The sequence below is a fragment of the Hemitrygon akajei genome, chromosome 6 (genome assembly GCF_048418815.1).
Source record: "Hemitrygon akajei chromosome 6, sHemAka1.3, whole genome shotgun sequence".
NCBI classification, from domain to species: Eukaryota; Metazoa; Chordata; class Chondrichthyes; order Myliobatiformes; family Dasyatidae; genus Hemitrygon; species Hemitrygon akajei.
In genome coordinates, this window is record NC_133129.1 from 100,367,994 (window position 1) to 100,437,518 (window position 69,525).

General features: G+C 47.1%; 1 protein-coding gene across 1 annotated transcript; it reads left to right on the top strand.

The window, feature by feature from the left end:
* The first annotated feature begins 4,950 nt into the window (after window positions 1-4,950).
* LOC140729350 (monocarboxylate transporter 13-like) lies at window positions 4,951-43,377 on the top strand. The gene is made up of 6 exons (XM_073048999.1): window positions 4,951-5,141; window positions 5,291-5,353; window positions 16,467-16,687; window positions 20,413-20,556; window positions 33,029-33,817; window positions 41,578-43,377. Exons 2-6 carry the CDS (start codon window positions 5,319-5,321, stop codon window positions 41,823-41,825), a joined length of 1,437 nt encoding a protein of 478 aa, XP_072905100.1. The 5' UTR covers window positions 4,951-5,141; window positions 5,291-5,318; the 3' UTR covers window positions 41,826-43,377.
* The last annotated feature ends 26,148 nt before the right edge of the window (window positions 43,378-69,525 follow it).

The following is a 69,525-nucleotide window of genomic DNA, read 5'->3' on the forward strand; positions in this document are numbered from 1 at the left end:
TCATACAAGCAGCGATTGAAGGCTCTGGCCCTGTATCCACTGCAGTTTAGAAGAATGGGGAGAGATCTATCGAATGTTGAAAGGCCTCAATAGAGTGGATGTGGGAGCATGTTTCTTTTTGTGGGGGCTCTAGGACCTGAGGGCACAGCCTCTAAATAGAGGGACGTCCATTTACAACAGTTGATGAATTTCTTTAGGCCAGTGAGTGGTAAATCTGTGGAATTCATTGCTATAGGCAGCTGTTGGGTTTATTTAAGGCAAAGGTTGGTAGATTCTTCATTAGTCAGGGTGTAAGACTCGACTTAACGACTGAACAGCAACAACAGAAGGTTATGGGGAGAAGGCAGGAAAATGGTTGAGGGAAATGGATCAGCCATGATAAAATGGTGGAGCAGACTTGATGGGTCAAATGGTCTAATTCTGCTCCTATGTCTCATGGTCTTATAATTGGGCAGTGTGGGCTTATTGGCCTGGAAGGGCCTTTACTGTGGTGTATCTCTAAATACATTTGTTTAGCAGTAGTGCGAGACGTAACAAGTTACCATGAATTAATGGGGCAGAGGCTGTGGTTTTGGGTTCCTGGACCATTCAGAAATCTGATGGTGGAGGTGAAGAAGCTGTTTCTAGAATGTTGGTCTGCAGGCTCCTGTAACTCCCTCCTGATGGTAGTAACGCAAAGAGGGAATGTTTTGGATGTTGATGGTCTTTTGTGATGGATGCCGCCTTCCTGGGGTAACGTCTCTTGAAGTTGCCCTCGATGACGGGGAGCGATGCCTGTGATGGAGCTGGCTAAGTCTCCAGCCATCTGCAGCCTTGTGTGACCCTGGGCACTGGAGCCTCCAATGCAAGCTGCAACATAATGATCAGGTGATTTAGTTTCGCTTGCCTGTTAATGATTAAATATTGGCCAGAACACTGAGGATAGGAAATCCCCAACCAGTTCAATATTAAAAGCTCTTGCAGTTCTATTTCGATCGGATGGGACGGTTAGTGGCTCTACATCAGAGGACAGCTGGCATTGCACCAGCCCACATTATGTGACAACTCAAAGGGAGATCTCACCTGGGCCTGCATCGCTTCACGGGTAATATTCTTCCAAAAGGCCAGGTGGGATGGTAGGATTTAAATATCCTTGTGTTCAATATTATTATGAAATGAGTGACTTCAGTTATTTGAAGGGACTAAAACGAGTCCTTTCAATGGGAAGAAGGTACAGGAGCCTTTGTTCCCACACCACCAGGTTCCTTCAACCATCAGACTCCCGAACCAGCATGGACAACTTCACTCACCTCAACTCTGAGCTGATTCCACAAACTTTCAAGGACTCTACAACTCAAGTTCTCAGTATTATTTATTTATTTTTAATTCACAAAGTTTGTCATCTTCTTCACTTTGGTTGTTAGTTGAATGACAACACAATTAAACTTGAACTTGAGCCACACAGAATATTGCCCCAAGGTTTGAGGGACATTAATTGTCGAATGCAGAATACGACTCTGAGATTCGCCTTCTCCAGATAGCCACGAAACAAAGAAAACCATCTAAGCCTTTCAAAGGAAACCTCAACCCCCTTGCAAATAAAAACAAATCGTGCAGAGTACCAAGAACATCAAACCCCAAGCTATCAAATCACACGAACAGCAGCAAGAACATCAAACCCCAACCCCCCACACAACAAACAATCAAATTGTGTAAACAGTAACAAGAACATCAAACCCCCAACCCCCCACACAGAAACAATCAAATCATGCAAACGGCAACAAGAAAGAGTGGGAAAGAACAGAGAGTACAAAACATTAAACTGAAAGAGTGCTAGAGAACTACAGTCCGATCTATAAATCACGGACCGAGAACTTCAATATCATCCTCCGACAACATTTGAACGCAGGGGTCTTCCCTTGAGAGCTGTGAGTGAAAGGTTGACAGATGGCACTGAATACTCTTGCACTGCCATAATGTTTCAACCTTCCTCAACTCTTTAATTGGCGAGAAATGCAGTTGATCGTGTGCTCATGCCCTGTCGATAAGCTTCAGGCCTTGTGGTAGCTCGCTTCCCGGAAAGGAAAGTGCTGGATCACTCAACTAGATCACAGAAACATGTTTAAGATAAAAAGATAATAAGAAATAAAAGAAATAAAATAAACAGTTTTGTGGTCTATCCGGAAGATGTTGCCCGAGTTAGCCATTTTGGTTGGATGGTGTCAGTGAGCCACTTTCTCCACCATTTTGTCAGTCTTTGTGTGTAGTTTTCCATTGATTCTATTGTATTTCTTATTTTTCTTGTGAATGCCCACAAGAAAATTCACCTTGAGGCAGTATATGGTGATAAGTATGTACTCTGATAATAAGATACACTTTGGACTAGAGGGGTTGTTAAAGGGAGCTTGAACAAAGTCATTTAATTAGTCTTGGCAGGTCTGGCAGCATCCATGGAGGGGAATAAACAGCATTTTAGGCCGAGACCATTCCTTGGTTCTCTATAGATGCTACCTAGCCTTCAGAGTTCCTCCAGCATTTTGTGTGTGTCGCTTATGATTTTCAACATCTGCAAAATTCTTTTGTTACATTTGATGTGACCTGGCATTTATAGAGTGAGCAAGGGTGTAAGTTATAGCCACCCATGTTGTGGTTGTTTGGGTAACAGAATTTGCATATTATTACCAAATTCTCTGAGATATGGAATAAAATTTGTTTTTAAAAAAAGTGGCTAAAGAAATAATTTTTTAAAAGCAGCACACACAAAACGCTGGAGGAACTCAGCAGGACAAGCAGCATCTAGGGAAAGGGTACAGTTGACGTTTCGGGCCGAGACCTTCAGTCCTGCCGAAGGGTCACTGTTTACTCTTTTCCACAGATGCTGCCTGGTTTGCTGAGTTCCTCCAGCTTTTTGTGTGTGTTGCTCGGATTTCCAGCATCTGCGGATCCTCTCTTGTTTGTGAGAGATTTTAAAAGTTTGCACTTTTCGTCACCTGTGCAGCTTCACATTACAGAAAGTCGCGACACCATTACAGACCATATTTTAGGAGTGTAGACCCCATAACACTGGTGGCTGGGGATTGCCTGTATTCTGATTCCTACGCTGGGGAGGGTGGTGATCAGGGGAACCAGAGAGAGGGAGGTGAGGAACATTTTGTCATAGCAAGTTGGTGTGCCCTTGAAGTTAGGTGGAAAAGAATTTGTAAAGGGCAGGAGAAGCAGGTATCACCAAGAGGACCACAACCATGTCATAGTTTGAGTGTTCCAGTGACCTGGAGAGCTGTGTTGGCTGGAGTCAGGGCTTTATGTTTTAGGTTCTTGGTAGGGTCACCCAGGCCAAACAGGTCAAAGGGTAGAGGTCAGACTAAGAGTGGTCCACCGGTCCTCCAGGTTCAGGGGTTCAGCTCGGGGCTAACAACCCTGACTGGCAAAACAGAATTGTTACAGAAACAGGAATGAAGAGTCCTTGTACATCTGAGTGTGACGGTATTCCTGAGTCTCCACCCGGGACTGTCAGTAGTGAAAACCGAGAGGAGGCTACTGACATGACTGAACACCGCCAGAGATGGAAGAACTTCACCGCTGCCACTAAACTCCAGTGGCATAACGGGCAAAAGAAGGAGAAGCGGGTGGGGGGTCCTCCTCACCTGTTCCAGGATCAGCGTGGCACGGTTAGCATAACGCTCTCACCGGGTTCAATTCCCACCGTTCGTCTGTAAGGAGTCTGTACCTTCTCCTCACCGCAGTGCGTTTTCCTCCCATATTCCAACGATGTCTAGTTTAATTGGTCTCGTGGTGTTGGTGGGCAGTGCGGGTGTGCTCACCGGCCCTGTTACTATGCCGTGTCTCTGAAATAGCTGATCTCCCGACGCAGCACCAGTGTCCCCGGTGTCCCTTGGAAGATCTTTCAAAAGGGTCTTTGTGGCTGGCATGTCGGAGGCACCCTTCAAAGAGTCCAGTCCCCCTGCCAGGAATTCCAAGGGCAGATAAAAGGCAAAGCCAGAGTGAAGTCCTCTTCATCTGTCCAGGGGGCAATCCTTCCCCAAGCTGTCCTTCCAGGCGAGGTGACACTTCACCTGTTGGGGTCATCTACTGTATCCGGTGTTCCTGGTGTGGCCTCCTGTACGGTGCCGGTGGGACGTGACGTAGATTGAAAGACCTGTTGGCTGAGCACCTTCTGCCACCAACAGCAGGATCTCCCAGTGGCGACCCATTTCAATTCTACTTGCCATTCTGGCATGTCAGTTCATGGCATCCTCTATGTCACGATGAGGCCACACTCAGGTTGCAGGAACAACACCTTATGTTCTGTCTGGGTAGCCTCCAACCTGATGGCATGAACGTCGATTTCTTGACCTCCCGGTAATTACCCTTGCCCTCTCCTTCACCATTCTCCATTCCTGTTCCCCTCTCTCACCTTATCTCCTTACCTGCCCATCACCTCCCTCTGGTGCTCTTCCTCCTCTTCTGTGGCCTCTGTCCTCTCCCATCAGATTCCCCCTTCTCCAGACCTTTATCTCTTTCACCGATCAATTTCCCAGCTCTTTACTTCAGCCTCCCCCACTCCCCCGCCTTCACCTCTTACTTGCCACCTTGTGCTTCTCCCTCCCCTTCCCCCACCTCCACCTCCTTACTCTGACTCCCCATCTCTCTTTCTCACCCTGACGGTCTCGGCCCGAAAAGTTTCCATAGATGCTGTCTGGCCTGCTGAATTCCCCTGGTATCTTGTGTGTGTTGCTTCCCTCGGGATCAATAACGTATGTTGTCTGTGTGTCTGCTTGCATTTCCAGCATCTGCAGATTTTCTCTTGTTTCGGAAACTTTAGAGACGGTCCCTTGCCAGGTATTTGCTTTGATGTGAGCTGTAATTTAAGTTATTTGCAGGTATAATCATGAGAGATAGAGAGAGAGAGAGAGAGAGAGAGAGTGTGTGTGTGTGGGAGGGGCAGATAAATTACCCCAGGGACATCTCTAACAGGAAGGGAGTGGGACGCAGACGAGAGCGTAGATAGGAAGAGCTGTTTTGCTGTCTGTGCTGCACAGTACCCGTCACACAGATGTCATGTGTCAGAGGAGCAATATGAGCTTCTACATTTAAATATTTTGTAACTTCCTCTTTGTAAATGCCGGGGAGGTCACAGTTAATCAAACACAGACTGCGTTCGGGTAGGTACTAAAGCACTTCTCTTTCTCTGTACCCTTCAACTCTGAACCTGTTCTGGGTTTTGGGCTGGATATAACCCATTTCCCTCAATTTGTAGCCCCCCCCCCCCCATTCTGCAAAGGGTGTCTTACTTGACTCTTTGTTTCCACAGGGGATTGTGAGGCGGAGTATGTCTGGTAATGGAGCAGCATGAAGGTTTCTCAGCACCGATAAGGTAAGGAAGTGGCCGCGCACACATTGACCCTCACAGGGTATGGTCCCTTACAGCCAGCACTGAATTATTAAGGGTAGACTTTATTCGCCATGACATGTTGGTGCGACACGCAATAAAAATCACAACAGTTCCGAGTACAAATGTGGAATACATTGCGCATAAATCCCAGCACATATTTACAATGTAATCAGTATTATGAAAAGTGGTTTAAAGTGTTTCCGGTGCAGTGATGGGATTACTAGACTGCGATGGGGTCGGTTAACTAGAATGCTTGATCAGATTAACTGCTGGGGGAGGGGACCTTTAAAATGCAGGAGTTTTGATTCATTAGCTCTATTGGGTTTTCCAGAACGGGGCTTTAGGAAAAGGCAGTTTACTGGGTGGGTAGCGTCCGCAATAATTTTCCTGTATCGTTTTCCCCAAGCAACTTCACCCCCTCCCCGCCTTCTGGACTCACCTATCGCCTGACACCTTGTACTTCTTACTCCCCTTCCCCCATCTTCTTACTCCCCTCCCCCCATCTTCTTACTCCCCTCCCCCACCTTCTTACTCCCCTCCCCCCACCTTCTTACTCCCCTCCCCCATCTTCTTACTCCCCCTCCCCCCACCTTCTTACTCCCCTCCCCCACCTTCTTACTCCCCCTCCCCCACCTTCTTACTCCCCTTCCCCCATCTTCTTACTCCCCTCCCCCCACCTTCTTACTCCCCTCCCCCCACCTTCTTACTCCCCTCCCCCCACCTTCTTACTCCCCTTCCCCCACCTTCTTACTCCCCTCCCCCCACCTTCTTACTCCCCTCCCCCCACCTTCTTACTCCCCCTCCCCCACCTTCTTACTCCCCCTCCCCCACCTTCTTACTCCCTCCCCCCACCTTCTTACTCCCCTCCCCCCACCTTCTTACTCCCCTCCCCCCACCTTCTTACTCCCCCTCCCCCCACCTTCTTACTCTCCCTCCCCCACCTTCTTACTCCCTCCCCCCACCTTCTTACTCCCCCTCCCCCCCACCTTCTTACTCCCCTTCCCCCCACCTTCTTACTCTCACTTCTCTTTCTTTCTAGTCCTGGAGAAGGGTTTTGGACTGAAATGTCGACCATTCTCTTTTCCAACCAACACTGTCTGACCTACTCAGCTCCTCCAGCCTTTTGTGTCTCCGTGTTTGGGTTCCCAGCATCTGCAGATTTTCTTGTTTATAATTTTTCCTGTCCGCTTCTTTGTCCTGGACATGTGCAAGTCATGTAAGACACAGTAACCTAAACACCAGTGGTTCAGCAGTTGCTGAAAATCTGGAGCAATGCACACAGACACACAAAGTGCTGGAACAACTCAACAGGTTGGGCAGCATACTGGAGCAGAATCAACTATTGACATATCCGGCTGAGATTCATCATTGGAACTGAATTATCATGTCTTGTAATACCAGATGTCTTGTTCTCTGTGTGTTAACTGCTGGCTTCGTGTATCCCGTGCTACAAAGGGTTAATCTGGACAATTTTAAGTATTAGTCGCTGTCACGGCAAACTGCCCCCTCACCCTCCATCCTCCCACGAAAGCGGTGCCAAGGAACTGGTTCGATCTCTCTCTGCTTCTCGGATATCAGACCCCATTCAGCAGCAGAATCTGATGGCTCTTCCCTGCAGAACAAAGTTAGAAGTAAATTTATTAAAAAAGGACGGGCAGCTGCCTCCCCTTTCATCCTGCTGCCTGCCTCCCCAGGGTAAGCTTCTGGGGGACTCCCGGGGGGAGGTGGGGAGAGGGGAGAGAGAGTGTGCATACATGTGTCATTGGCCACCTGCTCCAAAACATCATCGGATACCGTGCTAGTAATCAGTCCGGCAATCCAGGCAACTGAACTTCATTCTCAGTCTGGGTGGCTGGCCCGTTATTGTGCAACTCCACCGGGCAGAGGGAGGGGGCTGAGAAAGAGGGCATGATGAGGATGGAAGTATTGATTTCTCCTATCGGTTAAAAAAATTCCCACCCCTCCCCTCTTTTTCTATCCCCCACTCTGGCCTCTTAACTCTCCTCCCCTGCCTATCACCTCCCCTTGGGTCCCCTCCTCCTTCCCTTTCTCCTATAGTCCACTCTCCTCTCCTATCAGATTCCTTCTCTCCAGCCCTTTGTCTTTCCTACTCGATTCTGATACATTCTTTATTACAGAATGTTTAATTAGCGGAATGTGAATCCCTGTTTAAATTGGTCTCAGCCTCTGGAATGCCTGTCCAGAGAGGTAACCACTGCCATTTTACATACTCGGTTTTTACAGTGCTCGGTTTTGCTCTGAAGTTCCTGTATGGAGCACGGTGATTTTCATTCGGTGGGAAACATGCCTCTCCCTGCTCACTGGCTGCTTGGCTGGAATACCCCTCCCCTCCCCATTTGCTCGAACCAGACTAACTCCATACTCTGGAACGCGTGCGAGAGTGTCTCTGTGGTGGGGAAGCGGAAGGGATTGTGAGCAATACAGTTATTTACAACGCCAAACTCTTTTCAAGATCTCCCCGACTCCACCAAGTGCTTCAGTTTCCTCCCAACATTCCAAAGACGTGGGTTAGGGTTAGCAAGTTGTGGGTATGCTCTGTTGGTGCCAGGAGGATGCCAACACCTGGGGGCTGCCCCCAGCGCATCTTGCTCATTGGGACAGATGATGTATTTTACTATGTTTCGATGTACCTGTGACAAATAAAGCCAATCATTAATGGTTTTCCCCTTCTCCCCTCCTATCAGATTCCTCCTTCAACCCTTTACCCATTCCACCTATCACCTCAAACTTAATCAGCTCCATTCCGTTACCCCCCACCTCCCCTTCACCTGGTCTCAGCTATCGCCTGCCAGCTGCCCCCACATTCTGGTTTCTAGTCCCTTCCCGCCCAGTCCTGCTGAAGGGTCTTGGCTTCAAACGGCGACTGTTTATTCCTCTCCATAGATGCTGCCTGACCTGCTGAGTTCCTCACACAGCTTAGGTTGCTCCATCTTTATGGAGCTGTCTTTGTGCAGCCAGACACCCCCAGGACGTCTCTCAGGAGTGAGACCGTCCAGGGCTCTTGAAGCTTGTCGTCACAACACTTTGCCCCTCCTCATCACCCCCCCCCCCCAGTAAGTTGGGCAGTAGCTAAATGTGGGTGTGAAAATAGTGGCTTGTATGTATGATTAATAAGACTTCAGGGAAATGATAATTAAATGCCATTCAGACTGAATCTTAAAGTGGTTCTCACATGTTGCTGTCAACTCTCTGTTCCTCTTTGCATCTTTCTCTCTCTGACTTGCTGTCTCACTTTTCTCTCTGTCTCCTCCACCTGCCCTCCCTTCCCCTCTCTTCCCCCTTTCCCCCCACTGCCTCCAACCTTCCCAGCCCTCCCTTGGGTTCTTGATCTTCCTCAGTAAACAAGTTTTCAAAGTGAGGGAGGGGGAGTCTGTGGAAGTGAATCTTCAGTGTGACCACAGAAATAGCCAGAAGTCCCACTCCTCTCATCAAAATTCCCCCATTTCCTACATAAGATTGTGCTCTCTGTATTTCTCAAGACTTGTGGCTTCTTTGCCAGCAAGCACGTCACTTACTTTCTACCTTCCGTGACTGACCAACCCAATGCTTCACAGTCTCCTGGTGGACAGAAAGCCAGTGCTGATCGAACTTCGGCGGGCAGGTGGCTGAACAGCTAGGTACCAAAGCCCTGACAGAAATGGCTGAGGTTGAGATCTTGTGAGTAAGGAGAGAGGTGTTGAGGTGTCGTTTAACTATATACATGTATACCGTCAAATGAGACGTTTCTCTGGATCAGGGTGTAATGTACACATAACACACAGTTACGTGAAAGTAAGGATAAAATCTACAAATGAATTTCAGATAAATAGACAAAGTGCATAAATTAAATATTGTAGAGTATAGAACAGATTAACCAGTGATACTTTGAATGCGATCTGCAGGAAGTTCAGAAGCTTAATGTTTCCCATCCTGACTGTCCTTGTCTTTATGCATTGTAGTCTCCTTCCTGATGGTAGAAAGTCAAAGAGGATGCTGGATCGATGGGTGGGATCCTTAATAATACTAGATAGATAGATGATAGATAGATAGATACTTTATTCATCCCCATGGGGAAATTCAACTTTTTTTCCAATGTCCCATACACTTGTTGTAGCAAAACTAATTACATACAATACTTAACTCAGTAAAAAATATGATATGCATCTAAATCACTATCTCAAAAAGCATTAATAATAGCCTTTACAAAGTTCTTAAGTCCTGGCGGCTGAATTGTAAAGCCTAATGGCATTGGGGAGTATTGACCTCTTCATCCTGTCTGAGGAGCATTGCATCGATAGTAACCTGTCGCTGAAACTGCTTCTACTAAGGGCCCTGTATACGCAGTGCTCCTGATAAATGTCCCTGATGGATGGTAGGGAGACCCTTATGATGCTCTCAGCCATTTTCACAGTACTTTCTAGGATTTATGGTACGATGCTCAGTTTCTCTCATAGCAGGTGGAGATACAACTTGTTGGGACACTCTCAGTGGTGTTCTTGTGGTGGGAAGGGGCTTTGCTTTCCTCAATCTTCTTGGGACGAGGAGGTACTGCTGTGTGCTTCTAGACAAGTTAGGAAAGTGTTTAATTGGAGTAAGGGGAATTTTGAGGCTATCAGGCAGGAAATCGGAAGCTTAAATTAGAAACAGATGATCTCAAGGAAAAGTACGGAAGAAATGTGGCAAATGTTCAGGGAATATTTGTGTGGAGTTCTGCATAGGTGCATTCCAATGAGACAAGGAAGTTATGGCAGGGTACAGGAACCCTGCTGTACAAAAGCTGTAATAAATTTAGTCCAGAAGAAAAGAAAAGCTTACAAAAGGTTCAGAGAGCTAGGTAATGTTAGAGATCTAGAAGATTATAAGGCTAACAGGAAGGAGCTTAAGAAGGAAATTAGGGGAGTCAGAAGGGGCCATGAGAAGGCCTTGGCGGGCAGGATTAAGGAAAATCCCAAAGCATTCTACAAGTATGTGAAGAGCAAGAGGATAAGACGTGAAAGAATAGGAACTATCAAATTTGACAGTGGGAAAGTGTGTATGGAACCAGAGGAAATAGCAGAGGTACTTAATGAATACTTTCCTTCAGTATTCACTATGGAAAAGGTTCTTGGTGATTGTAGTGACAACTTGCAGCAGATTGAAAAGCTTGAGCATGTAGATATTAAGAATGAGGATGTGCTAGAGCTTTTGGAAAGCATCAAGTTGGGCCCAGATGAGATGTACCCCAGGCTACTGTGGGAGGTGAGGGAGAAGATTGCTGAGCCTCTGGCGAAGATCTGTGCATCATCAATAGGGACAGGAGAGGTTCCGGAATATTGGAGGGTTGCAAATGTTGTTCCTTTATTCAAGAAAGGGAGTAGAGATAGCCCAGGAAATTATAGACCAGTGAGTCTTACCTCAGTGGTTGATAAGTTGATGGAGAAGATCCTGAGAGGCAGGATTTATGAACATTTGGAGAGGTATAATATGATTAGGAATAGTCAGAACGGCTTTGTCAAGGGCAGGCCATGCCTTACGAGCCTGATTGAATTTTTTGAGGATGTGGTGAAACACAATGATGAAGGAAGAGCAGTAGATGCAGTGTACAGGTGTCTTCTGCTTTACGAATGTTCACTTTACGTCACTTTGCTTTTACAAAAGACCTACATTAGTAACCTGTTTTCACAATACAAAGAGAATTTTCACTTTTACAAACATTTTCCCCATATAAATTAATGGTTCTTCACTTTACGCCATTTCGGTTTAAGAAAGGTTTCATAGGAACGCTCTACCTTTGTAAAGGGGGACACACCTGTGTATGGATTTCAGCAAGGCATTTGATAAGGCACCCCATGCAAGGCTTATTGAGAAAGTGAGGAGGCATGGGATCCAAGGGGACATTGCTTTTTGGTCCAGAACTGGCTTGCCCACAGAAGGGAAAGAGTGGTGTAGACGGGTCATATTCTGCATGGAGGTCGGTCACCAGTGGTGTGCCTCAGGGATCTGTTCTGGGACCCTTAATCTTCGTGATTTTTATAAAAGACCTGGATGAAGAAGTGGAGGGATGGGTTAGTAAATTTGCTGATGACACAAAGGTTGGAGGTGTTGTGGATAGTGTGGAGGGCTGTCAGAGGTTACAGCAGGACATTGATAGGATGCAAAACTGGGCTGAGAAGTGGCAGATTGAGTTCAACCCAGATAAGTGTGAAGTGGTTCATTTTGGTAGGTCAAATATGATGGCAGAATATAGTATTAATAGTAAGACTCTTGGCAGTGTGGAGGATCAGAGGGATCTTGGGGTCCGAGTCCATAGGACACTCAAAGCAGCTGTGCAGGTTGACTCTGTGGTTAAGAAGGCGTACGGTCTATTGACCTTCATCAATCGTGGAATTGAATTTAGGAGCCGAGAGGTAATGTTGCAGCTATATAGGACCCTGGTAAGACCCCACTTGGAGTACTGTGCTCAGTTCTGGTCGCCTCACCACAGGGAGGATGTGGAAGTCATAGAGAGGGTGCAGAGGAGATTTACAAGGATGTTGCCTGGATTGGGGAGCATGCCTTATGAGAATAGGTTGAGTGAACTCAGCCTTTTCTGCTTGGAGCAATGGAGAATGAGAGGTGACTTGATAGAGTGTATAAGATGAGAGGCATTAATCATGTGGATAGTCAGAGGCTTTTGCCCAGGGCTGAAATGGTTGCCACAAGAGGACACAAGTTTAAGGTGCTGGGGAGTAGGTACAGAGGAGATGTCAGGGGTACAGTTTTTACACAGAGAGTGGTGAGTGCGTGGAATGGGCTGCCGGCAATGGTGGTGGAGGTGGATACGATAAGGTCTTTTAAGAGACTTTTGGATAGGTACATGGAGCTTAGAAAAATAGAGGGCTGTGGGTAAGCCTCGTAATTTCTAGGGTAGAAACATGTTCGGCACAAACTTGTGGGGTGAAGGGCCTGTATTGTGCTGTAGGTTTCTAAACGAACTGTGAAATCACCGAGGAAATGAAGACAGCTGTGTCATACCAACAAAGAGGATTTGAAACACAGCATCTGGGATTTTTATTGTCCTGATGACCTTGGTCACGGTCTTCTGTTGCTGTAGCCCATTCACTTCAAGATTTGATGTGTTGTGCACTCAGAGATGTTCTTCTGCACTCTACTGCTGGAACGTTTAGGTACTGTTACCCTTCTGTCAGCTTGAACCAGTCCTGTGACCTCTCTCATTAACGAGGTGTTTTCACCCACAAAACTGCGGCTCATAAGTTTTTTTTTTGCTGTTTTCGTACCATTCTCTGTAAGCTCCAGAGACTGTTGCGTTGAAAATCACAGGAGATCAGCAGTTTCTGAAATACTCAACCTTGGTGCCAGCAATCTTTCCACAGTCAAAGTTACTTGGATCACATTTCTTCCCCATTCTGATGTTTGGTCTGAACAGCAACTGAACCTCCTGACCGTGCCCACGTGCTTCTATCCATTGTGTTGCTGCCGCATGATTGGCTGATTAGATATTAATGAGCAGGTGTATCTGAAAGTGGCCACTGAGTGTAGGTAGTGAGGATCAGCTCAGCCTGAAGTGTCAACTGTTCATTCTCCTCCGTAGATGCTGATGAGTTTGTGTGTGTGTGCTGCTCTGGAACGTACCCATTGGATATCGAAAGAGTAGACGTGGAAGGTGGTGAATCTGTGGAATTCATTGCTGCAGACAGCTGTGGAGGCCAATACATTGGGTATATTTAAAGCAGAGGTTGACAGGTTCTTTATTACTAAGGGTGTCAATGGTTATAGAGAGAAGGCAAGTGAATGGGGTTGAGCGGGATATTATTCAGCCATGATGGAATGGTGGAGCAGGCTTAATGGACCAAATGGCCTATCCACTATCACTGGAGGAAGGGTACCGGGCAAACTCATCAGATTAGTGATCAGCGAGTCCCATGGGTTCAATGGCCCTGAATCCTGGCGTTTTTTAAGAAGAGGCAGCAAGGGTGCTGAGCGAATTGTTAGCAATCTTCCAAAATTTGCAGGTAATGCCAGGAGAGTGGAAAATTTATTCGAGGAAGGTCTTTATTCTTTGGAGCATAGTAGGTTGAGGGGGGACTTGATAGAGGTTTTTAAAATTATGAGAGGGACAGATAGAGTTGACGTGGATAGGCTTTTTCCATTGAGAGTAGGGGAGATTCAAACAAGAGGACATGAGTTGAGAGTTAAGGGACAAAAGTTTAGGGGTAACACGAGGGGGAATTTCTTTACTCAGAGAGTGGTAGCTATGTGGAGCGAGCTTCCAATAGAAGTGGTAGAGGCAGGCTCGATTTTGTCATAAAAAAAAAAAAAATTGATAGGTATATGGACGTGAAAGGAATGGAGGGTTACGGGCTGAGTGCAGGTCGGTGGGACTAGGTGAGAGTAAGCGTTCAGCACGGACTAGAAGGGCCGAGATGGCCTGTTTGTTATATGGTTATAAGAAAGAAAACCACATGACCTGCAGGAGCAGATTTAGGCTATTTGGTTCATCAGCTGATTTATTTTCCCTCTCAACTGCTTTCTCCAGCCTTCTCTCCTTAACCTTTGATGCTCTTAGTAATGAAAAGCCTGTCAGCCTGAGCTTTAAAAGTGCCCAATGACTTGGCCTCTGCAGCCACCTGCGGCAATAAATTCCACAGACTCATCACCCTCTGACTAAAGAAATTCCTCCTCATCTCTGTTCTAAAGTGACCTCTCTCTATTCTGAATCTGTGCTCTCTGGTCCTAGACTACCCCCCCCCCCCCCCCCACTAGAGGAGACATTCCTCCACATTCTCTCTATCTCGTTCATTATGTCCCATGTCATATGACGTGGGCGATCATGGTCTTTCCATGACTGTGATCGTTCTTGGCAAATTTTTCTGCAGAAATGGTTTGCCATTGCTGTCTTCTGGGCAGTGTCTTTACGAGACGGGTGACCCCAGCCATTATCAACGCTCTTCAGAGATTGTCTGCCTGGTGTCAGTGGTCGAATAACCAGGACTTGTGATCTGCACCGGCTGCTCAAACGACCATCCACCACCTGCTCCCATGACTTCACATGCCCCTGATTGGAGGGTTACCTTGCCCACGGGTGAACTACTGGCTTACCTCTCCTTTGATAGAGATATATCTCCACCCACCACCCAGGTTGCCTGAGAATTGGAAGAAAGCTTTGGAGTGGGTACAGAGGAGATTTACCAGGTGTTTCCGGGATTAGAGAGCAGGTCTTCTGACGATAGGTTGAGCGAGCTAGGTCTTTTGTCTTTGGAGCAGGGAGAATGAGAGGTGACTTGCTGGAGGTGTACAAGATGATAAGGAGAATAGATTGAGTGGATAGCAGAGATTTATTTTCCCAGGGGAGGAATGGCTAATATGAGGGACAGAACTTTAAAGTGATTGGAAGGAGGTACGGGGGATGTCAGACGGAGGGCTTTACACAGAGTGGTACGTGTATGGGTGTCTTGCCTCCACGGGCGGTGTTGGAGGCAGATATGTTGAAGACATGTAAGGCACATGGTTGATAGAAAAACGGATGGCCATGTGGGAGGGAAGAGTTAGATTGATCTTGGAGCAGGTTAAAAGGACAGCACAACATTGAGGGCTGAAGGGCCTGTACGGCGCTGTATGTTTGAATGGGAGGGAAGTCTCGGTGTAGCTGCAGAGATCATTGGTGAGACCATAGCCATCCAATGAGGTGCAGGTTGGGAAGAGGATTTCCCGTACATTACAATGCTAATTTTCGGGAAAAGGAGATGGTGCTATGGCCCTTACCCTGGAGTTCAGAAGAATGAGGTGGTCTTTAAATTTACCTATTTTTATGTTTAGAATACGCAAGGTATCAAGCCCTCACAATCCAATGAACCCTTGCCGTCCATTTATACTCCTGTGAACAATTAATCTACTGACCTGTTTGTTTTTGGATTGTGGGAGAAAACCCAAACGGTCACGTTGAAACTCCTTACAGATAGAATCCAATCCTTACCTTTGTCACAAACTCCTGACAGATCGAATCCAATCCCTATCTCTGACTGCTGGTGTGTAATCGTGTTACACTAGCTGCTATGCTCCCATGCAGTACAGTAGATGGGCAGAAGGGTGGGTTTAATTTCACCAAATCTTGTCAAAGAACGTTTTGTCCTGGAGGGCAGTGGGGGCGGTAAGGTTGGAGGAGACTTGGCCTTTCGTGTAGCCTTTCCAAGGTTAGCTTGTCCACTGAGCGGGGGTGATTGGTAAGGTTGTACAGTACTGAGCAGAAAGATGTCATTGAGCTGTTTATCAGGAATTGTCTCCGTGCGGGTCATATTGTTCAGGACAGAATGTTCAGCATATATATATATATATTTCAGCTTTGTGTCCCCTCCCCAGTGAGGTTGGTCACATTTCCTGTGTTGGGAGACCGGTGAGCTCCTCGGCAATGGTCACACGCTGCCGTTGATCTAGTGGGAGGTACGCTGGAGTGAGGGGGATCTGGACCTCCGGGAGTCTGCAGGAGTCCATCAGGTTAAGACATTGCTCAGGAACTCTTAGCACTGCAGCACCCAGAAAGATAAAGAAAAGAAAATTCTGGAAGAACCCAGTGGGTCAGCAGGATCTGTGGAGCAGAGAAATAATTATGTTTGAAGCCTGCAACTCTTCCTTGGAACTGAGAGGGTGGGGTGGATCGAGACGGTGGGTGGGATGGAGGGAATTGCTGGCTCAGTATACGGAGGAAGGGAAAAGAGGGGGAGAGAGATAAGGGCAGGGTGGGGGGAGAAAACAGGGGTGGTGTGGGGTGAGGGAAAGGGGGAGTCAGAGAGGTGAGAGTGGGAAGGAGGGGGACAGTGGGAGAGGGCTAAGGGGCCAGAAGGAGGATGGAGAGGCGTAGGGATAGAGGAATGGAGGATGGGAGGGATAGGGAATGGTGAGGGAAAGGAATAGAGGGATGTGGTGAGAGAGAGAGAGAGAGATGGATGTCAGGCAATAATGGCCAGTCTCAATAGTAGTTTTTATGTGTGTGTGTGTGATCTAAAGTTGGAGGAAGCTGTTGTCACTTTGAGATGTGCTGAGTGGAATGTAACGGTCGCTACAGAAATGCCGTGTCTAAGAAGAATGAAGTTACCCTTCCTCACTGCTCTGTTTGGAACAGGTGGCTGCCGGTGGCCATGGGAGCCAAGGTGAGGAACGAGGCCCCGGATGGTGGCTGGGGATGGATGATTGTTCTGTCGACGTTTATCCAGTCGGCTCTGGTGTTTGGGGTCATCCGCTCGTTTGGAGTTTTCTTCGTGGCCTTCGTGGATCACTTCTCGGAGGCCGCGAGCTCGGTGTCCTGGATCACATCGATGGCGGTCGCCATTCAACAGTTCTGCAGTGAGTACCGAGGCCGAGATACCGCCCGATTTAATTCTACCTCCCATTCTGATTCCAACACGTTGGTGCGCGGCCTCCTCTACCGCTGCAATGAGCGAGGAGCTGCACCTCCATTCCGTCCGAGTGGCCTCCATGAAAATTGATTTCTTTAACTTGCAGTCATTTCTCCCTCTCCCTCCTCATCTCTTTCTCCATTCCCCACTCTGGCTGCCCACTCAGCTTCTCCTCACCTGCCCAACACTTCCCTCTGATTCCCCTCCTCCTTCCCTTTCCTATGGTCCACTGTCCTCTCATCAGATTCTTTTCTTCTCTCCTTTACCTCTTCCACCTATCTTCTCCCGGCACCTCACTTAATCCACCCCCTCCCACTGACCTGTCGACACGCCCGCTCGCCCTTGCTCTGAGCCGTCCGCCCACCTGCCTGCACCAATCACCAGCAGCTTGTCGTCCTCCTCCTCCCCCTCCACCTTCTTACCCTGGCTTCCGCCCCTTCCTTCCCACATCTGCTGAAGGGTCTGGGCCTGAAACATCAACTGTCTCATCCCCTCCATAGATGCTGCCTGACCTGCCGAGTTCCTCCAGCGTTTTGAGTGTGGTCTGGAGTCAGAGGGCCGGCTGTTTCACGCACATCACTGTGTTTCCTCACAAAACTGCAGAGTCGCTGTTTATTCAGTGTCACACCCGTTCATTCAGCACCGTACATGTTAATTCAGAGAGAGGCCCAGTCACTCTGTAAGTGTGTATCGAATATTCAGGGTACTCACTGTACAAGTTCAAGTTTATTGTCAGTCATTTACAAGGATGTTGCCAGGACTTGAGAAACTGAGTTACAGACGAAGGTTGAATAGGTTCGGACTTTATTCCCTGGAGCGTAGGAGAATGAGCAGTGATTTGATAGAGGTGTATAAAATTATGATGGGTCTAGATAGAGTGAATGCAAGCAGGCTTTTTCCTGTTAGGGGAGAAAAAAACCAGAGGACATGGGTTACGGGTGAAGGGGGGAAAGTTTAAAGGGAACATTGGTGGGGGGGGCTTCTTCACACAGACAGTGGTGGGAGTGTGGATTGAGCTGCCAGATGAGTGATAAATGCGGATTCACTTTTAACATTTAAGAAAAACTTGGACAGGTATATGGATGAGAGGGGTTTGGAGGGATATGGGCCAAGTGCAGGTCAGTGTGACCAGGCAGAAAAATGGTTTGGCACAGCCAAGAAGGGCCAAAGGGCCTGTTTCTGTGCTGTAATGTTCTATAGTTCTAAACGTACAAGTGTACACCACCAAACAAAACAACGTTCCTCCAGACCAAGGTGTACATATTGTTACGTACCCCGTAACTGGGTCACTTACCAGCAAAGATAGAGAGGTCCGTTGAAGTCTGATGGTACTATTTTTAATGGTATTTATTGATAAAAATACACAAAAATAATATCAATGCAAACATACATATAATATATGTCGTCAATACTAAATCTAAAAGCACGGGTATAATAATAATCAATAAGAAATAGCTCTATCGTTGTCTAGGGGATAATGTATTGTCCGATGGAAATATAAAAGTCACTTTAGTTCATTCAGGCTGCAGCCTTTGGTTGGAGAGAGAGAGAGAGTTAAACTTGCCCATTCCTTTTATGAGGTCAATCCTTCGAGAGTCGGTGGGGGCTGAATTTTCCTTTGTTGTTAGCTAAAACCATTCTTCCGTGGCAAGACCCACCAATTCTGAGGCAAATGGAAAAGGACGCACGTGGGCTGGTTCCACTGGCTTTCGCTGTTACGCTGTTACAGGAGTTCTAGCATTTCTTCTGGTGCGTCTGAAGGGGCTGTTCTCCAGACCCTCTTTTATCCTGACTCACAGGGTCTCAGATGTCAATCAGGGTGGGATGATGCAATCCCTCCACCAGCCGCCCTCGGTTCATTGCCCGGGGGCTTCGATGCATCGTACAGTATTCAATACATGATCTCGTCTCCAAGAGACAATAGCCGTTATCAATGGTTCCGCCTTTCGGAGGCCAGGACACATTCCAAACTCTTTGTGGATTCTGCATGTCTTTCTCTCATTTCCTGGGTCTCCTGAACTGACTTAATAGTGATCTTGCGATTCTCACAAAGGAGGGGGCCACGGACGTAACAATATAACTCTCACAAAACACACAAAGTAATATTACCACAAATAAATTAACAAATAATAAAATCTATTCCAGAAGATTGACATTTGGCATATGGAACATTTACGACACAAGTTTAAGAAGCAAGCAGTATATCGATACTGGAGCTTCATGCGTGATGAGATCGGGGTGGTGACGGAGTTCAGTCGTCTCACGGCCTGGGGAAGAAACTATTTCCTATCCTAATGTCAAAGACGGATTGACCCGATGTAAAGGCGCATGTACAACGGACGCAATGAGACCATAAAACAAGCGATACTTTATCAAACTTTTACTCTTTATTCATAGCATGCTATGGGGGAAGTTACAGACTGATCTCCCAAAGAGCCAGTCCGGACATTGTCCTCCCCCGAATCACAATTCTTCACAATTTATAACATTGATCATCACAGGAAATATTATAATTACGCAAGTTAATACAGTTTTACTATAGTTTTTGATCACATGCTAAGATACAATTAGATGTAAAATCATCATTGGTTAGTTATAATTATTTTCAGCCAAAGCTAGCCCGGATACAACATTAGTTGCTCATGCTGACACCTCCCCCTACTCTCGAACGTTCTACGCCCTACTCTATCTTGCCCATATGTCATATCTCAAGATGCTTTGTGTGACCAGATAGTTCCTTATTTGAACCTATATCTAACATCATTAGGGAACAATGTCTGGTATGTCACTTGCTGCTGGGTAAGGTTCCCTTTTGGCTGTCCAGCAAGAGTAACATGCATAAGGTAACTGATCATCTACACCCCTATTTACCTATCCCTTTACTCCATCGCTAACAGTTCCAGTCCTAATGCTATGGTGCCTCCTGCCTGACGGCAGGGGTCAAAGAGAGTGAGGGGCGGATTGCGGACACGCTAAGGGCCCCACAACCCCACAGTCACGTTTCTGTCTGTAGGTGAATGGAAAGCTGAAATGAAAAACACAAATGCTGGAGGTACTCGGCAGGTGTGACAGAAAAACATGGCGTCTCAGATGGAGAGCATTAACTGCTGGGAAAGTTTATTTACAAAAAAAGAGGGGCGGGTTTTAAGTGGCAGTGATGAGAAGAGGGTAGATGACCTCTCCCTTTTTCTCCTTCCTGTCTCCCCTCCTCCCCTCCTCTGTTTGTCTCTAATTCTTCCTGTCAAACTGCCCCCTCCCCCTCTCCCCCCTCCACAGGGAAGGGCTAGCTTGATCTTGGAGTAGGTTAAAGGGACAGCACATCATTGTGGGCTGAAGTGCCTGTACTGTGCTGTCGTGTCCTAACTTGCTGGGGGCGGGGTGCAAACAGAGGTGTTGTAGGACCTGCCGCTGTTTCCGGTGGAGAGCCAGCATTTGGAAAGTTCTGAAAGGTGAGGAGAGGGGATGATGCCCCTCGTTGAAGCAGACGGATATTACGGAGGATCTGCCGAACGTGGATGCTGGTGAGGACGAGGGGTGGGATTGGAGATGTCGAACCGAGCCCTGCTAACTAGAGTGACCTAGGATCCGTTGACTGGGAGAGAGGAGGATGGGTGTGGAGGGTTGTCCCTATACCAGCCACCGTGTGAAATAACTTCACCGTTCTTTCTCCAGGTCCGGTGGCCAGTGCACTCAGCAACTACTTCGGAGCTCGGGTTGTGGTGATGCTGGGCGGTTTCATTGCCAGCCTGGGGCTGATCTTTGCCAGTTTGGCTACGACCCTGATCCATCTCTACCTCTCTATCGGGCTGCTGTCAGGTGAGCCGGGGACTGTGGGCCGGAGGGTGGGTTTGGACAAAACTGCCTCCTCACTCAGCCATAGTGTAACACAACCTGTGAATTTACAGTGCAAATGGGTGTCACCTTCTCCCCACTGAGGTGGCATTAGCCCATAAAAAAAGAAAGATTAATCATAAACAAGATTTAAGAAACAACTCATCGAAACATGCGGTGAAATGCACGCGGTGTCAAACGACCAACACGGTGTGAGGATTGAGCTGAGGGTAACCCGCAGGTACTGTCAGGCTTCCAGCACCAACGTAGCATGCCCACAACCTGCTAACCCTAACCGGTACGTCTTTGGACTGTGGGAGGAAACCGGAGCAATCACGGGGAGAACGTACAAACTCCTTGCAGGTCATCATCATCATGATGTGCTGTATCGTGGTGATTGTCCTTGGCAAATTCTACAGAAGTGGTTTGCCATTGCCTTATGGGCATGACAGCTGACCTCAGCCATTATCAACACTCTTCAGAGATTGTCTGCCTGGCGTCAGTGGTCACATGACCAGGACTTGTGATCTGCACCGGCTGCTCGTATGACCATCCACCACCTGCCCCCGTGGCTTCACTTGACCCTTATTCTGGGGGTGGGGGGGTTTGGTTGTGGCGAAGGGGGGTGGGGGGCTAAGCAGGTGCTACACCTTGCCCAAGGGTGACCTGCAGGCTAGTGCAGGGAAGGAATGCCTTACACCTCCTTTGGTAGAGACGTGTCTCTGCCCCATTGCCCATCCTTGCAGATAGCAACAAGAATTGAACCTGGGTTGCTGGCGCTGTAACGTGTTATGCTAACTGCTACTGTTATGAACCCCGTAACTGGGTCACTTACCAGCAAAGATGGAGAGGTCCGTTGAAGTCTGATACTATTTTTAACAGTATTTATTAGTAAAAAGACACAAAAATAATATCAATGCAAACATACAGATCATATACGTCGTCAATACTAAATCTGAAAGTGCAGGTATAATAATAATCAATGAGAAATAAGCTCTATCGTTGTCTAGGGGATAATGTATTGTCCAATGGAAATATAAAAGTCACTCAGTTCATGCAGGCTTCAGCCTTTGGGGACCACTGGGTTTGCAATGGTTGGAGAGAGAGAGAGATTTTGAGAAAAGAAACTTGCCGGCTTTCCTTGATCTGATCTTGATCCGTATTCGTCCTTTAGCGAGGCCGTTCCATGGAGGACTTGTCATCCAGGCAAGGATGGACACACACAAGTCCCCACCGGTCTCATACGTTTCTCCTGGTGTGTCTGAAGGGGTTGTTCCCCAGACCCTCTTTTATCCTTAGTCACGGGGTCTCAGATGTCAATCAGGTTGGGATGATGCAATCCCTCAACCAGCCCACTCTGGTCATCCCCTGAGGGCTTCAATGAATAGTACAGTACTCAATACACAATTCCGTCTCCAAGAGACAATGGCCATTATCCGTGGCTTTGTCTTGCTGAGGGGCCAGGACACATTCCAAAACCTTGAGGATTCTCTCTCATTTCCTGGGTCCCAGACCCGAATTAATAGCGATCTTGCGATTCTCAAGAAGGAGGGGGCGACTTTGTACCCTTCGGCCCCTCAGAGTTGTGGCACATTCGTAACACTACACTATCGCGTTGTCTGGTACGTGCAAGTGGAGCTGGTGCCCCTTCCCTCTTCCCCCACTCCAAGCAAGCCCACAGACTCAGGCTCCTGCCAGTCTTTAGCTCACCGAGGAGGAGGGAATCTTGCCACCTGTTTTCTTACATGGACCACAGTGATGGGGGCTCACAGGGAGGGACACCGGTCACTTCTCCACTGAAGGTCTCGGCCCGTAATGTCCACTGCCTTTTCTGTGCCACAGATACTGCCTGATCTGTTGAGTTCCTCCTGCATCTTGGGTGCGTGTCCCACTGAAAACAAGTGATTTCACAAGCGGCTTGGGTTGAGTCTTGGGTTTGCTAGTCTAAGGGTTGGGTTATTGGTATCAGCACCTCTCTACTGGTAACCACGGCAACATGAACAAGTGTTACCCAGAACAGCAGCAGCTTTTCTACATGGCATCTTTACCCCAGAGCTGGGGACCCTCGCGGAAATGTGGGCTGGGTGGAGCTTGGTGGCGATGCGTAGACTGAAATAGTCACTGAGGCACAGAAACAGGCCATTCAGCCCAACTTACCCATGCTGACCAAACTGCCTATCTTATTTCCTGCACCTGGCCCCTATCCCTTCTAAATTCTCTGTTGAGATTCTCGGTCTTTCTGGTTCTGCTTCTCCCCACAGGTGGCAATATCCTTTCTGCATCCACCCTGTCGAAAAGCTTTCCAGATTGTTTGGACCTTGCCCCCACCCACTTCCTTAAAGAACATTGTAAGAACCAGGAGCAGGTGTTCTTATTGAAGAACTCCTTGAATCCGGCCAACCAGCCTGCCGAGCCTGCTCAGCTGTTCAATAAGGTCATGGCTGGTCTGACAATGGACTCAACTCCACCCACCTGTCTTTCTCCATAACCCTTAAGTTCCCAGCTGTGCGAAGATCCACCTATCTGTGTCTTAAATATATTGGTGTGTCCTCCACAGCCTGCCTGAGCAGAGAATTCCACAGATAGATAGATAGATAGATACTTTATTCATCCCCATGGGGAAATTCAACTTTTTTCCAATGTCCCATACACTTGTTGTAGCAAAACTAATAACATACAATACTTAACTCAGTAAAAAATATGATATGCATCTAAATCACTATCTCAAAAAGCATTAATAATAGCTTTTAAAAAGTTCTTAAGTCCTGGCGGTAGAATTGTAAAGCCTAATGGCATTGGGGAGTATTGACCTCTTCATCCTGTCTGAGGAGCATTGCATCGATAGTAACCTGTCGCTGAAACTGCTTCTCTGTCTCTGGATGGTGCTATGTAGAGGATGTTCAGAGTTTTCCATAATTGACCGTAGCCTACTCAGCGCCCTTCGCTCAGCTACCGATGTTAAACTCTCCAGTACTTTGCCCACGACAGAGCCCGCCTTCCTTACCAGCTTATTAAGACGTGAGGCGTCCCTCTTCTTAATGCTTCCTCCCCAACACGCCACCACAAAGAAGAGGGCGCTCTCCACAACTGACCTATAGAACATCTTCAGCATCTCACTACAGACATTGAATGACGCCAACCTTCTAAGGAAGTACAGTCGACTCTGTGCCTTCCTGCACAAGGCATCTGTGTTGGCAGTCCAGTCTAGCTTCTCGTCTAACTGTACACCCAGATACTTGTAGGTCTTAACCTGCTCCACACATTCTCCATTAATGATCACTGGCTCCATATGAGGCCTAGATCTCCTAAAGTCCACCACCATCTCCTTGGTCTTGGTGATATTGAGACGCAGGTAGTTTGAGTTGCACCATATCACAAAGTCCTGTATCAGTTTCCTATACTCCTCCTCCTGTCCATTCCTGACACACCCCACTATGGCCGTGTCATCAGTGAACTTCTGCACATGGCAGGACTCCGAGTTATATTGGAAGTTTGATGTGTACAGGGTGAACAGGACCGGAGAGAGCACGGTCCCCTGTGGCGCTCCTGTGCTGCTGACCACCGTGTCAGACCTACAGTCTCCCAACCGCACATACTGAGGTCTATCTGTCAAGATTCACTACTACTAAGCAGTCTCTCCTCATCTCCATCCTAAATCTATTCCCCTGAATCTTGAGACTATGTCCCCTAGTTCTGGTCTCACTTACCAGTGGAAACAACTTGCCTTTTTCTATCTTATTTCTCACTTTCATAATTTTAGATGTTTCTATAAAAATCCCCTCCCATTCTTCTGAATTCCAGTGGCTATAGTCCCAGGCGATTCAATTCCTCTTCATCTCGGGAATGAAACTGCTGAACTTTCTCTGCACCACTTCGAAAGCCACTATTTCTTTCCTCAAGTGAGGTGACCAGAAATGCACACACTACTTCAGGTATGGCTTCACCAGTTCCCTGTACAGTTGCAGCATAACCTCCTACTCTTTTTTAAAAAAAAAACAAGGATCTAGTGCTCTTTAATTCAATTCCATTTGCTTTTTCAATAACCTGTTGCACCTGCAAACCAGCCTTTTTAGTGTTTCATGCACAGGCACTCCCAGCTCCCTCTGCACAACATCAAACTACAATCTTTTGCCCTTTAAATAATAATCTGATCTTCAATTTTTCCTTCCAACGTGAGTGTTCTCACATTTACCAATGTTGCCCTCCATCTGCCAGACCGTTGGGCATGGACTAGATGGGCCAAAAGGCCTATTTCTGTGCTGTACTCTTCTGTGACTCTGACTGTTGCCCACTCACTTAACCTATCCATATCTCTCTGTAGACTCGCCACACCCTCTGCACAATCTGCTTTTCTACTTCGTGTCATCAGCAAGCTTAGATACGCTACACGCAGTCCCCGCTGCTGCGTCATTAATGTAGATTGTGAACAGTTCCAGGCCCAACACCATCCTCCGCTCGTCATGTCAGGTTATCCTCATAGCCTTGCATTTCTGATATTGTCCTTCGAGCTAGCTCCAGTCCCTCTGGCAGATTTGTATTATTTAGTTTATACTGGTCCCTCCTTATTCTTCCATTCAAGATTCAGAATGAAGTGAAATTGGTAGCACAGCAAATCAAAATGAGGTTTATTATCATTATATTGTGAAATTTGAGTTACACAACAGCCCATGCAATATATAAAAATTAATGTGAGTTACAGTAAGAAATCTAAGCAGTGCAAAGAGATTACAAGCATCCGTTCAGAAACCCAATGGTAGGAAGAAGCTGAAACTTTGTGTGGCTTCAGGCTCCAGCACCTCCTCCCTGATGGTAGTAATGCCATGTCTGACGGTTCTCAGTGATGGATGGCAGCTTCGTGAGGTCTGATGGTCTGACGGTTCTCAGTGATGGATGGCAGCTTCGTGAGGTCTGATGGTCTGACGGTTCTCAGTGATGGATGGCAGCTTCGAGAGGTCTGACGGTTCTCAGTGATGGATGGCAGCTTCGTGAGGTCTGACGGTCTGACGGTTCTCAGTGATGGATGGCAGCTTCGTGAGGTCTGATGGTCTGACGGTTCTCAGTGATGGATGGCAGCTTCGTGAGGTCTGACGGTTCTCAGTGATGGATGGCAGCTTCGTGAGGTCTGACGGTCTGACGGTTCTCAGTGATGGATGGCAGCTTCGTGAGGTCTGATGGTCTGACGGTTCTCAGTGATGGATGGCAGCTTCGTGAGGTCTGATGGTCTGACGGTTCTCAGTGATGGATGGCAGCTTCGTGAGGTCTGACAGTTCTCAGTGATGGATGGCAGCTTCGTGAGGTCTGACGGTCTGACGGTTCTCAGTGATGGATGGCAGCTTCGTGAGGTCTGATGGTCTGACGGTTCTCAGTGATGGATGGCAGCTTCGTGAGGTCTGACGGTTCTCAGTGATGGATGGCAGCTTCGTGAGGTCTGACGGTTCTCAGTGATGGATGGCAGCTTCGTGAGGTCTGACGGTTCTCAGTGATGGATGGCAGCTTCGTGAGGTCTGACGGTCTGACGGTTCTCAGTGATGGATGGCAGCTTCGTGAGGCACTAGCTTTTGTAGATGGGGAGGCTGGTGCCCGTGATGGAGCAGGCTGAGTCTACAAGCCCCTGGAGCTTTTGTGCCCCTGTGGATTGGCACCTCTACTCCAGATGGTGAGGAAACCAGTCACAACATCTGTAGAAATTTACTAGTGTCTTTGGTGACATACCAAATGTCTTCAAACTCTGAGTGAAGTACAGCTGCATTGTTATTGCATCGATATGTTGGGCTTGGAATAGATCTTCAGAGATGCTGACACCCAGGAACTTGCCCGCCCTTTCCACTGCTGATCTCTCGATGTGGACTCGTGTGAGTTCCCTTGACCTCCCTTTCCTGAAGTCCCCAGTCAATTCCTTGGCCTTACTGATGTTGAGTGCAAGATTATTGTTGTGACACCATTCTCACTGGCTGGTTCAGCTGATTGGAAACCAAACTCTGCTGCATTAACGACATTCGATTAAGAAGGCACACAGCACACTGACTACTCATACCAGCAGACACATATATGCTTTCACACCCCTCTCTCAATACCCTTCCCATACCTCCTTTCCATCTTACTACCCTGGCTCCATCGCACTATGTAGTTCCTGCACATGAAAATGTCTTGATGTCTGCATTCTCATTCACGAAATATCTTTAGCCACAGTTTCGCTTTTTCATTTCTAGAGAAAGCCCAATCTCTCATTGTTCCTGACAGATATGCAGAACTGAAGGAACTACACAGTATCTCCACCACAAACCTGATCCACATTTACCATCAGTTGTTTCAAAGACAGAAGTGGTTCCAGAGGACCAGACGAGAATCCAATAATTTTGATTTTCTGGTCAGCTTTGAGGATATTTTTAGCACGGGAGCTCAGTGCAGTTTTTAATTAAAACTTAATGCTCTGAAAACAGAACTTTAATCTGAAACTTCCCCTTTCTTTCAGCCTCTGAGCTAACTGACATTCTCGGTGCTCAGTTTGAATTTGTGCATGTCCTCCTGTCTGTCGTCACTCTCCTGATCTTCACCACCATGCTTACAGTTGCTGCTTTTCTGAATCAGGTGGCATTGGCAAACTTCGAAGATTTAAATTTTTTTATTTAGAGATAGAGCATGTAAACGGGCTCCTCTGACCAACGAGCCCACAATAATGCCCGTGTGGCCAATTAACCCACTAACTCGTTGTTGGGAAGTGCACCAGAGGGAAATGACGGGGAGAACGTACAAACTTCCTACAAACGGCGGCAGGAATTGAAGCTGGGTTACCGGCGTGGTTGTAGCGTTACGCTAGTGTGCCTCGGACTCAGGTTTAGGTGTTCACGGTGTATATCCGAGTGCGGAGCTCCTGACACCCATCCCTCGACTGCCTGGGCAGCATGGTAGCGTAGTTCAGCACAATACAGGCCCTTCGGCCCACAATGTTGTTCCGAACATGTTCCTACCTTAGAAATTACTAGACTTACCTATGGCTTCCACATCCTTCCTGTAGTGAGGTGACCAAAACTGAGCACAGTACTCCAAGTGGGGTCTGACCAGGGTCCTATATAGCTGCAACATTACCTCTCGGCTCCTAAATTCAATCCCACAATTGATGAAGGCCAGTACACCGTATGCCTTCTTAATCACAGAGTCAACCTGCGCAACTGCTTTGAGTGTCCTATGGACTCGGACCCCAAGATCCCTCTGATCCTCCACACTGCCAAGAGTCTTACCATTAATACTATATTCTGTCATCATATTTGACCTAACAAAATGAACCACCTCACACTTATCTGGGTTGAACTCCATCTGTCACTTCTCAGCCCAGTTTTGCATCCTATCAATATTCTGCTGTAACCTCGGACAGCCCTCCACACTATCCACAACACCTCCAACCTTTGTGTCATCAGCAAATTTACTAACCCATCCCTCCACTTCCTCATCCAGGTCATTTATAAAAATCACGAAGAGTAAGGGTCCCAGAACAGATCCCTGAGGCACTCCACCGATCACCAACCTCCATGCAGAATATGACCTGTCTGCCACCACTCTTTCCCTTCTGTGAGCAAGCCAGTTCTGGATCCACAAAGCAGACCCTTGGATCCCATGCCTCCTTACTTTCTCAATAAGCCTTGCATGGGTGCTGAAATCCATTTACACTACATCTGCTGCTCTACCTTCTATCATGTGTTTAGTCCTGGATCCACAAAGAAATGTCCCCTTGGATCCCATGCCTCCTTACATGTCCTGTTGTAACCGCTGACAGCCCTCCACACTATCCACAACACTTCCAACTGCCTGCAGGTTGCCCTCAGGCAAGACGTAGCACCTGCTTAGCCCCCTCTTCACCCTCTCGATCAGGGTCACATGAAGCCATGGGAGCAGGTGGTGGATGGTCGTATGAGCAAGCCAGTTCTGGATCAACAAAGCAATGTCCCCTTGGATCCCATGCCTCCTTACTTTCTCAATAAGCCTCGCATGGGGTACCTTATCAAATGCCTTGCTGAGATCCATATACACTACATCTGCTGCTCTACCTTCATCAATGTGTTTAGTCACATCCTCAAAAAATTCAATCAGGCTCGTAAGGCACGACCTGCCTTTGACAAAGCCATACTGACTATTCCTAATCATATTATACCTCACCAAATGTTCATAAATCCTGCCTCTCAGGATCTTCTCCATCAACTTACTAACCATTGAAGTAATACTCATTGGTCTATAATCTCCTGGGATATCTCTACTCCCTTTCTTGAATAAAGGAACAACATCTGCAACCCTCCAATCCTCTGGAACCTCTCCCGTCCCCATTGATGATGCAAAGATCATCGCCAGAGGCTCAGCAATCTCCCCCCTCACCTCCCACAGTAGCCTGGGGTATATCTCATCTGGTCCCGGCGACTTATCCAACTTGGTGCTTTCCAAAAGCTCTAGCACATCCTCTTTCTAGATAGATAGATAGATAGATACTTTATTCATCCCCATGGGGAAATTCAACATTTTTTCCTATGTCCCATACACTTGTTGTAGCAAAACTAATTACATACAATACTTAACTCAGTAAAAATATGATATGCATCTAAATCACTCTCTCAAAAAGCATTAATAATAGCTTTTAAAAAGTTCTTAAGTAGTTTACTTAAATACATTAAATACAATCAACCCCGGCACTTTAACATATCTTACTCCTGGCGGTTGAATTGTAAAGCCTAATGGCATTGGGGAGTATTGACCTCTTCATCCTGTCTGAGGAGCATTGCATCGATAGCAACCTGAAACCTGAAACTGCTTCTCTGTCTCTGGATGGTGCTATGTAGAGGATGTTCAGAGTTATCCATAATTGACCGTAGCCTACTCAGCGCCCTTCGCTCAGCTACCGATGTTAAACTCTCCAGTACTTTGCCCACGACAGAGCCCGCCTTCCTTACCAGCTTATTAAGACGTGAGGCATCCCTCTTCTTAATGCTGCCTCCCCAACACGCCACCACAAAGAAGAGGGCGCTTTCCACAACTGACCTATAGAACATCTTCAGCATCTCACTACAGACATTGAATGACGCCAACCTTCTAAGGAAGTACAGTCAACTCTGTGCCTTCCTGCACAAGGCATCTGTGTTGGCAGTCCAGTCTAGCTTCTCGTCTAACTGTACACCCAGATACTTGTAGGTCTTAACCTGCTCCACACATTCTCCATTAATGATCACTGGCTCCATATGAGGCCTAGATCTCCTAAAGTCCACCACCATCTCCTTGGTCTTGGTGATATTGAGACACAGGTAGTTTGAGTTGCACCATATCACAAAGTCCTGTATCAGTTTCCTATACTCCTCCTCCTGTCCATTCCTGACACACCCCACTATGGCCGTGTCATCAGTGAACTTCTGCACATGGCAGGACTCCGAGTTATATTGGAAGTTTGATGTGTACAGGGTGAACAGGACCGGAGAGAGCACGGTCCCCTGTGGCGCTCCTGTGCTGCTGACCACCGTGTCAGACCTACAGTCTCCCAACCGCACATACTGAGGTCTATCTGTCAAGTAGTCCACTATCCAATCCACCATGTGAGAGTCTACTCCCATCTCCGTTAGTTTGTGCCTTAAGATCTTGGGCTGGATGGTGTTAAAGGCACTAGAGAAGTCCAGGAATGTAATCCTCACAGCACCACTGACCCCATCTAGGTGAGAGAGTGATTTGTGCAGCAAATACGTGATAGCATCCTCCACTCCCACCTTCTCCTTATACGCAAACTGAAGAGGATCCCGGGCGTGCCTGGTTTGTGGCCTCAGATTCTGTATTATCAGCCGCTCCATGGTCTTCATCACGTGCGACGTCAAGGCAACAGGTCTGAAGTCATTCAACTCCTTTGGTTTTCTTAATTTCTTAATGTCTATCTACTCAAGCTTTTCAGTCTGCTGCAAGTCATCGCTACAATCATGAAGATCCTTTTCCGTGGCGAATACTCAGACTCGGGTTCAACTCCCACCACTGCCTGTAAGGAGATTGTATGTTCTGCCCGTAACTGCGCGGCTTTCCTCCTGGTGTTGCGGTTTCCTCCCACAGTCCAAAGACGTAGCGGTTAGTTATTGCAAATTGCCCCCTGATTAGGCTAGGATTGAATTGGGCCGCGTAGCTCGAAGGCTGGAAGAGCCTGTTTCGCGCTGTTATCTCGATTAAAACAAAATTTTGAAAAACATGTAACATTGTGAAAACAGCCTCACTACTGCCCCGTCTTATGTAAAATTGTCAATTTTAATCCCAAGCCCTTTAGTTTTGTAGACCGGCTTATTATTTCAGAATTCAGAATCAGGTTTATTAACACTGCCCTTTGTGTTAAATTTGTTGTTTTGCAGCAGCAGTCCAGTGCAAGACATGAAAGAAAAGTTGTTATAAGCTTCAATAAGAAACAACTAGTGTGAAAGGGGAATAGTGAGGTGGTAAGGCATTGGAGCAGAATTAGGCCATTCAGCCCATCGAGCTTGCTCTGCTGTTCCATCATTGCTGATTTATTAACCCTCTCAATGCCATTCTCACACCTTCTCCCTGTAACCTTTGGACTTCAGAAAGGGTGAGATGCGGGAGCACACAGTAGTCCTCATGAGGAAGTGGAAAGAGTGAGCAATTTCAAGTTCCTGGGTGTCAATATTCCTGGTCCAGAGCCACCAAACGCTCCTTGTAGGTTAACCCTATCATTTCCAGGATAATTCTCGTAAACCTGCTCTTGACCCTCTCCAATGCCAGCACATCCTTCCTTAGATTCACTTGTTCTTTATCTGCCGTGTTGTATGACGTGGGTGATCGTGGTCGATCCACTTCTATTTCTACAGAGGTGGTTTGTCATTGCTGCCTTCTGGGCAGTGTCTTTACTAGATGTGTGACCTCAGCCATTAATCTGCTTGGCGTCAGTGGTCGCATAACCGGGGCTTGTGATCTGTACTAGCTGCTCATCCACCACCTGCTCCCATGGCTTCATGTGACCCTGATCGAGTGGGCTAAGCGGGTGCTACACCTTGCCTGAGGGTAACCTGCAGGCTGGTGAAGGCAAGGAGAACTTTGCACCTCCTTTGGTAGAGACGGGGCCCGAAACTGCTCACAATTCTCCAACTGTGCTCTGACCAATGTTAATCAAGTCCAAGTTATTCCCACCCTTTCCCTTGCCTTCCCTCCGTAACCTGTGGTACCCGCACTATTCAGGAACTTATCAACTCTGCTGTAAGTGTACTCAGTGACTTGGCCTCTACAGCTGACAGTGGTGATGAACTCCTCAGATTCACTTTGACCTTTATAGGATCCACTTCTTACCCTAGCCGTGTCTTCTCATACTTCCTCTTGATCCCTAATCTTCATACTGCTGACTTTAAACCTTTAATGTTGTTGTAATTGTGGAAAGCATTGGCTAATCTGTGCTGCAGACTCCCAGAAAGAGCCAAGAGATAGTGATTGTATAGTAACACACACAGAATGCTAGAGGGACTCAGCAGGTCCAGCAAATCTACGGAGAGGAAGGAACGGTCAACACTTTGGGCTGAGGCCCTTCATCAGGACTGGAGAGGAAGGATGCAGAAGTCAGAATAGCTTGCTTGGTGATAGGTGAGGGGAGAAGGGGGTGGAGGTTATGAAAGGAGGTGATGTGGGACACTGGGTAGTGTTCAGTGGACGAGATGAAGGGATGAAAGGAGAATTTTGATGGGCACGGGACTCTGTGGATGCTGGAAATCCAGAGCAACACACACACACAATGCTGGAGGAACTCAGCAGGTCAGGCAGCGTCTGTAGAGGGAATGAACAGTTGAGGTTTGGATTGAGATCCTGAATCAGAAATATGCCAGGAGAGGACTGTAGACCACTTATTACCTCCCAGCTTCTCACATCATTCAAATTCATGTGTCACCCACAGAACCGCAGTGGGCTGCCATCTCTCTCCTTCCTGCCTGCTGCACCCTTCCTCACCAACTCCAGTGGGTTTTAACATGCACCAGTAAAGGCCCTTCAGCACCCAGTGTTGCGCTGATACCTTAACCTACTCAACAATCGTCTAACCCTTCCCTCCCACGTAGCCTCCGAAAAAATCCTCATGTATCTGCTTCTACCTCCACCCCCGGCAATGCGTATCACCATTCTCAGTGTTAAAAAAAAACTACCTCTGACATTCCCACCCCCCCGACCTATGCTTTCCACCAATCACTTTAAAATTATATCCCCTTCTATTCACCATTTCTGCCCTGGAAAAAAAGTCTCTGGCTGCCCACTCTATGGATGCCTCTTATCTTGTACACCTCTATCAAGTTCTCGTCCTCCTCCTCTCCAAAGAGAAAAGCCCCAGCTCACTCAGTCTTTCCTCATAAGACATGTTGTCTAATCCAGGAAGATCTGCCCTGTACCCTTCCAGTTTTAGAGTTGGCTCCGCACTGTGTTTTGCCCGTGGGTTAACATGCCGTCTCCCATTGTGTGGCAGGATTCGGATGGGCTTTAGTCTTCACCCCTTCCATCGCAGCGATCAGCCGCTACTTCACCAGGCGGCGGACTCTGGCAATGGGACTGGCCTTCACCGGTGTGGGGATTTCCTCCTTTGTCTTCTCCCCGCTCTTCCAGTACCTGCTGGATGTGTACAGCTGGCAGGGGGCGCTGCTGATCATCGCTGGAATGATGCTCAACCTGCTGGCGTGCGGGGCGCTCATCAGGCCCCTCACCCTGAAGGAGGACCTGGTGTTGTCGCAGAGGCCAAAAGCCAGTGCCAGTGCCAGTTGCCCCGCCTTCTGCCGGATGATCTCTGACCTGCTGGACCTCACCCTCCTCCAGCATGTGCCCTTCCTCACCTTCACGCTGGTTATCACTCTCATCAACACCGGCTACTTCGTGCCTTACATCCACCTGGTGGCCCACACGCGCTCGATTGGCTTCGACGAGTACCAGGCCGCGTTCCTGATGTCTGCCACCGCCGTCTCTGACCTGGTTGGCCGCCTCTTCAGCGGCTGGTTCGCCGACCGCCGCTGCATGCGCCTGGTCCATAACCTGGCCCTGTGGACTTCGCTGACGGGCGTCAGCCTGATTATCCTCCCCTTTGGTCGCACCTACTACCTGTTGATGCTGATCGGTATTGCCTATGGGTTCTTCTCGGGGGCCCTGACGCCCGTGGTGTTCTCCCTGCTGCCCGAGATCGTCGGGATCGGCAGGATCTACGGAGCGCTGGGGCTGCTGCAGATGCTGGAGAGCGTGGGGGGACTGCTGGGAGCCCCCATATCAGGTAATGACTCTGGGTCAGGGAGGGGAGGGCTTGATTGGGCAAAAGGGACCTCAGGTACAAAATAGCCAGTGGACAATTCTCGGTGATTAGCTTATTCACACATACATCGAAGCTTGCTTCATTGACCAACACGGTCCAAGGCTGTGGGGAGGCAGCCCGCAAGTTTCAGTGACCTTTTGGCACCTTTAGACGTAGGAGCAGAGTTAGGCCCTTTGGCCCATCCAGTCTTCTCATTCGATCATGGCCGATTTATTAACCCTCTCAATCCCATTTGCCTGCCTTCTCTCCGTGACCTTTGATGTCCTTACTAATGAAGAACCCATCAAGCTTTGCTTTAAATACACCTCTCAGTGTCTAGGCCCTTCAATATTTGATAGGTTTCAGTGCGATCCCCCTCATTCTTCTAAACCCAGTGAGTGCAATCCCAGGGTCATCAAACACTCCTCGTTCAATAACCCTTTCCTTCTTAGGATAGTTCTTTTTAACCTTCTCCCTGAAGCACCAACATCACACACCCAAAGCTTACTATCTCTAACCTGTATGTCTTTGGACTGTGGGAGGAATCTCACGCAGTCACTGGGGAGAACGTACAAACTCTTTACAGACAGTGGCAGGAATTGAACCTGGGCTGCTGGTTGTGCTAGCACGGTCTGGGAATGTGGGGCTGAATGGTCTCCCTGCCCTAGCTGTAGAAATTCAACCATTCATTCTGATCCCTTCATGGATACTTGTGATATAGATCAGTCAGCACAATAACAGGCCCTTCAGCCCATAGTCCATGTTGTACATGAGGACAAATTAAACTCAATCTCTTTCTTCGCATGATCCATATTCCCTGTACCTCCATGGGTCCAGTTCAAAGTACATTTATTATCAAAGAACGGATAGATTATACAACTTTGAGATTTGTTTGCTTACAGGCAGCCAGAAAGCGAGAAGCCCGAAAGAACCCAACACCCAATACAGAGAGAGGGGGGGGGGGGGGGGAACAGCACTCATGCAAATAATAAAGCAAGCAACAGCCTTCAGATCAGAACCAAGTTGAGTCCATTGACCCGGAGCGGCCAGAGTTGGCCCGAAGCTTCAGTCCCAGTTCATCACACAGTGGGGAAAATCGCCACAAAGCGCATAACAGTCAGAACAGTGTCACAGCCTCAGCACCGCAGAGAGAGGAGTCCAACAGCGTCTTAAATTCCCCTATCGTATCTGCTTCCAGGTACCCACAGTGAATCTTACCTCCACACTCCCTCTCACCTTAAATCCTTGGCGAAAGGTTTCTGACTGTTGACCCTATCTCTGCCTCGCGTAATCATTTAAGTTTCCCCTCAGTCTCTGCTGCTCCAGAAAAGAAAACCCAAGTCTGTCCAACCTCTTGTAATTGCACAGGCCCTCCAACCCAGGCAGCATCCCGGTAAACCTCTTCCAAGGCCTCACCGTCCTTCCTTCCAGAATCGCACACAGTGTGGCCTGGCCAGAGTAAATGTATTACCAGAGCTACACCACATTCAACCCTGAGATTCCTTTACCTGCGGGCATACTCAGCAAATCTATAGAATAGTGACTATAACAGGATCAATGAAAGATCAACCAGAGTGCAGAAGACAACAAAATGCAAAGCAAATGTAAATAAATAGCAATAAGTAATGAGAACATGAAATGAGATCATTGGTTGATGGAACATCTCAATGGATGAGTGTGATTATCCACTTATGTTCAAGAGCCTGATGGTTGAGGGGAGTAACCGGTGGCAGCATGGCCTGGGTGGGGAGGATCTTTAATGACGGATGCTGCCTGTTTCGTATAGATGTGCTCAATGGTTCGGAGGCCTTTACCTGTGGTCTACTGGGCTGAATTCACTAGGTTTTGTAGGATTTTCCATTCAAAGGCATTGGTGTTCCCATATTAGGCCGCAATGGAGCCAGTCAGCGTAGCTGCCATTTAAATTCCGAACCCTTGTACTCAGAGCCCTGACCAATGACAGCAAGTATACCACGGAGCCCTGACCAATGATAGCAAGCATACCACGGAGCCCTGACCAATGACAGCAAGTATACCACGGAGCCCTGACCAATGACAGCAAGTATACCACGGAGCCCTGACCAATGACAGCAAGCATACCACGGAGCCCTGACCAATGACAGCAAGCATACCACGGAGCCCTGACCAATGACAGCAAGTATACCACGGAGCCCTGACCAATGACAGCAAGTATACCATACGCATTCTTGACCACTCTATCCACTTAGAGTGATCACATTTGGGGAGCTATGAACTTGGACCCCAAGAGCTCTCTGTACATCAATGCACCCAACAGTCCTGCACTGTATACTTTCTCCCTATTCACTTCTCAAAAGCCAGCACCTCACACCTAGAGCACAAGGTACAGGAACAGCGTCCGGCCATTTGGTGCATCAAGACTGCTCCACCATTCAATCATGGCTGAGTTATTTTTCCTCACAATCCCCACCCCAATTCTCTTGCCATCTTCCCCGTAACCTTTGATACCCTTACTAATCAAGTATCTATCTTGAGATAGAAGTCTTTGTCACCCTCGTTGTGTGTCATGTCCGATGATGTGGGCAATCATGGTCTTCCATCTGAGAAGGTCTAATAATCTCTCCAAAACTTTTTTCTGCACATCCCTTGATGTAACTCATGAATCCCATGCACTGTTGACCCCCCATTTTTTTCTTCCATCAACTTAGTGTCTGTTTAAAACATACCCAATGATTTGTCTCACACAGCCATCTGTGGCTATGAATTCCACAGGTTCACTGCCCTCTGGTTAAAGAAATTCCTCTTATCATTTGCTCGAGTTAAACTTTATCCGCCATTTCTCTGCCCCTATCTGTAACTGTATTCTTTGACAATCCTCGCAGTCCACAGCACCACTAACTTTAGTGTTCCTCGTGCTCTGCCTTCCAGCCTGACCTTCTGAAGTGAATCACTTCACGGTTTTTTGCATTGACTCCATCTGCCAGTTCTCAGCCTGCTCTGCATCCTATCAACGTCTCGTTGTAACCTTCACTATCCACAGCACCACCAACTTCATGATACCTACAAACTTACTAATTCCAATTCCTTATCTAAGTCATTGATAAAACTCACAAAGAGCAAGGGTCCCAGAACACCACTGCTCCCCCCCGACCTACATTTTCATACATCAACTGGTATACCCCAAACAAGAGGCCCTATGGGCGACTTCAGTCCAATTTCATCTGGATTTGCTCTATGACATAGGTTTGCACCCGACCTTACCAACACGTTCCCTTTGACGCCCTCCTGACCCAGCAGGGTTTCAGCAAACTGTGCTCAAGACCTCAGCAGTTCAGCCTCTCGCTCTTGACTGGCCCTGTTGGTCTGATCCTCCACCTTACCCATGAGTTAAAAGTTTCACGGGAACACGAGAGGAAATTTGCTGTTGTGTGCTGGGGCAGCAGGCTGAGGGTAGCAGACACCAACAGAATCAACAAACTCATTCGTAAGGCTAGTCATGTTGTGGGGGTGGAACTGGACTCTCTGACGGTGGTGTCTGAAAAGAGGATGCTGTCCAAGTTGCATGCGATCCTGGACAATGTCTCTCATCCACTCCATAATGTACTGGTTAGGCACAGGAGTACATTCAGCCAGAGACTCATTCCACCGAGATGTAACACTGAGTGTCATAGGAAGTCATTCCTACCTGTGGCCATCAAACTTTACAACTCCTCCCTCGGAGTGTCAGACACCCTGAGCCAATAGGCTGGTCCTGGACTTATTTCCACTTGGAATAATTTACTTATTATTATTTAATTATTTATGGTTTTATATTGCTATATTTCTACACTATTCTTGGCTGCTGCGACTGTAATGAAACCCAATTTCCCTCGGGATCAATAAAGTATGTCTGTCTGTCTGTCAGGGGGTGGTGAGAGTGTGGAACGAGTTGCAGATTCACTCAGCGCCTGATAATCTGCATGCCCCAGCCACTGAGGCTTTGTAACCTAAAACTTGGAAGGGCTGATCAGTCTTATGTCAGTGGTGGGAAAACTATTGGACAGGATTTACAAGCATTTGGAGGAGCATAGTCTAATGGGGGATAGTCGGCATGGCTTTGAGAGGGGTAGGATGTGATTGAATTCTTTGAGGAAGTGCCAACAAGAAATTGGTGAAGGTAGAGAGGATGTGCTGTAAATGGGAATATGGAGGGAAAGGTTAGATTGTTCTTGGAGTAGGTTAAACATTGTGGGTCCTAGGGCCTGTACTGTTCTATGTTCACAACTTGCAGAGGGAATCTCCTCCAGCCTGTCCCACAGCTGACCCCTGGCATCGGGAGCAAGAGTTTCCAGCCATGTGAAACAGATTCCTGGTAGTTTCCCTCACTGAGTTGCAGAAAAAAATTTAGTCTGTGCCGAACCATTTAGAACTGCCCATTCCCATTGACCTGCATTTGGACCGTCCCCTACCATCCATGTACCTATCCACACTTCACTTTAACGTTGAAATCGAGTTTGTGTGAACCACTTGCACTGGCAGCTTGTTCCGCACTCACACCACCGTCTGAGTGAGGAAATTTCTTCTCATTTTCCCCTTAAACTTTTCATTGTTTACCCTTAACTCATGACCTCTAGTAGTCTCCGATGATCGGATTTGGTCTGCAGAGTTGCAACCTCCTGGAAATCGGTGCCTGGCCTGTGTTGGGACCCTTTTCCAAATCGTTGGGTCTGAGGAATGAGCCTCCTGCCATCTACCTTACTAAGACAATCAGAAAATATTTAATGATTAAACCCCAGTGACCACAGGCCCAGTGTTCTACATTCTTCTCAGGAATCGGTTAAACCAGCTGTCACAGTCGCCTAGTGATTAGCGCAATGATTTACCGTGCCCCTAGTCTGGGTTCAATTCCCCCCACTGTCTGTAAGGAGTTTGTACGTTCTCCCTGTTACCACGTGGGTTTCCTCTGGGTGCTCTGGTTTCCTCCCACATCGCAGACGTACAGGCTAGGGTTAGTAAGTTGTGGGCACGCTACGTTGGTGCAGAAGAAAGGTGACACTTGTCAGCTGCCCCCAGCACAACCTCAGACTGGATAGCATTGACCTTATTACCAGCAATGAGGAGTAAAAATCTTTACGTTACGTTTCTGTCGAAATGTGCAATTTATAGTCATTTGTAATAAATATTATGTACAACAGGACAGTCAATATAACACAGAAGTACAGTTGTATCAGCAGGAATTAATCAGTCTGATGGCCTGGTGGAAGAAGCTGTCCCAGAGCCTGTTGGTCCTGGCTTTTATGCTGCGGTACCGTTTCCCCGGATAGTAGCACCTGGAACAGTTTGTGGTTGGGGTGACTCGGGTCCCCAATGATCCTTCGGGCCCTTTTTACGCACCCATCTTTGTAAATGTCCTGAATCATGGGAAGTTCACAACTACAGATGTGCTGGGCTGTCCACACCACTCTCTGCAGAGTCCTGTGATTGAGGGAAGTACAGTTCCCATACTGGGCAGTGACACAGCCAGTCAGGATGCTCTCAATTGTGCCCTTGTAGAAAGGTCTTAGGATTTGGGAGCCCATACCAAACTTCTTCAACCATCTGAGGTGGAAGAGGCATTGTGGGTACAAACCACGTGAGATCCTCGATGATGTGTATGCTGAGGAATTTAAAGCTGTTCACCCTCTCAACCCCAGATCCATTGATGTCAATCGGGATTAGCCAGTCTCCATTCCTCCTGTAGTCCACAACCAGCTCCTTTGTTTCTGCAACGTTGAGGGAGAGGTTGTTTTCTTGACACCACTGTGTCACCATAGTCACCATAGTGACTGTGTTCGTTGTTGACACAAAATAACCCATTTCACTGTATTTTGATGAACATACATCACCAGAAACATGCTGACACTTTATGGGATGTGTCAGTATTAACAATGGGTCCCTGGGGAGTGTATACTTACAGGGGCCTCGGGGACTGTGTCGGCATTTATAGGGGAGGGGGTCCCAGGGAGTGCACTGATATTTACAGGGTGGGGTCCCGGGCAGTTAGTCAGTATTTACAAGAGGATCCCAGGGAGTGTGTCGGTATTTACAGTGGGGAGTGGGATGGTGTTCATAGGGGCCCGCAGAGGTATCCAGTTATTGTCCGCTCCTGATCCCACCCTGTCCGAGTGAGAATTCAGGCCTATCTTGAACACGAGTTGGAGTCTCAGACATCCCACCTCTCCTGGAAGTTCCGGGAGTCTCCCACATATTGATAGCAGTTAGGGTTATTGATATAACCCTAACCCTAACCCCTGACGCCCGCAAGTTATATACAATATCCCAGAAATCGAGAGCGAGTGAGAGGCAGACAGAGAGAGAGAGATCTCCAAAAAAAGAAAATAGAAAACCTACTTCACCCCAGACTACACTAAAGTGTCCTCCTGCCTAATAGGGGTCAAAAATAATGACAGTGTTGCTGTTTGCTATTGCCCATGGTGGGTTAAAATGTAAAAGACATGTTGAGGTGAGTTTAACGGGTGTCATTCGTTCATTAACATAGCTAATGTTATTTGAACTAGCTGGCTAGCTGCTAAGGAGCCACTCCACTGCAGACGTCCCACCTCTCCCGGGAGTCTCCTGCAAATTGATGGTGCTACCTCCCTGAAATGAGTTTTTGCAGTCTGCAGTATTCGGGGCAGTGGAGTCGCGGACATAGTTTTTAGATGTGATGCCCTCGGGGTGGGGGGTGTAGAGAGCGGGCTATCTGATGTTGCCGACTGATGAACAAAGGCCCAGAGCACTGGAGGGAACTTTGACCCTCCCTTCAGTTGTACTGATGGTCCTTCCCTTCCCCTGGAGTCGTGGTCCTCGGTTTAATGTGCTGCTGAGGGCTCTGATTTGGAGCCACTGCCCTGCCAGGCTTTGGCCAGTCTGGTGGTGCATTGCTAAATAGAATTGCGCCAATGACCAACACAGTGTGAGGATGTGCTGGGGGCAGCCCGCAAGTTCTGCCACGCGCCCGGCGCCCACAACTCACTGACTCCAAACCTAACTCTAAACCGGAGCACCTGGTAACAAGTCAGACTGTCACAGGGAAAACACACAGCCTCCTTACCGACAGCGGTCTTTAGCGTTGTAAAGCCAAGCTACATTTATTATCATGTTACCATCTCCAAACCTCGAGATTTATTCCCTTACAGGCATTTAAAGGCAAATAAATAAATGCAACAGAATTTATGAAAAACTATGCATAAATAAATACTGTCAAACAACCGATGTGCAAAAGAATTCAATTCCAGATTAATTGACAGTCAAACATATAGGAATACCCATGAATGCAGCCAAACAGGAGAGCGTTATTCTTGGGGCTAAGATGCAAAACGTAATACCAACAATCACACACAGCACAAAGCACATAGCACACACAGGGTAGCAAGCAGATAAACATTTGAGTAAGATACAGCCGCGGAAAAGAAATAGACCAGCTATGTATGCCGCAGTCGAGCACGGTACAGCTTGGCTTCTGCTAGGCGAATAGCAGGGGTGGGCTGGGGGAGCAGCACCGACTCCAGCCACACTGCCCCCAGTGGCGCCTCCCTCCTGGCAGCTGTTAACAGGCAACCCCGCAGCTCGAGGCCTCGTTCTCCCACATACATGATAGCAAGCATGTACAGGGTATCAGTAAAATACAACCACGCACAAAAAAAATTATAGAATACAAATTGTACAAAAAGGTGTTTTGCTAACTGTTACTCTACTGGGCTGCCCAAACTTTGACTTAAAATTTCTGTTCCCCTTCCTCGCAGGCTGGATCCGCGACGCGACGGGCAATTACATCGCCTCGTTTGTGGTGGCTGGCATCTTCCTCCTGGTGGCCAGCCTCGTCCTCTTTGGCCTCCCCTCTGCCCTGTCCTGCTCCTCCCTGCCCCCTGCCAGCCCGCCCGAAGCTGAGGAGGAGTGCAAGCCTGTGGCAGTCTTCGAGGCGCTCAAACCGGACCAGCGTCCCCTGAAGGAGCCTGGCGATGCTGCTGCCACTGAGGTGCAGATTGCCTGACGTGCTGCTGGTGACGACGAAACCATCCTCTGGTCCACTTGCACGGAAATCAGAGTGAGTGTACCACGGTGACAGCCCACGAGTCCAGCGTGGAAACTTCTGAATGGATTCTCAGTGAAAGCAGGCTGAGCAATCAATTCCCTGAATTTAAAATTGACTGATGGAAACTTCTGGAATGTAAACACAATTATAGATGGTAGCAATGTGTTGTGAATGGAAGATGGTGAAAAGACGTTGTGTGCAAAATGAATCTGTATTCAAAGCAGAGTGAAATGTGACCTGTGGAGAATTAGCCTGACATCTAATCTGGTTGAAGGTAATAAATTCTTGCTGACTTTGCTGCCTAACCCAGGCAAACCCACAGGTTCCTGGTCTGTGCTCGAGTTAGCTGGGTGGGATGGTTGGGATTGCAAGTCACAATCAGGGTTGTGGGTGGGGGTTCGGGCTGGCCCGTCTGCCCTGCTGATTTCTGCTGTCAAAACTCTCTGCTTGTTGGAAAGGGAGGAGACTGAATGTGGTAGCTTTCACTGTCGAACGTTGGCTGTTGGAAGGTGTGTGTGTCTCTCTCTCTCTCTCTGGCGGGATCCATTACCCAGACGAGTGACGAAGCCCTCTCCGGCAGTCCATGAGGTTTTCTGATGGCAGAACTCTCATTCCTTGGGGCAATCATGCAGAGGGGTGAACCTACCACTGCCGCTAACTAATGACAGCTGAGCTGCGGCCTATGCGTGTGATGATGGCTGCCAGGCCTCTGTGGGAGCAGAGATACTGAGCATTTTCCCTTCTCCAACCTTCCCCATGGGCTGAAATCTCACCCTAATTATTGTCCGAGAGCTTCCAGTGTTCCTGAGAGACAAAGGCAGTCCTGTGTATGTGACTGAAACTCAAAGAAGCCTGAACCCTACCCCAGACGCACAGCCTGCCCTTTTAGCCACGACATCTGGGCTAAAATTCTAACTGATGCCATTGGCCTGTTTGCTGCTAACCAACTCTTGACTGACACTCAGGAAAATAACTTGGGCAAATGGAATTTAATACTGTTGGACGGACTTTAAAAATTATTACCAGATTTTTTTCCGTTTGCTATTTCCATCCACCAGGTTTTCTAAAGCCATATCAGGAAGCTGCAAGGTAAACCACTGTGAAGGTTCATTTAGACCTTTGCTGTTGTGGTTCTCGCTGTCTGGTTTCTCTCACCAGTTGTCGTGCCTTAGAACTCAGGAGCTGGCCACCTAGAGTGTCAGGTGAAAGGGCATAGGGTGGGTGGGGGGGTGTCTCTCTTTGCAGTTCCTCAGGAGATCCTTTCTGCCGGGTTCATCAGAAACCTCCCAGAAACTAAGAATGTTAAAACAATAATTTTTTTAAAAGACCCGTGCTCTCTTTGTCAAAACCAGGGTATAACGTCCACACCAAAGTGCTTCTTATCAAAATTAAGTGCTTAGGTTCTTCGCCAAGATTTGCGTTCTCTGTCTAAGCCAGGGTATTGTGTCCACAACAATGTAAATTAAAGTTGAGTGATAAGATTGCCAAATAAACAAGCTTTTTTTTCCAATTTTGTCCATTTTGTTAGTGTCTTATTTCATTGTTACACAGATTTATTGAGAATATGGGTTTCATAATTTCTTATCAAGATGTAATGTTTCAGCAACTGTATAGTTACTATTCCACTAATTACTTAAGGTGTTATATATTTCTGAATTATATGTAAAAAAAACACTTTATTCTGACCCACAGAGCTTCCTCTCTCACAGTTCCTCGTTTACCCTGCGATTCCAGTTCTTGAACCGTAAAACTTTGAATGTTGTTCAGGTTCTGCTTTTCCACATTTTATCAGCTCCACCATCAGTCAATATCTGCTTGCAGTGTTTTTCTGATATTTATATTTTTGGTGTTTTCTGACAGATACACTTTTTGTTACTTTTCATTGTTTTTCTGACAGTCAAACATTTTGATAGGTATATGTTTCATTCCTCTACTGCAACAGTTCTACAGTGGTATAGGTCAGAGCCAGGCCATTTGGCCCATCTAGTTCCTGCCAAACTGTCCTTCTGTCTAGTCCCATCCACCCTCACCCTGACCATATCCCTCACATCCGCACACTTCTCCAGCATTTCTTGTAAATGTTGCAATCAGCCGCTTCCTCTGGCAGCTTGTTCCACACTCTCACCACCCCCTGAGTGAATAGGTTCCCCTCAGGTTCCCACTTAATATTTCCCCTTCCACCCTTAACCTATGACCTCTAGACATAGTCTCACCCAACTTCAGTGTAAGAAGCCTGCTTGCATTTACTCCATCTATACCCCTCATCATTATTTATTTCATATGAGCAGAATTAGGCTCATATGAAACTGGACATACCTCTGTTCTGAGGCTGTGCTCTCTGATCCTAGAATCCCCCACTCTAGGAAATATCCCCTCCACCTCCACTCTATCCAGGCTTTTCAACATTTGATAGGTTTCAATGAGATCCCCTCTCATTCTTCTAAATTGCATTAACTCTTTCACTCCTGGAATAATTCTTGTGAGCCTCCTCTGATCCCTTTCCAATGTCAGCACATTCTTTCTTGGATAAGGGGCCTAAAACTGCTCACAATACTCCAAGTGAGGCCTCACCAGTGCTTTATAAAGCTTCAACATTACATCCTTGCTTTGATATTCCAGTCTTCTTGAAACAAATGCTAATATTGTATTTTCCTTCCTTACCACAGACTCAACCTGCAAGTTAACCTTCAGGGAATCCTGCACAAGACTCCCTTTGCACTTTGGATTTTTCAATTTTCTCTCTATTTAGAAAATAGTCTATGCTTTTATTCCTTCTACCAAAGTGCATGACAGTACACTTCCAGGCATTATATTCCATCTGCCACTTCCTTGCCCATTCTGCTAATCTGTCTAATTAATCCTGCAGCCTCTCGGTTTCCTCGACACAACCTGCCCCTCTATCCATCTTCGAATTGTCAGTAAACTTGAACACGAAGCAATGAATTCTGACAATCATTGACATGCAACGTAAAAAGAAGCAATCCCAATATTGACTCCTGTGGAACCCACTAGTCATTGGCAGCCAACCAGAAAAAGGTCCCTTTATTCCCACTCTTTGCCTCTTGCCATTCTGCCAATGCTTTATCCATGCTAGAATGTTTCCTGTAATACCATGGGCTCTTATCTTGTTAAGCAGTCTCACTTGTGGCATTTTGTCAAAGGTCTTCAGAAAATCCAAGTATAAAACATAAACTGATCCTCCTTTGTCTATCCTGCTTGTTACTACTTCAAAGGATTCCAACAGGTTTGTCAGGCAAGATTTTCCCTTGAGGAGACCATGCTGACTTTGGCCTATTTTATCATGTGCCTTGGTGCCCCAAAATCATTTCCTTAACAATTGACTCCAACATCTTCCCAACCACTGACATCAGACTAACTGGCCTATAATTTCATTTCTTCTGCCTCTCTCCCTTCTTGAAGAGAGGGGTGACGTTCACAATTTTCCAGCCTTCTGGAACCATTTTAGAATCCAGTGATTCATTAAAGATCATTACTAATGCCTCCCCAATCTCTTCAGCCACCTCTTCCAGAACCCTGGGGTGTAGTTCGTCTGGTCCAGGTGACTTATCTACCTTCAGTCCTTTCAGTTTCCCTTCACCTTCTCCCTAGCAATGGCAACTTCACTCACTTCTGCCCCTGGTACTCTTAAACTTCCAGCATACTGTTGGTGTCTTGTTCAGTTCATCTGCCCATTTCCTTGTACTACCTCTCCAGTGGTCTGATATCTACTCTCATCTGTTTTACTCTTTATATATCTGAAGTAACTTTTGGTTTCCTCGTTGATATTGGCTAGCTTTTTCCCTCCTTATGTCTTTTTTTTAAAGTTGGCTTTTGGCTTATGAAATCTTCCCAATCCTCTAAATTCTCAGTAATTTTCACATTATTAAATGCTCAATTTTGCTTTTATCATGTTTTTTACTTCCATTGTCAGCCACAGTTGTTATCTTGCCTTTAAAATGCTACTTTGTGTTTCTCCTAGAAATTCCAACCATTGCTGCTCTGCCATCATCCCTGCTAGAGCCCGCCAGTTTCTTTCTTGTGCCTCTAATTCCCTTTATTCCACTGTAATGCTGATAAATCCAACTTTGGATTATTCTTCTCAAATTGCAGGGTGAAGCCTATCGTATTATGGCCACTGCATCCTAAGGGATCCTTTATCTTAAGCTCCCTTTTCTAATCTGGTTCATCACTCAGCACCTGATCCAGAATAGCCTTTCCCCAGAGGGCTCGACTACACGCTGCTCAGAAATGCCATCTCGTAGGCATTCTACAAATTCTCTTGCAATCCAGCACCAACCTGATTTTCCCAATATACCTGCATATTGAAAACCCCCGTGACTATTGCCTCTTTGACATGTGTTTTCTACCTTCCATTGTCATTGAGTGGTTTGATCTGAGTAATCGATGTGAAGTGGAATGCTTCGGTGAAGAATGCTTTGTCCTGCAGCCTGCCGTGGGCTGGCAACGCGATGCTGAACCGAGCCAAACTGAATACTACGGGGCTCCTGGTTTAATGTCTTCAGGACCTCCTGGTTTTTCCTGTCTGTCTTTGGTGCCAATATATGCCAACACTCCCTCTTTAGAATGTCATGGGCCCGATCCGAGATGCCCCTGACCCTGGCACCTGGGAGGCAACGTACCATCCGGGTGTCTCTTTCACGTCCACAGAATCTCACATCTACCTTTCAAACCAAGGAATCCCCATCACCACCGCAGTCCTCTTCCCCCCCCCCACCCACCCTTCTGAGCCACAGCACCAGACTCAGTGCCAGAGTATTTATTCAAAACAGTGCCAAGTTTACCTAAAAACAAGATACCAATTTATTGAAGGTGCTAACAAGATTACAGGTGTATTAAACAGCACGCAATAGACAAAGATAAGTGATCCCACAATCAATGAATCAATTCAAAGTTCTGCCGTCCTAGCGCTTCACGTTACGAGTTGGACTGGACACTGGAACAGCTGAGGGATCGAGGACTGAGTGTTCTCTTCTTGTGCTATGACCCTGTGTTTCTGTGACACGGTGGAGTTACCCTTGGGATTGTGGTACCTCGGTTACCAGCGTGAGGGGTTTGCTTCTTACTTCCGTATTTGGGTGGACAGATGTTCCCTCAGGTTGTCTCTCCGTCAGGACACTCAACCTGCTCGTTGAGTGGTGGATCGGGGAGTAGTTGGCGTGGGATAGTGTGCAAGATCAGGTCACCAGTTTGGTTCTGTTTGTCACTACATTGTGAGAATCGGCCCTCTGTTTTGGAAGAGATGCTGGAGGCCGATGGTCTGTACACCGTGGGGAATAGGCCCAACGTGCAGGGTGACCCCTTTTCTCAGAGGGACGGGACACGGATACGGTTCCCAGTGCTGCGGGCTGGGTGAGTTGGGAATGCTTCCCTCAGGAAGAAAACCCTCGTGGATTTGTAGTGACCAAGTAGGGACTGTATGGGACAGAGAAGCTCAAAGGGGCATGGAGATACAGATCTGAGAATGAGAGACACAGTGACAAACAAACCTGACCCCCTCACTCCCTTTCTCCTCCCTCTCTTCCCTTCTCCCTTTCTCCTCCCTCTCTTCCCTTCTCCCTTTCTCCTTCTCTCCTTTCCACCCATTCTCCCCTCTTGCTTTACCCCCTCCTTAACCCTGTTTCACCCCTCCTTCCCCATCTCCTTTCCTCTTCCCATCTCTTCCTCTTTTTCCCCTCCCCTTCCTTTCTTTTTTCTCCCCTCTCTCCCTTCCCCCTCCTCATCCTTCCAAGCCGTCCCTGACCCTGGCAACTGGGAGGTAACATACCATCCGAGATTCTCTTTCATGTCCACGGAATCTCAAGTCTACATCTCTAGCTATGGATCCCCCATCATGAACATAGTCCTCTCCTCCCCCACTTCTCTTCTCAGCCCCAGCGCCAGAGACCCGGGTGGTCATCCCCTCAACGATATCCGAAGCAGTGTGGCGACCCACTTTCTGCGACCCGGCTCACAAATAGCCAGCACACGGGGAGAGACCCGTAATAACAGTATTGTGGCGACCCACTTTCTGCGACCCGGCTCACAAATAGCCAGCGCACGGGGAGAGACCCGTAATAACAGTATTGTGGCGACCCACTTTCTGCGACCCGGCTCACAAATAGCCAGCACACGGGGAGAGACCCGTAATAACAATATTGTGGCGACCCACTTTCTGCGACCCGGCTCACAAATAGCCAGCACACGGGGAGAGACCCGTAATAACAGTATTGTGGCGACCCACTTTCTGCGACCCGGCTCACAAATAGCCAGCACACGGAGAGAGACCCGTAATAACAGTATTGTGGCGACCCACTTTCTGCGACCCGGCTCACAAATAGCCAGCACACGGGGAGAGACCCGTAATAACAGTATTGTGGCGACCCACTTTCTGCGACCCGGCTCACAAATAGCCAGCACACGGGGAGAGACCCGTAATAACAGTATTGTGGCGACCCACTTTCTGCGACCCGGCTCACAAATAGCCAGCGCACGGGGAGAGACCCGTAATAACAGTATTGTGGCGACCCACTTTCTGCGACCCGGCTCACAAATAGCCAGCACACGGGGAGAGACCCGTAATAACAGTATTGTGGCGACCCACTTTCTGCGCAGGCGAACCGGCACGGGGAGAGACCCGTAATAACAATATTGTGGCGACCCACTTTCTGCGACCCGGCTCACAAATAGCCAGCACACGGGGAGAGACCCGTAATAACAATATTGTGGCGACCCACTTTCTGCGACCCGGCTCACAAATAGCCAGCACACGGAGAGAGACCCGTAATAACAGTATTGTGGCGACCCACTTTCTGCGACCCGGCTCACAAATAGCCAGCGCACGGGGAGAGACCCGTAATAACAGTATTGTGGCGACCCACTTTCTGCGACCCGGCTCACAAATAGCCAGCACACGGAGAGAGACTTTGGTAATGCACCTCTGATGTCATTTCCACCCGGAGAGGGCGGGCGCTAGGGATTAAATGCCAGCGCCGCGAAGTTTGAATAAAGTAGTCTCCAAACGACTTACCGACTGCGTGTCATTATTTCAGCGCTGTGTGTAGCACATCGCTACATTGCTGACTCCGACGGTCCAAACGGGATTTGGACTAAAGATGACCGACTCCGACTTTCTTGACGCTGCGACCACGCGTGTGGTTTAGCCAAGCAGAAGCCCGGTTCCAGATTCGGCAGATATCCTCTGATTCCACGCGTTACTACCACGTGGTGAGCGCCCTTGACCAGGAGACGGCCGCCCAGGTTGCGGATTTCATACAGTCGCCCCCGGAAGAAGGCAAATATGAAGCATTCAAAGTGCTGCTCATTGGGACCTTTGGCCTCTCACGGCGTGAGCGGGGTGCCCGCCTGCTTCACCTGGACGGTTTGGGAGACAGACTGCCGTCAGCATTGATGAACGAGATGCTGGCCCTGGCTGATGGACACAAGCCCTGCCTCATGTTCGAGCAAGCGTTCCTAGAGCAACTGCCCGAGGACATACATCTGCTGCTGGCTGACGCAGATTTCAGCGACCCCCGGAAGGTGGCGGCCCGGGCAGACGTGCTCTGGAAAGCCAAGAGGGAGAGCGTGGTGTCCGTTGGTCAGATTACCAGGCCACGCGCCCAACAGTGGACCAGACCAGGCCCGGCAGGGGGGCGCACACAACACAGAGGCAGGAGTGAGGAGGCCAGTGAACAGTGGTGTTTCTACCACCAGCGGTGGGGCACAGAAGCCCGCCGTTGTCGCCCGCCCTGCAAGGGCCAGGGCCAGGGCCAGCTGCCGCTAATGACTATGGCGGCTGGCCACCAGGACAGCCTCTTGTACGTCTGGGACAAACAGTAGGGACGCCGCTTCTTGGTCGACACCGGAGCGGAGATCAGCATCTTGCCCCCGACGGGGTACGACACCTGCAACAGGAAGCCAGGACCCACCCTGAGAGCCGCAAACGGCAGCACGATACGGACCTACGGCACCCGCACAGTGCAGCTGCAGTTTGGCGCCAGCCGGTTCACGTGGGACTTCACACTGGCCGCGGTGGCCGAATCACTCCTGGGGGCGGACTTCTTGCGAGCTCACAGCCTGCTGGTCGACTTGCAAGGGAAAAGACTGGTACATGCCGAGACTTTCCAGACGTTCTCCCTGGGTGAAGCCCAGTTGCCAGCCCCACACCTGGACTCCATCACGCTGTCGGACAACGAATTCACCAGAATCCTGGCGGACTTCCCATCTATTCTGGCACCGCAGTTCACGGCAGCCATGCCCAGACACGGGGTTCAGCACCATATCCTGGCCAAGGGACCACCCCTCCACCCCTGTGCACGAAGGCTCCCCCCGGAAAAGCTCCGCCTGGCGAAGGAGGAGTTCAAGAGGATGGAGGAATTGGGGATCGTATGGAGGTCTGACAGCCCATGGGCCTCCCCCCTGCACAGGGTGCCCAAAGCAGCCGGGGGTTGGAGACCATGCGGCGACTACCGCAGACTGAACGAGGCTACAACTCCAGACCGCTACCCCGTGCCGCACATACAGGATTTTGCAGCAAACCTGCACAGGGCAAGAATATTTTCCAAAGTAGACCTCGTCTGGGGATACCATCAAATCCCGGTGCACCCTGAAGACATCCCCAAAACAGCACTCATCACCCCGTTCGGCCTGTTAGAGTTCCTCCGAATGCCGTTCGGCCTGAAGAATGCCGCACAGACGTTCCAGCAGCAAATGGATGCGGTGGGACGCGACCTGGGCTTTGTGTTCATCTATTTGGACGACATCCTTATAGCCAGCAGTAGTCGCCAGGAGCATCTGTCCCACCTCCGCCAGCTCTACTCCCACCTGAGTGTTTTCGGCCTCACGATCAACCAGGCCAAATGCCAGTTTGGTCTCGATACCATCGACTTCCTGGGCCACAGGATTACCAAAGACGGGGCAACACCTCTGCCCGCCAAGGTAGACGCAATCCGCCACTTTGCCCGGCCCAACACGGTCAAAGGCCTGCAGGAGTTCGTTGGTATGGTGAACTTCTACCACCGTTTCCTCCCCTCAGCAGCCCGTATCATGTGCCCTTTGTACACCCTGATGTCGGGTAAAGGCAAGGACATTACTTGGGACGAAGAGGCCGTGGCCGCTTTTGTTAAAGCCAAGGAAGCCTTGGCAGATGTCGCAATGCTGGTGCACCCCAGAACGGACGTTCCAACCGCCCTCGTGGTGGACGCATCCGACACAGCAGTCGGTGGGGTGCTGGAGCAGCTCATCAAGGGGCGCTGGCAACCCCTGGCGTTCTTCAGCAAGCACCTACGACCACCCGAACTCAAGTACAGTGCTTTCGACCGGGAGCTGTTGGCACTGTATCTGGCAATCCGGCATTTCAGGTACTTCTTAGAAGACAGGCCGTTCACCGCGTTCACAGACCACAAACCGTTGACCTTCGCGTTCACGAAGGTGTCCGATCCCTGGTCGGCTTGCCAGCAGCGACATCTATCCTACATCTCCGAGTACACGACGGACATCTCGCATGTCTCGGGAAAGGACAACGTCGTGGCGGACGCACTCTCCAGACCAGCTGTCCAGGCCCTGTCCCTGGGGGTGGACTACGCAGCACTGGCAGAGGTGCAGCAGGCAGACGACGAGATGCCCAGCTACAGGGCCGCAGTCTAGGGTTTGCAGCTGTAAGACTTTCTCGTAGGCCCAGGTGAGAGGACCCTCCTGTGCGACGTGGCTACTGGCCAACCTTGCCCCATCGTCCCGGCAGCCTGGAGGCAGCGAGTTTTCAACTCCATACACGGTTTGGTGCACCCATCTATCAGGACAACTGTCCGGCTGGTCTCCAGCAAGTTCGCGTGGCACGGACTTCGCAAGCAGGTCAGTGAATGGGCCAGAACGCGCGCGCAATGCCAAACAGCCAAGGTGCAGTGGCACACTAAAGCCCCGCCGCAGCAGTTCCACCCCACCCACCGGTGGTTCGACCACATTCATGTGGATATCGTGGGCCCCCTACCAGTGTCACGAGGAGCGCGGTACCTCCTAACGGTGGTAGACCGGTTCACGAGGTGGCCAGAGGCGGTCCCGCTCACCGACACATCTGCCGATTCCTGCGCCCGAGCCCTGATTGCAGCCTGGATAGCACGCTTCGGGGTACTGGCCCACATTACCTCCGACAGAGGCGCCCAGTTCACCTCCAGCCTGTGGTCGGCTGTGGCCAGTCTATTGGGAACGCAGCTACACCACACTACTGCCTACCGCCCACAGTCGAATGGACTGGTGGAATGCTTCCACCGTCACTTGAAGTCGGCTCTCATGGCCCGCCTGAGAGGGCCTAACTGGGTGGACGAGCTTCCCTGGGTCCTGCTTGGAATTCACACGGCACCCAAAGAGGATCTGCTCGCCTCATCGGCCGAGTTGGTGTACGGCTCACCCCTGGTCGTCCCAGGGGAGTTCATACCAGCCCCAAGGGGGCAAGAGGAAGAACCTGCAGCAGTCCTGGACAGGCTACGCGATAGGCTCGGCAACCTGGCCCCCGTACCAACTTCACAGCACGGACGGACCCCGACCCATGTACCCAAAGACCTGCAGAACTGTAAGTTTGTGTTTGTACGAAGGGGCGGACACCGGGCACCGCTACAGCGGCTGTACGAGGGGCCGTTCAAGGTGATCAACAACAATGGGTCCACGTACGTTCTGGACATTGGGGGGAAAGAGGAGGTTTTCACGGTGGACCGACTCAAACCAGCCCATGTGGACTTGGCGCAGCCGGTCGAGGTTCAGGCACCGCGGCGCAGAGGCAGACCTCCCAAACAGATGCTGATCCAGACTGTGGACATTGGGGGGTGTATCGCCGGTTCTGTGGGGGGGGGGGGTTATGTGGCGACCCACTTTCTGCGCAGGCAAACCGGCTCACAAATAGCCAGTGCGCAGGGAGAGACCTTGGTAATACACCTCTGACGTCATTTCCGCCCGGAGAGGGCGGGCGCTAGGGATTTAAATGCTAGTGCCGCGAAGTTTGAATAAACTAGTCTCGAAACGACTTCCGGACTGCGTGTCGTTATTTCAGCGCTGTGTGTAGCACATCGCTACAGCAGCATACTTATTTCTGAAGGGAACAGCCTCAGGGTACTCTGAGCCGCCCTTTTCTCACATGACACTCACCCGGGTAACTACTGCCTGCAACCTAGAGGTGACTACCTCCCTGTAGCTCCTACCTGTCACCTCCTCAGGAGTCGAAGGTCCAACTCCTCAACATGTTTCTGAAGAGCTGCAGCTCCGTGCACCTGGTGCAGATGTGTTTATCTGGGAGACTGGATAGCCACATCTGGTCCAGGTGCATTGGTGTACTTTTGTGTATCTCTGTCAAATCTCCCCACATTCTCCTGCACTCTGGGTGATGAAGTCCTAACCCATTCAATCTTCCCTATAATTCACGTCCTCAGCTCCCGGCAACACAATTGTAACTTTTTACTGTCCCTCTCAATCATACTAATATCTTTCCTGTAAGTCGGTGACCAGAATAACGCACGATAATTTCTTGCCCACGTTCTTTGGCAGGCTACAAAAATCATGTTCCTGAGAATCTCTCAGAGACGTGGGTTCAGGGAGTGGTTTGTTCTGTAAAGTCAGCTGCGTTGTACTTGTAACTGGAAGTCCAGAGTCAGCACATCGCGTTCTTGCCATCTGAACAACTGGGATTAAAATGATTACAAGGAGAGTGACAAAACATGTTTCTCAGAAAGCTCTGGCCTTCAAAACCCCTTATCTAAGAAAGGATGTGCTGCCTATGGAAAGGGTCCAGAGGAGGTTCATGAGAATAATCTTAGAAATGAAAGGGTTAACATATGTGGAGTCTAGGATGGCTCTGCGCCTGTACTCATGGAGTTTAGAAAAATGTGTGTGTGTGTGGGGGGGGGGGATCTCATTGAAATCTACGGAATATTGAAAGGCCTAGATAGAATGGATGTGGAGAGGATTTCTCCAACAGTGGGGGAATCTGGGACCAGAGGGCACAGCCTCAGAAAGACGTTCCTTTAGAACAGAGATGAGGAGGAGTTTCCTTAGCCAGAGGGTAGTGATTCCGTTGTGAAGGCCAAGTCACCGGGTATACTTAAAGCGGAGGTTTGTGGGGTTTTAGGGTGTCAAAGGTTATGGGTAGAAGGCAGGAGTATAGGGTTGAGAGGGATCATAAATCAGTGGTGATTGAATGGTGAAGAAAACTCGATGGGCTGACTGGCCTAACTCTGCTCCTACATCTTACGGCCTTATGCCTGAGTGAGGTTGAAAGAATAAAGATTAGCTTTTTTTTGGTCATACGTTGGAATGTTCCATTTGCCCCAGCAGCCACGACAATCGGAGGACTGTGCTGGCGACAGCCCACAAGTGCCGCTATGCTTCCGACTCCAACATTGTATGCCCACAACTTACTAATCCCAGCTGGTACATCTTTGGAGGTATGGGAGGAAAACCACGTGTTTACGGGAAGAACGAGGAAACTCCTTACATGCAGCAGGAATTGAACTTTGATCTTACGGTCTAACAGCTGGAGTTGTAATAGCATTACCCTAGCTACCATGCCGACCTCTGACCCAGACCATCCAGTTGTCCGTGTCTTCCCTTCTTCCTGCCAGTTCGCTGTGCAGTCTGCCCCCGCCCCCAGATAGAGGTATACAAAATGATGAGGGGTGTGGGTAGGGTGAATACAAGCAGGCTTTTTTCCACTGAGGTTGGGTGGGACTATAACCAGAGGTCATGGGTTAAGGGGGAAAGGTTTAAGGTGAACATGAGAGGAAACTTCACAGGGTTATGAGAGTGTGGAATGATCTGCTAGCACAAGTGGTGCATGTGAGCTTGACTTCAACGATTAAGAGAATTTTGGAAAGGTAGATGGATGACGGGGATGTGGACGGCGATGGTCCAAGTACAGGTTGATGGGAGTAAGCAGTTTAAATGGATCAGTACAGACTAGATGGGCCGAAGGGCTTGTTTCTGTGGTGTACCTTTCTGTGACTCATCTGGTGGAACCCTCTGGCCCTACAGCGGATGAGCTGTGTGGATGAGTGTACCGTGTACAAATTCTGCTTTTGCATGGGATCGGGGACAATATCAAAATCCCAGCATCTTCGACTTTACACTGAATTGTTCTGTACTAAACAGTTTTCCACATCAGATAAAATAACAGATGCAATAAAATCGGATGTCTGTCATATCTGATGACTATTGGATTTGTACAGTTCTTCCATTCTGCATTAGAAGACGGCCATTAAGTCAACCGCACAAAGAAACACGGCTGAGTAAGTTTTTAAAGTGAAAGGTCATGGCACTGGGGCAGTTCCACTCTCCTGACCTCAGAAGTCCAGGTCCACTTTTACAAACAAGCGTCACAAACTGGTGTCTTCCTTGGTTGGAGTGGATGACCATGACTTCTGTGCCTTGTCCTGCCCTTTGCTGTCTACGAAGTGTTGGAGAACCACCTCTCTTGGCCGTTGGATCTCATCCGCCACGCGAGGACGAGCATGTCCCTATCTCACTGGGGCATGAGGCCCACTGTCGAAGCGGAGTACCGGAATGCGGCCGCTGTCACGTGCGAACGGCTACTTGGAGCTGCAGGTGTCCCACGGGGACCAAAGGTGAGTGAGCTGTCCCAGAATGGACACAACAAACCCCTTCACCGGAGGCCAATCCCACACACCTCACCTGCATTTACAACACCCGAGCAGAAAACTCACATCTACTCCCGTGCATGCCTGTCGGACCAAGGCAATATCCTTTAGATTTCTGGTGAGTGAAATTATCCACACTGGTTCAGGAGCCAGATGAAGGGTGATAACCTGCTGCTGTTGGACCTCAGGCTCCCACACCTCTGCCTGATGGTGGTAGCGAGAGGAAGGCCTGGATGGTGGGGGTCCCTAGATAGGTGCTGCTTTCCTGCGGCAGTACTCCTTGTAAAGGTGTAGAACAGGGGTTCCCACCTTTTCTTGTTGCCTTGGACCAATACCATTAGGCAAGAGGTCTGTGGACCCCAGCTTGTGAACCCCTAGCGTCAGGGAATGTGGACCTAATCTGGGTTAATGTGATTCATATAATGGGCAAAAATGCTCAACTACGGCAAGGTGGGCTACAGGGCCTCTTTCTGTGCTGTTTAGCTTCTCTTTTTGAATAATGACACCCATGAATCTGGAATTCATTGCCACAGACAGCTGTGCAGGACAAGTCATCGGGTATATTTCAAACAGAGGTTAAACGGTTCTTGATTAGTAAGGGCATAGAAGGTTACGTGGAGAAAACATAAAATGCAAGTTATGAGTCAGCATCTTTAGGAAAGGAAGAAGGTTACAGACGGACTTTCAGGAAGTGCTGGTCTTTATTTCTGTTCTGTCGCTCACTTTCGGCTTGCTGCCCCTACTGATCCTGTTCTCCGCAGCCCCCCCAATTGTTCACTTTCAGACCTTTTGCCTGTGGTGGGTGGGGCAGTGGCGGGGGCAATATTGGATCAGTTCTAAGAACAGATTGCATAGACAAGATGTAGAGCAGATTAATTGGTAATTGGATAGGGCAATGAGATTCATTGTGAGGGAGGGCTAAGTCTTACATCACTGACGTGTTGTGAAATGTGTTGTCTCGTGGCAGCAGTACAGTGCCATACATAAAAATTACAATAACTTCCCTAATGCCAGCACGTCCTTTCTTAGATACAGAGCCCATAGGACAAGTGGGTAAAGAGAGCAAAAATACTGTGGCAGGGTTCGTGCACCATTCAGACATCTGGTGGCAGAGGGGAAGAAACTGAGAGTGTGTCTTCAGGCTCCTGTACCACCTCCTTGATGGTGGCGATGAGAAGAGGGCGTGTCCTGAATGGTGAGGGTCTTTCATGGTGGATGCTGCCTATTTGAGCCTGTCGTCAGTGCCCGTGATGGAGAGGTGGGTTTGTGTGCAGCAGCTGGTAACAGAATCTCCTTCCTTACCTGAAATCAGACCGTCGTGCAGGATCCTGGCAGGTTGTGGCCCGTATTATTTACCGCCCTTCTGCTTGACTTGCTGAGTGTTTTCAGCCTCTATCTTAAAAATCTGATTTCTAGTATCTGCAGGTTTATCTTCTGTTCTATCTCTTGATCATGTTTCCCAATATCTTATCAGACACTGTTTTTCAGCTTGAACTCCTACAAAATATCTTGGTGATGAGTCACTACATCCAGTGCAAGTTATTATGAGTCAGCCACACCTGCAGGGCCAGGGAGGATTAAAAACAGCATTTTCCATCATTTCTGGTAAAGGAAATAATTGCCATAACAGAAATTACCTTTTCAGTGAACTCGCCACAAACTCTAACGATAACTTCACTCACCTCAACTCTGAACTGATTCTATACACTTACTTTCAAGGACTCATGTTCTCAGTATTATTTATATTTTATTTGCACTTTGTTTGACAGTCTTTCTTAATATATCGATTAGCCTAAACCTTTGGAAGATTTTTTCCCTCTCGATGCTCTGGTTTCCTCGCACAGTCCAAGGACTTGCTGGTTGATAGGTTAATTGGTCATTAGGCTAGGATTAAATCGGGATTACTGGGCGGACACCCGTCCCTTCCTCCTTGAGCAGAGAATCGCAGAACCCTAACAAAGTGCACGTTTCCGGTCGACTGGAAAGGTGACAGGGAGAGGTGACGCTGGAAGAGCTCTTCAGGTCAAACAGGGGTGGGGGAAGGAATTGGCAATGTTTCACGCTAAAACCTACATTGACTAAGCCCTTCTCTCTCCACAGAGGCTGATGGCTTGACTAACTTTACTTTATTGTCACCAAACAATTGATACTAGAGCGTACAATCATCACAGTGATATTTGATTCTGCGCTTCATGCTCTCTGGAGTACAAATCGAAGTAAATATAATAAAAATTTAAATTATAAATCATAATTAGAAAATAGAAAAGGGAAAGTAAGGTAGTGCAAGTCAGGTCCGGATATTTGGAAGGTATGGCCCAGATCCGGGTCAGGATCCGTTCAGCAGTCTTATCACAGTTGGAAAGAAGCTGTTTGCCGAACTAGCTCCTGACGATGGTTCCAGTGGTTCAGTTTAATATCAGAGGATGTGTACAGTATACAGCATGAAAGTCTTCCTCTTCACTGACATCCACAAAACAAAACAGCCCGAAGAACGAGTGACGGAAGCATCAGAACCCAAAGCCCCCTCCCGCACTCAGGCCACAGCAGATGCATCACCCCCCCACCGCCACTTGCACCAGCACTGACCCTCCCCTCCCACACCCCCACCATGCACGCAATAGCAAAGCTCCCAAAGAGACCTGGACCTAGAGTCACTTAGAAGTGCAGACTCTAACCCAACACTCAGACTGGTATCTTTTCACTCACCATCGAGGGACAGAGGGCAAGAGCGGGAGGCCAGAAGGTTAATTTATAGGTTGAGTCTGTGGCAAAGAAGGCAAGTGCAAGGTTGGCATTTGTTTCAAGGGGAATGGAATATTAAAGCAAAGAGATAATGATGAGGATTTATAAGACACAAGTCAGGACACACTTGGAGTTTTGTCAACAGTTTTGGGCTCCATATTTCAGAAAGGATGTGTTGTCATTGGAGAGAGTCCAGAGGAGGTTTATGAGAATGATTCCGGGAGTGAAGGAGTTCACATATGAGGAGTGTTTGGCAGCTTAGGCCTGTACTCACTGGAATTCAGAAGAATGTGGGGGATCTCATTGAAACCTACCGAATGTTGAAAGGACTAGATAAGGTGGATGGGGACAGGATGTTTCCTATGGTGCGGGCATCCAGAACTAGATACTGCCTTTCAGAACAGAATTAAAGAGGAATTTTTTTAGCCAGTTAATAGTGAATCTGTGGAATGCTGTGCCACAGACTGCAGTGGAAGCCAAGCTTGTGTGTATATTTAAGGTCAAAGTCGATCATTTCCTGATCAGTCAGGGAATCAAAGGATCTGGCGAGAAGGCAGGTTTATGGGGTTGAGTGAGATCCAGGATCAGCCATGATGGAATGGGGAAGCCATGGGGAAGACTCGATGGGCTGAATGGCCCAATTCTGCTCCTATATCTTATGGCCTTATGGACCATCACAGATAAACCAGTCTAAATGTGCACATAAACATTGGAGCTCATTTCCGGAGTAGCCGGAGGTGTATCGCTTTACTCCTGCACTGGACCCGTGGTCTGTGTGCGAGCACCCACCACATTTCCAATCTTCCCCAAGACTATCTCTCTGGAGTATTGCCCTGCCTCCTTGGAGCCATTCATCTGCACAAAGCACTTCTTGCAATGGAGACTCTCCTTTCAACGGCATTCTGTGGCATCTTTCCATCTGCTCCCACTGGAAGACCCCAGACCAGACTACTGTCCTTCAGAAAACTCTTCCCCACAGCTCTCTAGAATCTTCTCTCACATCCCACAATGCTGATTGGCTGACACACATTCCCAAGTTGGACTGTTATGACCCCAGCCCCCTCCTTTGTGAGAATCGCAAGAGCCCTAGTGAAGGGGGGGGGGGGGTCAATGACCCAAGAGAAGAGGAAGATACGTGCGGTGTCCCTCGTTTCACGGCGAGGCAAAAGCTGGCGACTGTGGTCATTGTCTCGTGGAGACACCTTTGTGAATTGGGAACTGTACTACGTGTATACCCTCAGGGCAACGTGAGTGGAGAGACAGAGAGAGATTGCATCATCACAACCTGATTGACATCTGAGACCCCGTGAGTTCAGATAAAAGAGGGGTTGTAAAGACGGCCCCTCAGACGCACCAGAAGACACGCTAGAAATCCTGCGACAGCGTTTAATAGCGACAGCCGGTGGGGGGGGTTCGTGTGCGTCTTTTCCTTGCCTGGGATTGTCGACCTCACCACGGAAGAATGGCTTTAGCTACGGGAGAGGCCACAAGTGAGCAGCCATTCCCCAACGAGACTCCGACGGATCGAACTCATAAAGGTTGGAAAAAACCCGCCGGGTAACTGTTTCATTCTATCCCTATCTCTCTCTCTCCAACAAAGCGCACCACCGCGACATCCAAAAGACGGCAGCTGGTGGAACTGCAGTGACCTCGAGAGACTTTTATATTTACATCGGACAATATATATTACCCCTAAACAACGATAGAGCTTATTTCTTATCGATTATTACTATACCTGCGCTTTAGATTGAGTATTGACGACATATGTTATCTGAATGTTTGTATTAACCTTACTTTTGTGCCCCTTTATAAATAATAACGTTTAAAAATGGTACCATCAGACTTCAGCGGACCTCTCTATCTTTGCTGGTAAGTGATCCAGTTACAGGATACGTAACAGGACAATATGGCTCCTTATCTTTAGCGGAAGCCAAAACACTCTTATCAGTAGGACACACTGGTTTTACAGAAAACTGCTAAAACAAAATACCTCACAGCATAGCAGTAGAAATCTTAACCAGGGCATTACATTCTCTCCCTCCCTCACACCCCCATCAAAAATAGTCATGTCCTCATGACTGTGGAACTCACTGAACTGTTCTTATTAATAACACACTATTCAAATGAATTTTGTGATTTCAGGACCACCCCCCCCCCCCCCAAATCCATTTGTAAATGGAAGTGGCAAATCTCACCATGGGAATTGACATAATACTGTTTCCCATATACATCCTCTGCCTAGCTGTGAGTTTCCTGACTCTCTAAGACTTCCTTATCTCATCTTCAGCTTCTCCAGCTTCAGCCACTCCCTTCCTGCCTACTCCTGTCCCATGACTGAACTCTGCTTCCTTCAGCATGAGCAGGTGCTGCTGAACATCTTCAACCTCCGCTGGAGCTAACCGTTGAGACCTCTCTCGGAAAGGGGCCTGTCCTCTGTCACTCTAAGACGTGACAGCACAGGACTGGGTTTACCTCACAGTCCCTCGTTTATGCTCATCATTCTGCTCAGGAGGACCTGGCACCTTCTCTAAAGCTGCCCCGAACACTGGGTGAATGGGCAAGGTGTTCAAAACATTCTCTCCATTTCTCCTGGAATGTGTGCCTAAACGTCATCATCAGATCAGCTGAACTTTCAGCAGTGCCAAAAGCATCTTCCAGAGCTTGCAAGTAATTAGCTGATGCGGCTAGTGGATTTTCTGCCTTGAGGAACCTCACTATATCAGTCATTGGACCCTGTAAACTCTCTACCAGTCTCTGTTTTCTCATGTTATCTGAGCGCTGCCATTCATCCCTTAACTGAGAGGTCTGCTCAGCCCAAGCCTCATGTTGTTCTTGCCCATTGGGTTGGGCTTGACTCCAGAGAAGACTTCAGCCTACAATAACTTTGGCTCTCCGCAGGTACACTTTAGTACTTAACAATCAGTGATGTACTAGCCGGAACCAGCTCAGAATTTAAATCAACCTCTGTAGGACCCATTACACCTTTCATATCAGACAACTCCTTTCCGTCACTTCCCAGAAACGAGGGCAACTTGTCTTTAAAGTCTTTGCCCTCAGCTGCATAAAACTTGTCTTTATAAATGTGAACTGTCCATGGCCCCACTGACTTCCAGGCTCCCTGATCATATCAGGCAGTGAGACTTCAGTTATGACACTGGTAGCCTGGACTAACACGACATCCTTGCCCGCTGATTGGTCAAAATGCTATTCAACCAGTGTAACTTCCCTCAATATTTTTACAGAACTCAGCACTCTGGGTAGCAGTTTGCCGGGGTTTGACTATCCACCCCGCTCAAAGCACACATATTACTTATGGATAACCGCATCATATAGCACCAAACCTTCCCCACAGCATCCATAATAAAGTACCTTAATTATGGCACACCTCACTTACCCCACACACTAGTTTAAACACTGCTTAAATATACAATGAACCGCTTAATCACTCCTTAAACAGCATTCACACAACATCCAAAATCCCAGACGAGCCCCCACAAATGTAGCCATCTCACTGGGGTTCATATACAAACTTGGCTTGATAGCTAACTCTGTTAATAGCCATGTGAGCGGTGAGAAGGCCAACTATTATAAACAATATACTATATAATAAATCTGATTCTGATTCTCATCCTGTGGTTATAGTTTGGAAATAGTTGGACCTTTGCTGTACCCTACCAGTCATCACAAGTTTGGCGTCAAGATCTCTGTGAACCTAATCTGGACCCAACGTATTGATGCAGCTATAAAGAAGACAAGACAGTGACTCTGTTTCATTAGGAGTTTGAGGAGATTTGGTTTGTCACCAGAAACACTTGCAGATTTCTACAGATGTACCGTGGAGACCATTCTGATTGGCTGCATCACCATCTGGTATCGGAGGAGGGGCACCACACAGGATCAAGGTAAGTTGCAGACTTGTAAAATTAGTCAGTTCCATCATGGGCTCGAGTAGCCACTGTATCTTCAAGGAGCGGTGCGTCAGAAAGGTGCATCCATCATTAAGGACCCCATCACCCAGGACATGCTCTGTTCTTGTTGCTACCATCAGGAAGGAGGTACAGGAGCCTGAAGACACACACTCAATGATTCAGGAACAGCTTCTTCCTATCTGCTCTCTGATTTCTGAACGGACACCGAACCCATGAACACCTCCTCACTGCTTTTTAATGTCTGTTTTTGCACTACTTATTTAATTTAACTATATTATATAAATATAATTCACATTTGCTATCTGAGTTGCTCTCTGGGTAGTTTTATCTGAAAGGATGGAAGAAACTGGTTCGTTGCAAACTTTCCAAGGGATTAGATTAGAGCTTACACTTAGGGATGGTACTGACGGGTAAGAGTAATGGAGACACAGAAGCAGTCCGGTAATCTTGGGCAACACACACACAAAATGCTGGGGAGATCAGCAGGTCAGGCAGCTTCTATGGAAATGAGTTAACAATCAACATTTTGGTCGAGACCCTTCTTCAGGGCTGGAAAGGAAGGGGGAATATACCAGAATGAAAAGGTGGTAGGGAGGGGAAGGACGATAGCTGGAAGGTGATAGGTGAAGCCAGGTGGGTGGGAAAGGTTAAGAGCTGGAGAAGAAGGAATCTGGTAGGAGAGGAGAGAGGACCATAGGGAAAAGGGAAGGAGGGAGGATATTTGTTTACCAGAAGGAGAAGTCGGTATTTATGCCATCAGGTTGTAGGGAACCCAGACAGAATTAAGGTGCTGTTCCTCCAGCCTGAGGGTGGCCTCATTGTGGCATTAGAGAAGGCCACGGACCATCACATTGGAATAGGAATGGGAATTGGAATTAAAATATTTGGGCGACTTCTTTCGGATGGTGTGGAGCTGCTTGACGAAGCAGTCCCCCAATTTACGACAGGTCTCACCAGCGTAGAGGAGGCTGCATCGGGAGCGTAAGACATAATAGATCTGCAGGTGAGGTCTTGCCCTACTTGTTGGGGGTCCTGAATGGGTAGCTGTAGCATTTAGGCTGCTTGACAGATAGAAGAATTGCTGTTTCTTTTCTTCAAATACTTTAGTAGATTCTTTTTAACTCTATCTAGGGCAGACCAGTGCTTTAATGCTCGATAGAGAATTTAACAGTCGAGGTGACTACACAGAATCTGCTCCGTAGGAATAGGCTATCAGCTCACGGGAGTGGGTTGGGTGTAAATGGTGTCTTCCTCCATTTTCAGTGTGGAAACAGTTCCATTTTAGCCCAGGAAATTTCAATTCCCTTTTGTTCTTGTAGTCATAGAGCACTACAGCACAGAAACAGGCCCTTTGGCCCATCCACTCCATGCTGAACTTGGTTCTGCCCAGTCCCATTGACATGTACCTGGATCATTGCCCTCCACACTTCTACCATCCCTGTACTTATGTAAATTTCTCTTAAATGTTGAAATTGAACCCGTTGACAGCTCATTCAACACTCCCACCAGCTTCATAATGAAGCTCCCCTCCCCAGGTTCCCTTTAAGTATTTCGCCCTTAACATATGACCTCTAGTCTCACTCAACCTCAGTAGAAAAAGCCTGCTTCCATTTACTCTATCTATACTTTTGTACGTCTTGTCAAATCTCCCCTTAGAGTTATAATCGTAGAAAGGTACAGCACAGAAACAGGCCCTTTGGTCCATCTAGTCCATGCTGATCCATTTAAGCTGCCTACTCCCAATGACCTGCACCGGGGCCACAGCCCTCCATACCCCTCCCATCCATGTATCTACCCAAACTTCTCTTAAACATTGAAATCGAGCTCATTCCACACACTCACCACCCTCTGAGTGAAGTTTCCCCTCATGATCCCCCTACAGATAGTGGTGGGAATTTAACCCCAATCAGTGATGGCTGATGCTGGCTGTATTGTGGAGCCCCTTGCTATATTTAATCATTCTAAAAGCTTAACCTATCTATGCAGGTTGATCCTTGGAAAAACTCTCTAAGATTGGTTAGACATGACCTACCACGCACAGAGCCATGGGTGACTACCCCTAATCAGTCCCTGTATACCCAAATACTCATATCTGGTCCCATAGAACACCTTCCAATAACTTTCCCACACTGAAGAGAGGCTCACTTGCCTATAATTTGCTGGTTTATTTTTAGAACCGTTCTTAAACAGCAGAACAACATTGGTTATCCTCCAATCCTCTGGTAACTCACCATCACTAAGGATGCTTTAAATATCTTTGTTAAGGACTCAGCAATTTCTGCACTTGCCTCCTTGTCGGGCCCTGGGGATTTATCCACCCTGATTTACCTCAAGACTGCAAATAATTTCTCTTCTGTAATCTGTACAGGATCCATGAAGTCGATACAGTTTTGCCTCACTTCTGTAGACTCTGTGTCCATCTCCTGAGTAACTACAGACGCAGAAATGACCTCCTCCATCTCTTTTGGCTCCACGCATGGATTACCATTCTGATCTTCCAGAGGACCAGTCTTGTCCCTGAAAATCCTTCTGTTCTTCACGTATCTGTAGGATAGCTGGTGGGTGGTGTAGTGGCATTCGCCCCAGACTTCAAGGCAAGTCGCCCTGGGGTCAAATCTGGCTGGCTCCTTGCACACTTTCCATCTGTATTGGGTTGAGCAGCAATCTAGCAACTCGACCTCGTAAAAAAAAAACCAATCAAATGCTAAAGACAAGGCAAGGTTACTGCCCAATGCCCCATAAGGCACAGAGAGGAACAACAACAATTTCTGTAGAATCTCTTAGGACTCTCAAATAAATTTTTCTTGGGCTTCCTGCCGGGTACAGGTATGAATTTTAACTGATGTTTCGATGACAAACTCCAGCATCTTCATCAGGGATGTTATCTAGGCACATCTTGTTCAGTGGTGTATATATCCCTGTCATCTGTCCCTCCTGATTGGTTAGTCCTCAACCAATGTTCCTTCTAATCTGTAATGACCAGACTGCGCAAAAATCTTTTTTTTGCCCAGTGACAACAACATGTGCACACTGAATAATTTCTTCAATAAAGACAGTATAAATTAGCCAGTTCTAAAATCTGCAGACATGGCATTGCAAACTCCACATTGTCAACACTGTCTGCATCTGAAACTGGAAATTGAATTGAGATTGTGTACGGCTGTGAAACATACTTCTGACATGCAAATGAGGTAGAGGGTGACAACCTTCTGTGCGCAGTTTAAATTCCTTTGTGTGCTAGTAGCAAAAGATTTGTACGTTGAGGGAACATTTTCTTCAACCAATCAGGTTCTTCCTTTTTTCTTTGTAAATCTTTTTATTAATTTTGAACTAACCTAAATGAAATATGAATACAGAGAAGTTGAGAGTACATAATTAATAGGTTAAGGTGTAAATACAAATAGATGATAATCCATATATAATAACCTCCCAAACTCATAGTAATTATGAAAAATGGAGTAAATAAGAAACACCCCCCCCAAAAAAAGAAAAAAAAACCTAACCAACATGGGCCATTGCATTATGTCAAATATACACAGTAGCGTCAATAACTCCGCACCTCCATCCAAATAATTAAGGATAATAAAAGTAAGGTTTAGGAAAAGTCAGTTTAGCTCATATGAAAATGTTGATTAAATGGTCTCCAAGTTTCTTCAAATTTAACTGAAGGGTCGAAGACAACACTTCTAATTTTTTCTAAACTCAAACAAGAAATAGTTTGAGAAAACCACTGAAATATAGTTGGAGGATTAATTTCTTTCTAGTTCAATAGGATAGATCTTCTAGCCATTAATGTGACAAATGCAATCATCCGCCGGGCTGAGGGGGATAAACAACTATTATCCACCATTGGTAAACCGAAAATTGCAGTAATAGGATGAGGTTGCAATTTGATGTTCAGAACTGTTGAAATACCAAAAATATCTTTCCAATAATTTTGCAAACAAGGGCAAGACCAAAACATGTGGGTCAATGAAGCGACTTCAGAATTACATCTGTCACAGGTTGGATTAACATAAGAATAAAATCGAGCAAGTTTATCCTTGGACATATGAGCCCTATGTACAACCTTAAATTGTACTAGGGCATGTTTAACACAAATGGAAGAAGAATTAACTAATTGTAAAATTTTCTCCCACTGCTCTGTGGGTACAAGACAGTGAAGTTCTTTTTCCCATTCCTTCTTAATTTTTTCTGATACCCCTGGCTGTATTTTCATGATCATATTATAAATGATGGCTACTAAACCCTTCTGGCAAGGATTCAGAGCTAAAAAATTTTCCGTAATGTCCATTGGACATAATTTCAGAAAAGACTGTAACATATTATTCAAGAAATTTCTAACTTGCAAGTATCTAAAAAAATGAGTTTTAGGCAAATTATATTTATTGGACAGCTGTTCAAAGGACATAAAACTGTTATCTAAAAATAGATCAAGGAAACATGTTATACCTTTTGTTTTCCATAACACAAAGGCTTGGTCCATAAAAGAGGGCTGAAAAAAAAAGTTAGATATAATAGGGCTTGAATAGATAAACTTATTCAAGCCAAAGAATTTACGAAATTGAAACCATATTCGTAACATATGTTTACCTATAGGATTAGTTATTTGTTTATTCAATTTAGATAAAGCAAAAGGAAGCGAAGATCCTAAAATAGAAAACAATGAAAAGTCTTGTACAGATTTACACTCCAAATTTACCCATTGTGGGTAAGGTACTATAATCGATTCTTGTGTCCAAAATATTAAATATGAATATTAACTGCCCAATAGTAAAATCTTAGGTTTGGCAAAGCCAAACCACCCTCCTTCTTAGGCTTCTGTAAATATTTTTTACTTAATCTAGGATTTTTATTCTGCCACACATACGAGGATATTTTGGAGTCAATAATATCAAAAAATGATTTAGGAATAAAAATTGGTAAGGCTTGGAATAAATATAAACATTTGGGTAATGCTATCATCTTAATAGCATTAATTTGACCAACCAATGACAAAGATAATGGGGACCACCTGGTAATAAGTTGCTTAATTTGGTCAATTAAAGGTAAAAAATGAACTTTAAATAAATCCTTATGGTAATTTTAATACCCAAATAAGTAAAATGATCTGTGACAACTTTAAATGGTAAGTGTTTATAGATTGAAACTTGCATATTTAATGGAAATAGTTCACTCTTATTAAAATTCAGTTTGTAGCTAGAAAAGCTACTAAACTGAGCAAGCAAGGATAAAGTAGCAGGAATAGATCTCTCAGGGTCAGATATGTATAATAACAAATCATCAGCATATAATAATAACTTATAAGTCCTTTCCTTATGGGTAATACCTAAAATATTAGGTGATTCACGAATGGCAATGGCTAAAGGTTCCAAAGCAATGTCAAATAATAGAGGACTTAAAGGACAGCCTTGCCTTGTACCACGGGATAACTGAAAAAAATGAGATCTCTGATTATTGGTAAGAACCGAAGCCAAAGGTTTATAATATATTAATTTAATCCATGATATAAATTTCAAGCTAAAATTAAAATTCTGCAACGTATTAAATAAATATAGCCATTCAACTCTATCGAATGCTTTTTCAGCATCTAAGGAAATGACACATTCTGGTATTTTAGATGAAGGGGTATAAATTATATTAATTAATTTTCTGATGTTAAAAGACGAATAACAGTTTTTAATAAATCCGGTCTGGTCTTCAGAGATAATTTGAGGTAATATATTTTCTAATCTAGTGGCCAAAATTTTGGTAAAAATCTTAGAATCCATATTCAGCAAGGATATAGGCCAATAGGATGCACATTCAGTGGGGTCTTTATCTTTTTTAAGAATTAGAGAAATAGAGGCATCATAAAAAGATTGTGGTAATTTACCTACAGTTAACGCATCTTTAAAAATTTTACAAAGCCAAGGAGAGAGTATAGAAGAAAAAGATTTTAAAAATTCTGCAGTATAACTGTCCGGACCAGGGGCTTTAACTGAATTCATTGAAAAAATAGCCTCTTTTATTTCGATTTCCATAATAGGTGCGTCTAGAAGCACACAATCTTCTGCGGTTAATTTTGGGATATTCAATTTTCTTTAAAATTCATCCATTATGGAAGAATCCTCAACAAATTCTGATTGATATAAAGAATTATAAAAATCTTGAAAGGCTTTATTTATCTCTTTATGATCAATCGTCAAAGAGCCATCTCGTTTACGAAACTTAATGATTTGTCGTTTAACTGAAGCAGTTTTCAACTGATTAGCCAATAATTTGCCAGATTTATCTCCATGTACATAAAACTGGATCTAGATTTAATTAACTGATTTTCAATCGAAGAGGATAATAATAAGCTATGCTCCATTTGAAGTTCAACTCTCTTTTTATAAAGTTCTTTATTGGGGGTCACTGAATAAATCTTATCAATTTCTTTAATTTTATCAACCAATGTTAGTATTTCAGCATTAGTTCGTTTCCTAACTCCAACAGAGTATGAAATAATCTGTCCGCGAATAAATGCTTCAAAAGTATCCCATAATATTCCACTAGAGATCTCTTCTGTAGAATTTGTTGAAAAAAACAAATCAATTTGTTGTTTAATGAAGTTAAGAAAGTCTGAATCCTGAAGTAAAGTAGAGTTGAACCTCCAAGATTTAGCATTAGAAGATGAATCCATTGTCTTAATAGATAGCTTCAAAGGTGCATGATCAGAAATGGTAATATTTACAATCAATAACATCTGTAAGTAAATGATGATCAATAAAGTAGTCAATTCTTGAGTAATTATGATAAACATGAGAAAAGTATGAAAATTATTTATCGTTGGGGTGTAAGAATTGCCAAATTTCAGAGATTCCAGAATCAACCATAAAGGAATTAATAAGAGAGGCTGATTTATTCGGAAGAACCTGAGTAGACTTAGATCTGTCCATCGAGGGATTTAAGCAACAGTTAAAACCCCCACCCATTATTAACATGTACTCATTTAAATTAGGAAAGGATGTAAATAAACACTTAAAAAATTCAGGACAGTCAGTGTTTGGAGCATAGACATTAACTAAAACAACTTTTTGATTAAAAAGTGAACCAGTGAGAAGCAAAAATCTACCTTGTGGGTCCAAAATTGTTTCATAGTGTATAAAAGAGGTTGAGGAATCTATAAAAATGGAAACGCCTCTCACTTTGGCTTGGGAATTCGAATGATACTGTTGGCCTTTCCAAAACCTAAAAATCATTGACTATCCTCCTTCCTCACATGAGTCTCTTGTGCAAAGATAATATTAGCATTCATTCTGTGGAATACTTTGAATATTTTTTCTGTTTTGATCGGATGATTTAAACCGTTAGTATTCCAAGAAACAAAATTGA

Excerpts from the sequence above, each read along its gene's own strand:
- LOC140729350 (XM_073048999.1), top strand. The coding sequence starts at position 5,319 with ATGGAGCAGCATGAAGGTTTCTCAGCACCGATAAG. Across the intron at positions 5,354-16,466 it reads GGTTTCTCAGCACCGATAAG|GTGGCTGCCGGTGGCCATGG; the intron begins GTAAGGAAGTGG and ends TGTTTGGAACAG. Across the intron at positions 20,557-33,028 it reads CTCTATCGGGCTGCTGTCAG|GATTCGGATGGGCTTTAGTC; the intron begins GTGAGCCGGGGA and ends ATTGTGTGGCAG.